Genomic DNA, 72,089 nt, shown 5'->3' on the forward strand with positions numbered 1-72,089 from the left:
ATATTTACTTTTAAAGTACGTTTCTTTATTGTCTTATGATTATCATTGCCTCGGGTAACCGAGATGGTAGCATCCTTCTACCTGAGTGGTCCTGGTAAGGCACTTGGAGTATGGAGGTGTTACAGCACATCCACAAGTTTGAACCTAACATGTGAGCTTTCTATGTCGGTTGTTTAATCCAAGTATCAAGTATTTGATGTCGAGTTGGGTTTTAAGTTGATTTGCAAGCAAGAAGGAAATTAAACATCCATTTACCGAATTAGGTTCATGGTGCATAACGTGATACATTTGTCATAGTAAGGCGTTTTGCAAATACAATGTAAAATGGGCAGATTCGTCATCTGATCCATCCTGTATTAGGGTTAACCGAAGTCGGGATCGTCCTAGATAAGTGATGGAAGGAAACAGGGTCTGCATCAGGCAACCTATATAGGCGCGAGTCATCAAGCGATGCAAACGGGCCTGTCCTTATTTGAAAATTGGAAAATGAGTGGCCTGATTAGGCGCGAGTCAACAGACGATTGAAGGGGCGTCTTCTGACCATTAAAAAGGTTTGTAAAATGGTTTAAAAACAGGGTATTTGAACCCGTCTTGATCTGAAAAGGTCGTTTAGACCGTTTTTGTGTTGATGTGAATAACGGGACTTGAATAATTATCATTATTTTGACAATATTCGATGTCGGGTTTGATTTTGCAAGCTTGACATGAATAGTTTTGAAAAATAATTATGAACTAATTGTTTTAAGTTCATTTGTTTGTGATTAGTCAATGTTTATCATCGTACTCGGGTTAAAATCCGACATGGTATATAGAACTAAGGATGATTTTGTATTTATGACTAATGCATTTGTTTTGAAAATGTAAAGAAATAAAAGATTTTAAAATACCTTTTGAAACGTTTTTAACCAAATATTATCACCGAAACATGGATTAAACCGTCATGGTATTAGGAACCAAGGATGAAAAATATTTTATGGTTAAAAGTTTATCATGAAAATGATTTCGAATATTTGAAATGGTAAAAACCGATTACAAATAAGAAATGAAAGAAAGAGAAGATGAAACCAAACACGGCTGAATTAAGGCCTGAGAGGGGCTTTAGGCACGAGCCATGCTGCTATACAAGCAGCCCCTGTCTCCGGCCAAAACCGGTTTTGGCTCACTTATCCCATATTTGGATCAATGTTATTCATGTTTTAGCATGTTATAGTCATAAAACAGATGAAAAACATGATAGAAGAGGATTTTTACACCCTCATACTTACATGCTAGGCTTGAGACGAGAAATCGACGAAAGTGTATCAACTTGTTTGGTCGCAAAACTCGGTTTGAAAACCGGTTTAACAATGTAAAAAGAGTGTTTTAAGTTTAGTTATGGTGTAGTTGGTCGAGATGGTCGGTCAAGTGATTTAATGCACGATGAGGGTACCAAACAATGTGTAAGGCTTGTGTTTTCGATCGGTAGGTCGAAAACACGCGTCGATTTGTGACTTAAGAAGTCGAGTCTAGAATTTTAAGGGAGAAATAAGGGGGCGGACACTCGTGTAAGGTATTATGGTGTGTGAAGGTGGGTATTTATATAGAAATGGGTGGTTGTGTGCGTTTTGAGCGACGTGGCCGCATGGGCTGCTCAAAGAGGCGCGAACCAATTCGCGGGTCTTCGAGGTGTCTTGTCACTATCACGCAATTGGAATCATGATTTGTTGTATCCTATGTTTTGGATGACATGATTTGTACTTGAACATGAAGTATTCCGGGAATACTTAACATGGAAGTCTTGAAAAGTTTTGTTTTTTGTGTTTGACTAGGTTTGAGGGATTTGAATTTTTGAGTCGGTTTTTGGTCCGGTGTCGGTTTTTACTCTAGTTAGTGTCATTGTGACCCCGTCATCATGCATTAAAAACTCGAGGTACTTTTAAAAAGTTTTGAAATGTTTTGTTTTCGAAATCGTTTTATGTTTTCCGACGTATAGTTGTACACAAACTGTCGATTAAACGCTGCGATTCCTAAGCATGTTGTAGTCCGATAATCATCGGGTGTTTATTGGAGACTTGACAGATATTGGGTATCTACACCATGACTATTGTAAGACCTAGACCTGGGTTGGGTGGCTCCTAGGTGGTTACTCGACCAATGTGGCTGGTCAGGGGCGGTTAAAGGTGATGACTTTGGCGGTGGTTGGTCGGAATTCGAATCTGGGTTGGTTTTAATGTTAAGACATGGTTTTGTACGGAATTGACCACCGTGTAGTCTGACCCAAACCTGGGCTGAGCTAGGGTTGGTACCAGGGTGGTGAGTCGACGTTGGTGGGGGGAATAGGGTGGCCAGAGGTGGTGCTCGGTGCGGTTGCTGCCGGAAAGTCGCGATTTTTGTTATTCCTTGTAGGTAGGACCTCTTCGACTGGCCGTGACCATGACCGAGGGTAGGGGGCCGGCATGTGGGACCACCGTGGGTCATAGGAGACCACGGTTGTGGCCATAGGTGGCTGCTGGTGGTGACAGGGGGGTTGAGTTGTTGTTATGTCGAGAGTGTTGTTGTTGTGAAGGTGTCGTCATGGTGTTGCTAGGGCAGGGTTCTGGTAGTCGTGTGGGGCCTGTGTCGCCGGTGTCAGGAGAGTGGTTGGGCAGCAGGTGATGGTGGCTCGTGGTGGAGGCAGGAGGATGAGGTGTTGGTGTTGTTACACGGGTTTTGGAGATGGGTTTATTTGGGTGTGTTTACACGGGTTGCCACAGGTTGGAACACGGGTTGATGTGGGTTGGTTTGTGTTGAGACGAGTTTATAATTATTAATTTACGTAATAATGTAATTAATATAATTAACCAATAATTAGTAAGTTATGATTAATAGAATATAATTAATTATATAATTGAGTTAATTGTGTAGTTAGTAATTATAATTGTTATTTGTAATTAGGTGACGGATTTATGGAGGAATAATTTTAGTTGATTTTATTGGATTTCTAACTTTGTTGGATTTTCTTGTCAGGTAGGAATTTTTCACTCCACTCGGGTTTTATTGTTTAGTGAATGTATATTTAATTATGACGGTTGATGAGATTAATGTTAATATTCTGATTTGTTATTGGAGATAAAGTATTTGTGTATGCTAAGTTGTTGGTTGAGTTGTATGACTGGATTTTTATTGTTATTTATTGTTGGTTATATTTGGTATGGACCGTTGATTATTCAGTTGAGCATAACACGGTATGTTACTGCCAGATGTGCATAGCAAGTCATTGCTACTGCCATAGACAGTTGTGCATAGTAAGTAATTACTACTGCCAGTTGAGCATAATACTACCAGGAGAGCATGGTACGCAAGTAGTACTGGCAGTTGAGCATATCAATGTGTTAAGGGGGTTGTGCTACTGCCAGTGACGTAAGTGAGTTGTACGGATGAAGTGATGAGAATTTGAAGGATGTCTATTTTGGTTGGATTATTATTGTTTTTTAGTTTATTCCTACTCAACCTCGTGGTTGACAGTGTATTAGTGAACACCTGTGATGAACCATTTTGGGGAGCATATTGATTGACAGGTACTTGAGTTAGCTGACTTGGGAGCTTATGCGGATGCGTGAGGATTCGACAAGACTGCCTAGATGTCTAGATCACATAGTTTCAGACAGTTGTCATTTGTATTTAATTCCGCTGCGAGATGTATTAATTATTTCTATTGTAAGTAAAGTTGTAATAAAATCATTAAATGATTATGATATTAGTAAAGTAATTTGGTTTGTTTATCTTTGTTATTCACTACCTTGGGAACCCGAGATGATAATACCTCACTTTATTTGAGGAAGCCTAGTGAAGGACCTTGAATAAATGGGGGTGTTACAAAGTGATATCAGAGCAAAACGATCCTCATGCCTAACCAATGGACAATAAGAAATGTAGGATGTGTCTAATACAATGAACCCCAGGTAGAAGCTGTATGAGCCCTCAATGCGGTTAAGAAGGCGCACTTAATACATGCTCTTTGGCTCTCTCAGTTTTGAACCGATCACCTCGAGAAAAGATAAAAGGAGTGGGGTAGTTTGTAGTAGGTTATCTCTAAGGGTCAATTAGTTTAGCAATACTAACCTTGTTACAGGATGGAGAATTGAAAGGTAACTAAAAGTAAAGTGAATGATGTTGAGAAAATTGTTAGCATTTGAATGCCTTATGAGATAATTGTTGGATGAATTTATGTAAGGATATGATTTGTGTTATGGATGATTGGATGCAATGATTTGTGAAATAGAAATTCATGTCCAGAGATATGCAGATTGTGTTGCCCCGAAGCCATGTTTATCTATTTATATTTGGCACTAGTCCTTTTGTTTAAGTAAGTAGGTTACGGGGACGTAACCTTAATTAAGGGGGGTAGGATTGTAAAATCGCCTGGTTAATTTCTCAGATTTTTACCCTTATTTGTACTGACCTTTATTTATTGCCTGATTATAATCTATAAACGAAACATTTGCTGGTGATAGCCCTGTGTGTTAGCTTTTGTTTGCCGCTAGTTTCATGCTTATACGATTTACGATTTAAGAGTAATAAATATTTTAGTGGACAGTGGTCATGAAGTTACTGTGCAGTTATGTTTTCGACCAACACTTTTGCAAAATTTCTCAATTAATTTTAACTTATAATTTTCGCATAATTCCAACTCCACTGTTTAAAAGACTTGTATACGTTTGCAAATTGATAAGACACGTTCCAAATTATTGTTTTGATATTTAATGGTGATTTTTGCAAGATGACCCAAGTTCATAACGAATTGCTGATCAGTTTCTGTTTTGACCAATTGAGTTGTAAAAATCATTATAAAATGGTTATTTGACCTTTGCACTTGATTCCTTTTCTCATGTTTTTAAAACTCTTTATATTTTCTGAAAAGTAAAAATCTCAAAAAATAGTTAAGCGGTTATTTATTAGTGATTTTTAAAAGTTACAGCATGGTTACTAGCTTTTGAAATGCCTGATTTCATGACAGAAGTTTAATCAAAATTGTTTTATAAGATATGAACCTTGTTGATATGTCTTAATAAGTATGTTTGCGTAATGTGAATGGCATACTCATTTATATGTTTGATATGCGGTAGAGAGGAAGCTATATTTTGTAATTCTGTTGTATCGATTGAGTTGATATTTCAATTTGATGACATGTTTGCTTGAATACTTGGGTGATTTTCTGAAACGAAATTAATGTAATGTTGACAATCATATGGTTGAGTTGGTTGCTAGAGGATTGTTAATGTACGGGCATTTAAGATACTCATAGTGTTTTAATACATTATTTATTAGAAAACTTCGGGACGAAGTTTGTTTTTACGAGGGTAAAATGTGATAATACTAAGTTTTGAGTTTTGGTATAACTTGGCTTATCTGTGTTTATATGATTTGATTACCTGTGCTTTTATATGGTATGAAATTCAGTAGTATGTGTAGAGTATGGGTAACTGCCTTTAAAATAAGAATTAGTGGGGGATGGCATTTCTGTTGGCATGTATGCTGTCAGTTTTGAGTAGTGTGCGGTGAACTTCGGGAACGGAGTTCTTTTTAAGGACGGAAGAATGTAATACCCGATAATTTAATGGCATGGTTAGTGGCTAGTCAAGGTGGAAATGTGTTTCATAAATGATAATTGGGTATTTTATATTTTATATTTAATAAATAATATTTACGATTAATGAATATGTCGTGAGGGAATATATATAATAAAATAATTGATGAGTCGAGATTGGATGTTGTGTTAGAGTAAGTGTCCTCAACAATAGTGCGATCAAATGTTTAAATCTCATGATAAGAATACGTAAGGGATGATTCATTTATATAGTCAACTGATCAGCATTAATCGGTAATGATTGGCTAACTAGAGTTTGACATTACTGTCGTTTGACGGTGGTGGTCAGTTGATCCCTTAAGGTCACACCTATAAGACAATTCCCTTAATAGATAAATTAGTTAATTGTATAATGATACAAGTTAATTAATACCTTAAAATTGAACAATTTATATTTTTGAGTGAGAATACTTATCTTATTGTAATTCGATTAAATAAGATTCGTTTTAGTAATTAAAATGTTTGTATTACTAAAATTTGATTATTGTTTATGAAACAATTGAGATAAGAATAAATAGTTAATTATAATTTCAAGATGTTGTAGAGTATATTAACATAACCCATTTTAAATACTTTTGATCATGAATTACTAGCTAATTTGTCATATGTAATTAATTTATTATGAAATGATATTTATTTGGATACATATGCATTAAAAATAGATATGGGCATGATGTGTGACACATGACCTAACAAATGACATTTGACAAAATTACAAAATAAAATGGAATCCATTCTATATAGAGGCACCGTTTTTATAAGAGGAAAATGGGGTTTATTGTGATTGTTAATTTTGAATGACAAACATAATCATCACCCTAATTACCCTAGCCTTCACCTAGACTATGCTCTACATTTTATGGGTAAGACAAAGGCCATGCATTGGCCCTTTCCTCCCCTTCTACCCGGCCTCCCTTGGCTAAAATAAGAGCTTGGCTCTTATTATTCATTCTTAACCTTATGCATAATTGTTGCATACTCTTTTCTCCTCCCTCTCTCTAAATTAGTTTAGATCTCAAATATTGTTCATCCTAATATTACATAAAGATTACTGGTGTAGTAAAATAATAATATTAGAACTTGTTTTAAGGAGTACTACTAGTATAATCTAGTTAATTACATTAGTAGTTTTAAGGAGGATTATTTTGGGTGCAACAAGAGGAGAATCTCTATTGATAGGCTATCGCACACCTATGCAAAGATAATATTTATACCCTAGGCAACAAATGAATGTAGTACTTAGGGGTCGAACCCAAAGGAGACGGGAGTTATTAATTAATTGTTATGGATTGAATTTTACCTTGGTAGACTAACGGTTGATTGGTTGGTTTGGTTTGATGTAATGATAAAAAAAATAATAAAGAAAATGTCTAGGGAGGTCGGGTCACACATGCAAATTATGTAAATGCTCATGTCGAGTTAGGAAGTTGATTTTACGATAAATGTTTAGGCTTAAAGACACCCATCTTACGATATTAGTGTCAACCATAGACCGGGTCCTAGAGAAACTCTCGTCCATGACTAGGTCGTCCTACTACACACGCTTAGTCTAATTCAATTAAGTGCCTCTAGACTTTAGAACGAATGAACAAACTTAATCGATGAATAAGGCCTTTAAACATAGATTAAACATTATGGTGCAAATACGTGATAGAAACAATTATACAATATTAACTTATCCTTATTTTGACATTTACATATTACTTAATCTTGCATGGCTTCCTTTATTCCCTAGACAAATGTAACTACTCAAACATGGTGGAAATATAAATTAAACTATTGATAAATGAAATGGCAAACATAATGAAAATATGAATAAGAAATTACCTTGCAATTGGAAATGGAAATGGAAATGGAAGAACAATACTTGTAATATAAATAACTTGTAAATGTAAATTGTTTTATAAATTGTAATGTAGATGGGAAATGTAAATAACATAAAGTAAATGTAAACTAAACTAAACTAAGAGCTAATCTAAACTAACTACTAAATTTAGAGAGAATTTCTATGTAAAAGTGTGTAGAAAGATGGTGTCTCTAGATGTTCATGTCTACACCCTTTATATAGGAAATAAGGGGTGAAACTTAGAGCAAATACAAGGGGTCAACCCCAAATATTTTCTCTTAATTACTTGAGTAATTACCTAGAGAATCCCATGTTGGCCATCAACTCCTTCTTAATTGCACAATTAGCATCCAAAAAGCATCATAAGATGAGCATCCAAGGCATTCTCCCATCTTCTTCTACTTGGGCTTTATCACTTGATATTATACTTGGGCTCATTTCTTGACTTGTGTTGTGCATTTGTCAAATTAATCCACCACATTTGCTTATGCAAGTTCATGCTTTACTTCATTGTTGGTCCATTCTTCTCTTCAACTTAGCTTTGTATCCTAGTGCTTGTAAATATGTGGAATTAAGCTCCTTAAAGCTTAAGTACCTACAAAATATGATAGAACGTGCAAATGCAACTAGAAATACAAATATTAGCTCAATATCACTAAGGTTAGTGCATAATGACATATAAATTGGAGCTAAAATATGGGGATAAAATGTATATAAATTGGACTTATCAAACTCCCCCAAGCTAAGCCCTTGCTTGTCCTCAAGCAAGAAATCATCCCAACATTGCAAATCCCGAAATAGCTAACTAGCAAAATGATTCAAATCCGTAAACAACATGGGCATAAGGATAAGCAAAATCATGGATGAGATTTACACGACGGCGTAGCGTGTTCGATTTCAAGTAAACTTTTCGGCTCTTGCATGATCTTTTGACTTTCGGACTCTCACGATCCACTCATAACTCAACTTTGTGTAAAAGGACATTTTGTAATTAATCACTCAACTATCCTTGACTCGTGAGAGTGTGCCCGCAATCTAATATGGTAATCAATCAAATCATAAGCCAAAACAATCAAATGCAAGCAAAACGTGAAGCCAAAGGGTTAGAAGAAGGCTTTATTGTGATATGGGACATAAGGGGGACAAATGATTATGGATATGTGGAGCTCATGTTAAGCTAGCAACAAAACCATGTGAAAATGCTCATTCCAACCCAAAATAGCCCAATTAGAAGACAAATGACTTCTTACAATACAAACTTTAAGAATTTCCCTAAAATATATAATTAACCATATGAGAAATCTTAACTTCTTCTTCTTCTACCACTTATTATTAACATCAACTTCATCAAACAAATCTTTTCTTTTTTTTTTCTTTTCTTTTTTTTTCCTCGTCCCTTTTTTTTTCATTTTTTCTTTCTTTTTCTTTTTTTTCAACTCTAATTCTTTCTTTCATAGCACAACCGGAAAACAATGACATCCTGCAAACAAATTCACAATGACATAAATTTTAAAGAACATCCCAATTTTGAGCATCCCATCACCAAAAGACATAGCTACTAGCTTTAACAAGGGTAGGCTATTTTTAATGTAGCTAGGGAATAAGAACATGTGAAGGGGGCTAGAAAATAGGCAAATTTATCAATGTGAATTTGGCTTCAAAAATGCATAGCAAAATGAAAGTAATGCTTAAAAGAGATGAAAAGAAGACCATATTTGTGCGTTTTGATGTAACACACACCATAAGGAGACCTACCACTCACTTAAGTGAGACCAAATAAAGATGAAATGGCCTTTAAGGAGGTTCTACCTTACCAATTTTGTAGCTTGCCAAAAGTCAAGATCAAGCCTACTTGGTTTAATTTCCATCTTTCACCTACTATGTCAAGACATCCTCATGCATGCTATATCCCGTCAAAAGTAGCGAATCAAGAGCTATCAAGCCAAATATGGGACAAACAAGAGGGCATAAGTAGGACAAGCAAAGAATTAGAGCAAAAACAACACAAATTTTTCAAAAAATTCTCACTATATCTACACTAACTAGATGCAACCTAACTAATATGCAAATGCAATCTCCCCCCAAGCTAAACATAACATTGTCCTCAATGTGCCAACAATCAAATTACCCAACTAAACCATAAAAATGGCGCAAAGCACATAAACAAGAAGGACAAGGGGTCATATTTAATGGGTTGCGATAAATAAACTAAAATGCAAAACAAATAAAACTTACTAGACTAACGAGCCTCCCCTAAGCTAGCATAAACATTGGGGGATTCGTCCACTTAGCATCTCATCAAAAAAATGGGTCAAAAATCCGGTGGGTACGAGGTCCTTGATGCTAAAAGAGGTTTTCGGAGGTAATTTGATTGAAAAATGAAGAAAAAATAGAAATAAGAAGTACCGTCCCTTGCTTTTGTAGCATATGGAAAAGATTAGCATATCCCGTCTTTTTATTAAAACGCGTAATAAGGAAGAAAGTCACGACCCCGATCGGGGTAGTCAACCCCGATCGGGGTTGACCGTTGACTTTTTTTTTTTTTAATTTTTTTGTTTTTTGAAGAAACGGAAATGTTACGACCCCGAACGGGGTTACAACATGGGGTAGTATGCTATCCTTCAAAACGCCTCTTCTCCTCTTCAAACACCTACAAGTCACAACTCAAAATAGCTAATTAGTCTAAAATTTATTCCTAATTCTAATAAAACATGAAATTGCGTAAAAATTAAAACAAAACAAACTAGTTATTTTCTAATGAATCCTCCATCATCCTCTAAAAAGCACGTCAATGCCCTTAGAAGTCTATCGTATATCTGCGCATGAGCAACATGAAAACATATGTACGCAATTGATAAGATTAAAACATGAAAGAGCAGGGGTAAAAATTTATAAATCTTATCGATGGGCGCAAGAGAGACTTCAAATATTACCACCCTATCACTCCACTCGTCAGCAAGAGATGGAGCATCATGCTTAAGACCATAAAATAAATCGTTAGAGCACAAATTATAATCATATATGGTCTCAGATGGGTGGCATAAAGAATGAAAAAGTAGAGGGTCCTCAAAAATAGGGGGTTCATTCCACTTAATTTCCATATCAAAATCGCTTAGCCCTCTATCTTTCTCGAATGGATCAACAACATCCTCTACAAATGGATTGCCAAGTGGGTCAAAAGACTCGGGAGAAACCTCATTAGAACCACAAGAAATCTCGACAAATTCATTTGTAGAAGGTGACTTATCTACTATGGGGTTAATGTCATCAACATGAGTCTCTACATTTTCTATTTGAATGACACTAGGGGGGATTTAAAAAGATAAAATCGGACCATCATCATCATCCAATACAAAATCATTAGATTGAAAAGACTCACATTGGGGAGGTGAAAAAGCAAAATGAGAGAAGATAGGCTCACGTCGTCTCGGTTTCTCTTGAAAATTTTTTCCCAAACGAGCCTGTAAAACTTTAAGCTCCTCTTCGATGCACCAATAATGGAATTGGCGTGCTAATTCCCGACATTCGGAAGCCATGAAATTTAAGAAATTCCAAAGTTCTGGCCCAATCATGTTGTAGAGATTCCCATTACTCAATTTTAGAGCAAATCCATGGGTCTCGGAATCCATGCCACCAAGCACGAAATGACCCAAGTAATCCCCATCAAGGACATGTCCAAAGGAGATGAGACTATCACAAAAGTAGTAGAATCGGTCAAGATAGTCAGGAAAAGGCTCATCTTGGAGTTGTGGGATGAATTCGTAACTCATTATGTAAGGCCAAGCTTTATTACCTACAAAATAGGCACTAAAACTACAAGAAAATAGTGAGATGAATCTCAAGGAACAAGTGTTCCTCGAGACAAAATAAAAAGATAAAATTCAACAACTAAAAAAAACAAAACCGTCTCCCCGGCAACGGCGCCAAAATTTGATAGGCTATCGCACACCTATGCAAAGATAATATTTATACCCTAGGCAACAAATGAATGTAGTACTTAGCGGTCGAACCCAAAGGAGACGGGAGTTATTAATTAATTGTTATGGATTGAATTTTACCTTGGTAGACTAACGGTTGATTGATTGGTTTGGTTTGATGTAATAATAAAACAATAATAAAGAAAATGTCTAGAGAGGTCGGGTCACACATGCAAATTATGTAAATGCTCATCTCGAGTTAGGAAGTTGATTTTACGATAAATGTTTAGGCTTAAAGACACCCACCTTACGATATTAGTTTCAACCATAGACCGGGTCCTAGAGAAACTCTCGTCCATGACTAGGTCGTCCTACTACACATGCTTAGTCTAATTCAATTCCGTGCCTCTCGACTTTAGAACGAATGAACAAACTTAATTGATGAATAAGGCCTTTAAACATAGATTAAACATTATGGTGCAAATACGTGATAGAAACAATTATACAATATTAACTTATCCTTATTTTGACATTTAAATATTACTTAATCATGCATGGCTTCCTTTATTCCCTAGACAAATGTAACTACTCAAACATGGTGGAAATGTAAATTAAACTATTGATAAATGAAATGGCAAACATAATGAAAATATGAATAAGAAATTACCTTGCAATTGGAAATGGAAATGGAAATGGAAGAACAATACTTGTAATATAAATAACTTGTAAATGTAAATTGTTTTATAACTTTTAATGTAGATGGGAAATGTAAATAACATAAAGTAAATCTAAACTAAACTAAACTAAGAGCTAATCTAAACTAACTACTAAATTTAGAGAGAATTTCTATGTAAAAGTGTGTAGAAAGATGGTGTCTCTAGATGTTGAAGTCTACACCCTTTATATAGGAAATAAGGGGTGAAACTTAGAGCAAATACAAGGAGTCAACCCCAAATATTTTCTCTTAATTACTTGAGTAATTGCCTAGAGAATCCCATGTTGGCCATCAACTCCTTCTTAATTGCACAATTAGCATCCAAAGAGCATCTTAAGATGAGCATCCAAGGCATTCTCCCATCTTCTTCTACTTGGGCTTTAACACTTGATTTTATACTTGGGCTCATTTCTTGACTTGTGTTGTGCATTTCTCAAATTAATCCACCACATTTGCTTATGCAAGTTCATGCTTTACTTCATTGTTGGTCCATTCTTCTCTTCAACTTAGCTATGTATCCTAGTGCTTGTAAATATGTGGAATTAAGCTCCTTAAAGCTTAAGTACCTACAAAATATGATAGAACGTGCAAATGCAACTAGAAATACAAATATTAGCTCGATATCACTAAGGTTAGTGCATAATGACATATAAATTGGAGCTAAAATATGGGCATAAAATGTATATAAATTGGACTTATCATCTATACTTGAGATTTGGTTTGGAGAATCACCCTTAAACTTTATAGCTACACTTGTGCCCTATTTCGAACCATTTTATAATGTAAGGAACATTGTTTTCTTCTTTATCTCCTTTTATTTTGTTATGCACGCACTAGATCTACTACTAGTTTAATGAGTACACTACTACAAATCCCTCACACTGATGACGCTTTTGTATTGATGCTTTCCTAAAGCGTCGACGTAAATAACCCTCCATTTTTTTTTTTTGGAAAACCGCCAGGTATAATTAGTGAGAGGCGCAATTTCTAAAATTCCTCAAATAATCCCGCTAATTATATTCATCCACTATCGCGCTGTACTCTCATATTCTTCAAACAAAACCCTAACCTTCAAAATTTCTGGTTTCAATCATCCTCAAAACGAATCCATCTGCCAATCAATTCTACTTCTTCAACTCCAAAAGATGCAATCTGCTTATTACATATCATAGGTACGATTTTCTCATCCATTTTCAATTACTTGTATGTTATTGATGTTAATTTTGATTGATTTAATCGGAATATGGATAATTTCGATCGGAAATTTCAATTCGATAATTTATTGTTTCGCATTCATTTTCAATTAATAATTTCGATTGGAGGAATGGAAAGAATAAATTTTCAGTCTTAATTAGTTGATGTTTTTGTATAGTTGTTGAAATTCGTGTTGGTTGGGACTCCTTTGTTCAATTGATTCCTCTCATCTGCAGATGATAATTTGTTTTGAGGCAGAGTTGATGTTGTTAATTCGATAAATTTAACAGACCAAGTTTTGTTGGCAAATACTGTTGTCTTTAAAAAGTGATTGCTTTTGATTTTGAATCATTAACATTAGCAACTTTGGATTTCTAATTAATTGACACTTTTGTAAAACCAAGTATCAAGTTGAAGCACAGTCAGTCTCATGATCAACGCCTTATCTATCTATATATCTGTTGCTGTATTTTACTTTTGATGAGTTTCACTTGTATGTGTGATTTTTGGTTTCACTTTCGTTACTGCATTCCATATCACCATGAATACGAGAAACATTCAGACTTAGACTTTATATTTAGTTGAACAATATTTAGAATCCCATGGTTTGATAATCCATCGGAGTGAAAAGGAGCAACCCTTTGATTATTCTAACTTAAAATTTGCGAATGCACAGTACGATGTTTGATTCTCCAATTGCTCTATCAGTGAAGTGTAATGTAACAGCCACATAGGTAGGATAGTTTTCCCACGGCACTCATTTTCTGCTTCTTCATGCTTAGTGTGGAGTTTATACTCGCTACTTGTTTTTCATTTCCTGCTATAGTCAACATTTCTCTATTATGAATGAGTTGTCGATGCTGCCTTTGCATGATCTATGATATGATATACTTTCTTGTGAACAAAGGTTAACTTTGGAAACTTGAGCAACTTTTAGTTCTGACTTTCGTAAGGGCTTTGAGAGTTGCCCATTACCACTAAAGCTCGCTATTTGAAGAATCTTTTTGTGTGAGATGATTATCTATCTGAGGACCTTTATTTTATTTTGGCAATTGTGATACAAAACATATAATAGTTCTGGGAACAAGGAAGATGATCGTTCCTGACAACTGTGACAAGTGGATTGGAATGAAAGGAACATTAAATTGGATGGCTACTGTGTTGAAAAACCTTATCTTTGGACAACCATGCTGTAAAGCTTAATTGGTCACTCGGATAGTGATTGGAGCCAAATTCCTATGGGACGTCTAAGCTGTGGAGAACTGGATTCTCAGATGCATATCTGGCTTGCTAGAAAGTGCTGAGCGAAATTTGATGCTAGTCCAAATCCCTCTGGAAAATTACTAAATATATTTAGTTAATCCTAGCTTAGGTGTAATCCCCTATAAAATCTAGTGCAAAACAGTGGCGGAAACACTGTCGAATGGGATTAAATACACAAAGATAAAAGTTCTAACTGTTATAAATTGAGAATGTATAAAATTCTCAAGGATAAAATTAAATGGTTAAGTCTAAACAAATGCCACTTTTATAACAAGGGCGAAAATAAAATTCCTCAAAAGTGTTAAAACTAAAAACCATAAAAGAAAGAGAAAAACAGTAGGATCTCGCAAACTACTCGCTAGCTCACACTGAGAGAATCCCCAAAGCTAATAATGTCATGTTATAAACATAACGACCACAATCGATGGGGAGTAACTCGACGTTCTCCCAGCCATATCACATGATATAAATGTTACAGATGCAAATAATATATCAAAGTAATTGAAATGTTATAAAACATAAGTAACAAAATATGATTACCAAATCACGTTAACCAACGTCTTTGCATGCTTAAAAGCAAAATTCCTCAAATGATAGAATGGAAATAATATAGTTCAAAGGCTAGATATTCACTTTAGCTATACTCCTTGACACCGCAACATCTTACACTAGTTTCGGGAACTCGGTGTCACGCAAAGGTGACCAACTCCAAGTTCGCTCACTAGACAACAAGCTATAATAGGACACGTCTTACCACGCGGTCGAAGTCCTAGTCTAAGTACATGTACATGACTCTACGACAATCATGACCGCCCGCAGGATACCCAATCTTATAGCTGTATAAGAACCCGTATGCCTTAGTTTATTATTCTTTGCCTTTACTTTCATTATTCCAAACTTAAAAGTATTCCAAGTGATATAGTATATTATTCAAATGGTTCGTAAGTGAACTACACTTTTTTTTCTTGAATTAGAAAACTTAAACTTAAAACCAAAAGTATAAAATTAATTTAAGGACTTTAAATAAATTAAGTTACTGAAATCAAACTTTAAAGACCATCCTTTGACTTAAGGTACTTTAGTAAAGACTTATTACTTAGGCTTTAATGAGACGGAGTTCTACATTAGTTTATAAAACTGAACAGCAGTATTGTAAAATTCATAATTAATTATAGAAAAATCGAAATGACGCAAGGCCAATTTTCCTGGTTTCCTGTAGCTTTTAGCTACAACTTTCATTTTTTGACAAACGTTAAATTACGAAAGTATCAGGGTTCTAAAAATTCATTTCTAAAAACTGTCAGAAAACGTCACCCATAATGTTTCAGTTCATAAATCCACTTTTAGAAAACATTTTAAGGCAAGGCATAATTTTAAACATAATTAAACATGATAAATCTTCATTGAGAAAAAGATTAGCTACTGTATCAAAAGCAAAATATCTTTTAAAAAATGAATCTTTGAGAGAAGTCAGAAACGCGTTTTACAGACGAGCTGTTCACAAATAATTTATTCTGACCAAACCGTAAGTCTAAATCTTATGAAAATTTTTATACAGACTCTACACTTTAAAATAACAGGAGTCTATTCTTTACACTTTTGCAAATTCGAAATAAAAACAGGTGATATGAATTTTACAAACAGACGAACATGTTTGACAGATTTAACAACGGTTTTCATCAAACTTGTAAAATACACCATAAATCGAAGATAATGATTGAAGACCTACAAATTTATACACAACTTAATACTCCATGTCTCTGCCATATACTAAAATATTGTAAATTTACAATTTTATTTAGTATTTTTAACATAATTAAAACCGAACAGAAACGCTATAATCGTTAAAGCTGCGTCAATACTTTAAATTACGAAATAAATACTAAAACTCCAAAATAATTACTACAAAAATTCATGGCATCTTAAAATCAACTATTAATTCCAGAAAAATAATTTACATCTGTTTAAATTATAAAAACGAAATATTAAAACCCTAATATCAAAACAATCGATTTGATCATAAAACTTGTAAATCAACCAAAATAAATTCCTATTGACAAAATAAAATTTATACATAGTCAAAATAGATTATGGATATCAAGAGATCAGAAAGTAAAGGTTTCAAAAATCATATGTATCAATAAATCTTTATAAAACCACAAAAAAAGCAATAATACATACAACTACAACAATTAATCAATGCAATACCGAGTAACGTCGTAGTTACCTTGTTACGAATCCGAATCCACATATGCTAGCCTTCAATATCTCCTCTACAAACCCTTAGAAAAAGATGAACGGATGATGAGGGAAGGTCGATCGAAATAAAGAAGCAAGAAGGCAAGCACGTACGTAGAATGATTTGTAAAACGTAAATAAGGAAGCAAGAAGGCAAGCACGTACGTAAATTTTATTCTTTAGAAACAGAGAACGGCGGAAGAGGGTTTACGTTCCATATGTTTTTTTTGCAAGAGGGATAGATATGTGAATGATAAATGACCTAATGAATGTAGTCATAAAGTAGAGTGTTTAAGAGGGAAAGAATAAATATAAGTAATAAAATCTCCTTGAAAAGCTCTAGAAAAACCAGCCACAAGAGGGAATAAGTCAAAGAAAATACCTTCTAATTTTTATTGTAAAATAATTAGAAGTCGAATAAAAACAATTTATCAAAGACTTAAAGTAAAAGATATAAAAAAAAAAGTTTTCAAAATAAATTTTCTAGATATAAAATACACGGTCAAAAAAAAGTGATGAACTGTAATCGTTTTCCCATTTTATAAAAAAAAGTGACATATAATTAAAAGTCGGTCCATTTATAAAATAGGACTAAAATTAATAAAAATGGTGTTAAATAAAACACTAAACCAAAATTAGTATAAAAAGAAATAAAAATAAACCTCTTTAACGAAAATCAAATAAATGAGATTTATTAAAATGGTGGGTGTTACATTAGGTACCATTCCTTTATGACCCAGGCATGGCAAAGAGCATTTGCAGGAAAATGAAGTTACACTCTAATTACATTCATCGACCCCCGTACCCCGCAATTTGCACGAGGCATTGAAGGACTGCGGTAATGGTGTCATAAGATGGCAAAATTTTCAAACAAGGTTACTGAATGTCACTTGAAATTCGAAATATATCAGGTTGACAGATATGTAGCTGACTTATTAATACGGACGTTAAGTTTCTTAGATGTAAACTTTTGAGCGGACTCATCATTCCTTACTCTAACCACCCTGTTTTAGCTCTATCGGATGCCATCTTGCATTGTAAACATGTGAATGGGTTCTTTTGAGTTTGCCAATGAATGTTAGCTATTGGACATAATTATATATAAGCTATATTTCGTAGAGTTTTGTTATCCCTGCGGGAAATTGTATTCTGAGTTAGAACTGAGAACCCTATTATTAATTGAGCAAAGTTACGCTCAACTTTTGATGGGTAACTGGAGGGCCGGGACAATATTTCCTCTGCCCCCCTCGTCACCAAGTTAAGAACCCTATTATTAATTGAGCAAAGTTACGCTCAAGTATTAGACGTCTATGCAATGTCAGTGAGCGTCAAGGGTCTTCTTGTGTGAACCTTTTCTTCTTTCGTCAAAACCTGCAACTTAACTAATTTGCAACAATTCTTTGCATTCATTTTTTAATATTTGTTATTCATTATTTACTAATCATCTACAACTTATCATAACAATTTATCGCTCAACAAAGTGACGATCCGCAAAGGAGTCGTTGATTTATGTTTACAAGAATGCAGCCACTGGGTTCTCGGCCAAACTGACACCTGAGCAAGTGTCACAGCTTGAAAGTATGGTTTCTAGCTTATATTATTGGATACGATTAATGCATTGATAATTTTATAGTAAGAAAAACGACTTCAGAAAGAAGTATTTACCCTATTTGGTTTTCACTGATCCTTATAACTCCATATGTATAATGCAGGTCGGTTATGTGTTTTAATCGTTTTGTCTCGAATAGTTGATGATATGTTGGTTCTGTCAAACAAATTAATATGAAGGCACCTGTGAGCAGCACGTGCTTAACCATGGCTAATATTGAAATACTATGACTACTAGTCCAAACTTCTCTTGATGCTCTACTCAGACATTTTGCTCTGAGGATCTTATACTTTCACGATGTTTGATTACCTGTCAAATTATTCTTGTTAATATACATTCTTGATCTTGCTAACAGCCATCGATCTATTTAGGTTAGCTGTTAGCAGAATATGCTTAGGAAAGCTGTTTGGTCTTTCCTAAGCATATGGTTTTGGTGTTGGTGTTGTGGTTTTTGGTGTAGCGAGGTGGGGGGTTGTTATGAGTAGTAGTGGCAGGACGCTGATAGTGGCGGGCTGTGGACTAATGCAATCGAGAGCATAAAAAAATTTGTGAAAAAAAAATCGATGCTTTCATTGTCTTGTTTAAATTCTCGAAATTCTGAGGGTTTCAACTCCATGAATATCCGTTCCATATTTCTGGGCCTTCGATTTTATTAGTCCGTTTGTTGGTTCTGCATTTGAAGAATGCTCTGCTATTTTAGAATTCTGCATTTACTTGAAGAATGCTCAGCTATACTCCGTATATTGTTTCGGAAATCGCGGGTTCAAAAACCACTGTAGACAATTGTTTTTTTTTTTTTTTTTGGAAAGTGTAAGTTCTCATTAAGTTCAAAAATATCAGTACAATTCTGCTAAGTCCTCTTAGCTTGCATTCACCATTAAACTAAACATAGACTACTCATCCAATTGTTAACATTTCGAATTTTTGATTGAGGTCTAATACATCAAACTCGCATTCTAACTTCTTCCTGACACTTCCTCACAACAATATCTGGGGTTGGCATCACCCCTTCGATTCTGCACTTGTTCCTGACAGTCCATAGCTGATACATTAAACTGGCCAGGACTGCAGCAATGATTTTCTTAAATCAAGTTTATATTGAATAATTCAAAATCATATATGGAATTGAATCACCAAAGGTATGTGTTGGTAGGTGTTGGAGTTGGCTGGTAATGCAACGAGGAACAAGAAGAAGAACAAAATAATGCCACGACATATACAACTGGCTGTACGAAATGATGAGGAGCTGCGCGGGCCAACGGGGGCATATTGCCAAACATTCACACCAGACGCTTTTGCCCAAGAAGCAAGGTGGTAGTAAAGGGGATATTGGGTTGCGTCTCCTATACAAGTAAGCTGTCAGTCATTCTCAATTTCTCGCCCATGTTTCCTTTTTTTCCCTTTCAAGTAATCTATGAAACTGGGACTTAACTTTGTCATTTACAGATAGCAAATATGGAGTAGTGACTGAACAATAATTTTTGGTTAAAATGAAGTTCTCGACTTAGAACTCATGTTGAATTTTTTTATCATCGGGATACAAAAGGTATTGTGTTCTAAATGAAAGATAGTCACTAGTTTGTTGATTTGTGTACTAAGAGTGAATCAGTGATTGACCTAAGATGTTTCTTTTGGACTTCCTTCTATGAACGGTTTAATTATATGATAGTTTGCGTCTGTAAAAAAATTAAGCGAGTTTCGGCTTCTCAGTGCTGCATATTTATGAAAATGCAGCGGGTATGTTCAATTCCACTCATATGCACTAAATGAAACACTGACATATTTATGTGTCGCCTGTCATTGTATCTTGTACCATGGGTGGACTGGTAGAGTGGCAGGTTTAGTCAATGTTATTGATATACCCCGTTTATGATCGATGTCAGGTCAACTTTGATCGCCATGCTTCAGTCCCTACATCATTTTAAGAATGGCATGAATATTGTCACTGGGACTAAGGTCAAGACACATTTTGCTAGACCTGATTGAAGGGCTGTTTTCAGGCATGTCACTATCAAATATACTGATCAAAGAATTGGTAACCATTTCTCTTACTTCTAACATTGGATATTTGTATGGAAATATGAATTCAAAAGGGGAATTGGTGTCAGTTTTGAGTTGCATATGTACAGTTCATCTTGGTTGTGCAAACTTTTATTTTTGTTTTTTATACTATAAACTATAGAGTACTAAATTAGCAGGTTCAATGACCGCGTCTTATCTTGGATGTAATCGAAGGCTATATGCGTGAAAGATGTTAACTTGGCACGACTGATTCTTGTTCAAGAGCAATGACAACAAAATGAAAGTGTACAAGTATACTAGCTTATTGTTCAAGAGCAATGACAAAAAAATAAAAATATTTCCTCTGTTTTTCGTTTGGATTGATGCTTTTATGCTGTGCACAGCTCCTGTGCAAATTCATTTTAAACTTGTAATATTAAAGATCTTTTCTTTATTGATTTAAGGATTTACCACTTCTTTTCTGCTTACGGGTTTCCCATTTATGGCTCTTTTGAATGCCAGTCCAATACAAAATTTCAACATTATTCATTCGCTATGAGTAAGACTCTTTTGATGCCTTTAATGTTCGTTTGTTTCCGTCACAAAGTGGAAGGAAGTCAAAACTAAAAATCTTCTTATGAAGCTATATATCTGGTATAGAAGTCGATGTTGTTATTGGAGCTTCAGTAATCCAAGTTCCTTGATAATTATGACTTCTTGATTTAATTTGTTTGTAGGTCTTTTTTGGAGTTCATTGGTAGCTGATGCGAAGATGATAAACAAGGCAAATACTAGGACTGAAAATCCAAAAATACGAAACAAAAGATTGCGGAAAAAGGTACATTACATTTTTTGTTCATATTTGGTAAATGCCTTGTAATCGCATTTGGCCTCTAACACATAACTAACATCCAATAATTTATGCAAACTTAGTAAGATGACATGTTTGCTAACTTCAGCATAATGAAATTCTATGGTACTCCAACCAAGCGAGGATTTTCAGTATTCTGTTCAGATAAACAGTTATATTAAACAGTTATATGCAATGTTTGTTGATGATGAGAATAAGAAATGTTTTTTACGGAAGCACTATGCAGAAATATTTGATATCGATATAAGTACAGGTGTATAATGGTAAGCACTCACAGAAATTCTCAATAAACAAAAGTTATATATTTGCTGGCAGATATAGAAATAGCAAATGGGTCACTTGAGTTGTCAATGTTATTTGCATAATCCAAACGTGAAGTATTGCTTCATTTTTTTTTCTCATCATGACCTTTGCATCAATTATATAAGTACGCTAACTTTTTGTGCTATTTAGTTTTTGGGGCAATTAAGTATTAAGGATAGTTAATATTATTATTTGTTTACATTTAACAGGTTGGCAAAAGTATTTAATAGACCAGCTAAGAGAAACATGAGAAGAGGGGAACTTCTAATCCAGCAAAAAGATGAGAGCAATAGAGTAGATTACTAGATGATCTTTTTGTGTGAAATTGTATCTAATCCAGCAAAAAGATGAGAACAATTTTTTTAGAGTGAACGCCTACATTTGTTATTACTACAACAAGGGTGTTTTGAATGTAGAATTATAGGTCTATTTAATTAATCTCTACGATTTTATTAAGAAATCAAATTCTCAAAAATCTAATAGCCGAAATTATACCGTGACAATAAGAAATGTCAATATATAAATAGTTGACGCCTAATTCCGTCTCGTCGAGTGACACATAAAAGCATCAATAGTCGCTTAAGACGCTTAAAAGCGTCAAACTTGTTGACAAATAAAACCGTCAATAGTCAATGAAGACGCTAAAAAGCGTCAAATTTGTTGACAAATAAAAGCGTCAATAGTCAATGAAGACGCTTAAAAGCTTCAAACTTGTTGACCCAAAAAAGCATCGACGGTCATTGAAGACGCTTAAAAGCGTCAAATTTATTGACAACTAAAAGCGTCAATAGTCCATGAAGACGCTTAAAAGCGTCAAATTTGCTGACAAAAAAAAGCATCAAAAAATAGCGACGGCCAAAAAATTGACGCTTTCTTAAAGCGTCGATAAACAAAAATTTGACGCTTTAAAGCGTCGAAAAACGCTTGAAAAAGCGTCATTAATGCAAGGTATGTGTAGTAGTGGTAAATTAGTTTTATTATTAGAACAGTCTAATAAACATGGTTATGGAACTTTCATGTTGGGCCATTGCATTGGGCCGCGTGCGTAGTATACTCGTGTAGTACTAATATTAATAATATTAATAATAATAGTAGGATTACATAATCATAATAATAATGGTACATAATATAAAATAGGAAGTTTCCTATTACCTTCCCAATAACCTAGCTTCTACTAGTATAAATACAAGACTTGTTCTATTCATAATTCGCTTTTAACTTTTACAAACCTCACAATTAATTTAGTGAGATAGACTGATAGAGGGAGATCTAAAAGGGAGGAGAAAGGAAGTCATCTCAATTAATCGCCTTAAGGTAAGATACCGTCTCATAATCTAATTCATCTTCAATTGGTATCAGAGCATAGGATGTTGCATGCATAATCGATTTATAGTTTTTTCGAGTTATTTGTAACTTAAATAAAACTAGTATTTTTTGATTTATTAGATAAATTCACGAAATCATTTGCATGTTAATATATTCTGGTCCGAAAATGTATTTAGGTCATTTTGATAATTTATGGTATTTTATTGCTCAGTTTAATGATTTTTAGTGATTTTATTACATTTTAATGAGTAAAATGGTATTTAAAATGCTAAAAATAGTTAGACTTAGTTTCTGACCGTGAAATGTTTATATGACCTCACATGCATATTTTACTTATTGTATGTAAAATTTCGTATAAATTTTATTATTTTCCATGATTTATGATTTTTATATGATAAAAATGGAATAAATGAAGGTAAAATGGTTAAAAATAGTTAAACTTCGAAAGTGGCCATGAAATTTTAATATGTTGTCATGTATATTTTACTCACTGTGTGTAAAATTTGAGATGAACAAGATTCATTTTGCATGATTTATGAGTTTTTAGAGTAAAAATGACATAAATAGTGTCTTTTTTAGCAAAAAATAGCTAAAACGAATTACATGACATGAGAAAATTATTTTTTGGGTTTTATTTATATCCCAAATATCAGATCTAAAGTTGAAACATTAATTAGATTAATTTTCATATGCTTTAGATGTTTTATTTGATAAAACCGATAAATCGCAACTATATTTTTCTCGAAATAAATTCGAAAATTTTAACCTTGATTTTTGACATTATGAGTGTCATGGAAATATTCTAGAATGTTAAAAAATTTAAAATTCAAAATTTGAAATTATTGTAATTTAATTTGGATTTATTTCATAAAAGTTATGATTTTAGGGTCATATATGAGCATGATTGTAATACCAAGTTGAATTATTGTCAAAAATTGAGTGATGACTAATTTTTGAGTCCTAAGAGAGTTAGGATAATTCACTTGGGATAAATTTTGATTTTAGTGTTATTTTGCGATTTTTATAAGTTAAAAATCGCGAATATCCATAAAACCGGGTTATATTTACGATATAAGTTTAAATAGGGCGATTTGACACATAATTTGGCATGTTAAATACATATTATAATGCTGCATATTTTATTGATAAATGTCATATTTTATTTATATAATTTTGAATTATGTAATTTTATCTTAGTATGGCCTTAGTTTTTATTGATATTTCCCGTAATGTAAGGGGATATCGATACAGTTGTAATTTAATGTAATCTCGCATCACTTTTACTTTTACTAAATTTTTCCATTTTATATGTATAATGCAAAAGCTATGTAATTTCATTACTATTTTTAATTCCGGAGTTCCTTCAAGTCGGTGCTATTCGGAAAAGCGTTATGACGAAGACGTTGTTCTTGGGAGGCGTGTCACTTGAAGATCAAGGGACCAATGGAGTTGGTTTTCGAATTTGTAATAGATTTTTTTTTCTATTTTAGGAAGGCCATATTAGGAATTTATTATTTGCTTTGCATTTCTCTTCATATGTTGCATGCATTGCCAAATCGCCATAACTTTACATGCATATCTATTCTTATCGAGTCATCGACCGTGTCAATTACAATTATCGATAGTTCTCCGATTTAGTTCACTAAACGAGATAGATAATAAATTTACATGACCTCTCATTAAATTTAAAATTGAGATTAGCCTTACCAATAGTAGGACCCATGAATTCCCGTGACATTTGGGGTAGATTCGGTTTTCCCGAGGTGCTTTCATTTTTCATTAGGTAAGTGGAGTAATAAAACGTTATTACACACGAAATTTGGTTGGTCTCAACGGAATATTATGACTAGTCTTATGTTCCGGGGCCAGGGATGGGTTTTATGAAATTCATCAACCGAGAGTTCTAAAGTAGAATCAACTAAAGAGTTAATTCACCAAATTTACATAAGTATGGGATGTATCGGTTTTCCCGTGCCCATATTTGTATAAAGATGGTGTAACCAAAAAAAAAATATTTGTATAAAGATGGATCTCGGAATCATTTATAATAGTTGGGTAGAGGTCACTATATAAATGCTAAACTTGTTCAAAATGTTTGCAAGATTATTTAAAACGATAAATGTTAATTATTTCCTTCATCTCCGTTTTGTAGTTATTTTGATATACCGCTATGGACACATCTAGTTCTTTAACACTGATCACCATTGAATCATGTCACAAATCCTTTGACGAAATATGCTCACTAAACAACCTTGATACGACTAGAGAAATTCATTTTGGCATTGGTCCCGATGGAATCCTTAACTTTATTACCACTTCCTCACCTCCCATCAAACCTAGCAACTTAGTGGATAAGTTTTGTGAAGACAACCTCCCTAAAACCATGGGATCCTTGTCTTTGGAAGCAAGGAGAAATGATGAAGCTAGTGGGAGTTTTAGCAAAAAGCTTGCAACCAACAAGAGAAAATTCAAAAAGAGGAAGAAAAGTAAGTGGTCTAAATCGAACCATAGGGATAAAATGGCTAGTGGGACTACCAATAATATATGCCTTTATTGTCATGGCATGGGACATTGGGTGAGGAATTGCCCCATATTTTTGGGAGATATCAATGATGGACTTGAACACTTGACATTCCACTTGGTAATATTTCTTTCGAAATCTTTGTTATCGATATAAATTTTACTTCCACCTCAACATGGGTATTGGATACCGGTTGTGGTTCTCACCTTTGTAATCATTTACAGGGGCTTAGAAACATGGAAAAGCTAAACAAGGGTGATGTGGATCTCCGACTAGGAAATGGAGCTAGGGTAGCCGCCACTTCAAGAGGGACTTATGTACTTGTTTTAGCTAATGGCTTTCAGTTGTACTTACATAATTGTTTTTTTGTACCTTCTTTATCTAAGAACATCATTTCCGTTGCCATGTTAGACATGGAAGGTTTTTCTTTTGCTATTAAGAACAATTGTTATGTAATTTCTAGAAATGACTTGGCCATAGGCGAAGGAACTTCAATTAATGGCATTTATGTTCTTGAAACTTCTAACTCAAGCAAAGATATCTATAACATATAATCAAAAAGACTCAAAACAAGTGACCCAAATGAATAGTACATTTGGCATTGTCGATTAGGTCACATAAATGAAAAGCGCATTAAAAGACTAGTGTCGACTAGTGTAATTAAATCATTTGATTTTCAATCATTTGGTATATGTGAATCATGTCTTCTAGGGAAAATGACGCGTAATCCTTTTAGTGGTAAAGGAACACGAGCAAGTGAATTGTTGGCCCTTATACATACCGATGTAAGCGGTCCAATGACTATCACCGCTAGAGGAAATTATGACTACTTTATCACTTTTACCGATGACTTAAGTAGATATGGGTATGTCTACTTAATAAAGTATAAAAGTGAAGCTTTTGATAAATTCAAACAATTTCAAAACGAAGTAGAGAACCAATTGAACAAGAAGATTATAGCACTACGATCCGATCGTGGTGGTGAATATCTTAGTAATGAATTTGATTCACACTTAAAAGGATGCGGCATTGTGTCACAACTCACTCCACCTGGTACACCACAACTAAATGGTGTTGCCGAGAGGAGAAATTGAACCTTGTTTGATATGGTTCGATCAATGATGAGTCAAACTGATTTACCAGATTCATTTTGGGGATTTGCTCTTCAATCGGTCGTTCACTCGCTCAATCGTAGCCAGACTAAAGCCATCGAGAAGACTCCATATGAGATGTGGAAAGGGAAGGTCATTAATTTGTCTTATTTGAAGATTTGGGGTTGTGATACTTATGTCAAATTCAAGACCGACAATAAGCTAGCCCCAAGATCCGAAAAATGCATCTTTGTAGGTTATCCAAAGGAAACACATGGCTTTTACTTCTACATCTGTCATGAGAACAAAGTATTTGTGGCTCGTGAGGCTGCCTTCTTAGAAAATGAGTTTATTTCTAAGAGACAGAGTGGGAGAAAATTTGAACTCGATGAATTTCAAGAGCCACAAACTGAAGAAGAGACGCAAGAAGATGTTCCTTCATCGTCTAAATCTGTTGTTACTCCTTCAGAACCTCGGAGGTCAGAAAGGATTAGTCACCAACCCGATAGATACGTGGGTATCATCGAGATGGTTGATGATATGGATGTCTTACTTTTTGAAAGTGATGAGCCCGTAACCTACAAAGCCGCAATCTCTATTCCAAATTCAACTTTATGGCAAGAAGCCATACAATCCGAAATAAATTATATGCATGAAAATCAAGTTTGGGACTTGGTTGATTTGCCTAAAGATGTGAGATCTCTTCAATGCAAATGGATCTTTAAAGTAAAGAATGGCATAGAAGGACATGATGATGTCTACAAGGCAAGGTTAGTTGCAAAGGGTTTCACCCAAGTTCATGGTCTCCACTATGACGAAACTTTTGCCCCCGTATCCATGCTAAGGTCCATTCGGATTATGTTAGCGATTGCCGCATTTCATGACTATGAAATATGGAAAATGGATGTCAAAACCGCCTTCCTAAATGGGTATTTATAGGAGGAAGTGTACATGACACAACTAGAGGGTTTTGTAAATCCAAAAAATCCTAACAAGGTATGCAAGCTTAAGCGATCCATCTATGGTCTTAAGCAAGCATCAAGAAGTTGGAATCATCGTTTTGATCATGTTATAAAAGAGAATAGTTTCACTCGAAGTGTCGAGGAACCGTGTTTATACATGAAATTCAGTGGGAGCAAAGTTATCTTCCTTATAGTGTATGTAGATGACATACTGCTCATTGGGAATGATGTACCAATGCTTACCTCCATAAAAGGGTGGTTGGAAAATCATTTCCAGATGAAAGATTTAGGAGAATCACAACGCATATTAGGTATCCGAATTTGTAGAGATAGATCTAAACGGATATTGGCATTAAGTCAGGAATTTTATATTGATAATATTCTTCGACGTTTCAGCATGGATAAGTCCAAGAGGGGCCTTATTCCAATGGGCAGTGGAATTACCTTGAGCAAGTCTCAATCACCCACTGAACCTCAAGATGTTGAATGCATGAAATTGATCCCTTATGCTTCCGCTGTTGGATCAATCATGTATGCCATGATATGCACTCGTCCCGATGTCTCATATGCTTTGACCATGACAAGCAGATATCAAGACAATACAGGTGAGAGTCATTGGATAGTCGTCTAGAATATCCTAAAATACTTAAGAAGGACTAAGGATTCATTCTTGGTATTTGAAGGAGACTCCGAGTTATATGTTAAGGGTTACACGGATTCGAGCTTTCAAACCGATAGGGATGATATGAAATCCCAGGCTGGCTTTTTTTTCATTAGTAATGGTGGTGCGGTTAGCTGGAGAAGTTTCAAAGAGTCTGTCATTGCGGATTCTACAACGGAGGCTGGGTACATTGCAGCATCTGAAGCAGCCAAGGAAGCTGTGTGGATAAGGCAATTCTTAGAAGGACTAAAGGTAGTCCCTTCCGCCATAGATCCTATCACGATCTACTGTGATAAAAGTGGGGCCAGCTTTCAAGCTAAAGAGCCCAAGTCTAGTAACAAGTCTAGACATGTACTTAGAAAATTCCATGTAATTAGAGATTTCATCAAAAGAAAGGAAATTGCGATATGTAAGGTTGGGACAAATTCTAATATTTCTGATCCCTTAACCAAGCCTTTATCGCAGGCTATGCATGACCAACATGTAGTTTCCTTGGGTCTTAAACGCATGCCAAATTTTTATTAGATTATATGATATAAAATAAAAAACGTCATTTTAGTTTGTTCCTATATGATAATCGTGTTTATCGTTTGAGTTTCATTTTAAAACTCTTTCAATTATTACATTATTATATCCTAATGGGTTGTTGAGACAATATTGAACTCCATTAAAGTGAACTGGATTAACATAGTATTGGCCCCTAGTTACTTACATGAGGTGACGTCTCCAAGTAACTAGAGTGTGAGTCGATTGATGGCTAGTTCAAATGTCATAGGGTCATAAGGGATGACTAGTCGATAACACAGACAGATTGTATAGGACACTCTGTCGGGCAGTGACCGCTTATAGAGTTCTGGCAATTTTTATATAGCCTGGTCGCGGAGAGAGCTACTATAGTATTCTTTTTTAGTCAATTCTTAGACTAAAGACTGTTCGCCCAAGGTGGCACAGTTTCTGAGTGACTTTGATTTATGCTCTACGACTTTCGTAACTGAGGTTAAATGGGCATCTTTTGGATCATAATGAGCTATGGCTAATCGAAGGGATCAGTGCGATAGGAATTGTCCACCCCTTGTCAGGGTTATTTAAAATCTCAAGGCCACTCGAGGAGTAGTAAACTGAAATGCGTGACCACGCTCGGAAGGTATCCACGGTAGATTATTTCGATCAGACAGTTACTCTCCAGATCGAGGAAACCACTCTAGATATGATCAAATGCAAGTACGATCTGCAAGACACCTTGCATTGAGTAGGATATTATAATAGGACAAGAGAATTGGTGACACACACTTGTCTCGGAAAAGTGGGAGATTGTTGTAGTAAGTGTCCTAAACAATAGTGCGATCACATGTTTAAATCTCATGATAATAATACGTAAGGGATGATTCATTTATATAGTCAACTGATCAGCATTAATCGGTAATGATTGGCTAACTAGAGTTTGACATTACTGTCGTTTGACGGTAGTGGTCAGTTGATCCCTTAAGGTCAGACTTGTAGGACAATTCCCTTAATAGATAAATTAGTTAATTGTATAATGATACAAGTTAATTAATACCTTAAAATTGAACAATTTATATTTGTGAGTGAGAATACATATCTTATTGTTATTCGATTAAATAAGATTCGTTTTAGTAATTAAAATGTTTGTATTACTAAAATTTGATTATTGTTTATGAAACAATTGAGATGAGAATGAATAGTTAATTATAATTACAAGATGTTGTAGAGTATATTAACATAACCCATTTTAAATACTTTTGATCATGAATTACTAGCTAATTTGTCATATGTAATTAATTTATTATGAAATGATATTTATTTGGATAAATATGCATTAAAAATAGATATGGGCATGATGTGTGATACATGACCTAACAAATGACATTTGACAAAATCACAAAATAAAATGGAATCCATTCTATATAGGGGCATCGGTTTTATAAGAGGAAAATGGGGGTTTATTGTGTTTGTTAATTTTGAATGGCAAGCATAATCATCACCCTAATTACCCTAGCCTTCACCTAGACTATGCTCTACATTTTATGTGTAAGACAAAGGCCATGCATTGGCCCTTTCCTCCCCTTGTACCCGGCCTCCCTTGGCTAAAATAAGAGCTTGGTTCTTAATATTCATTCTTAACCTTATGCATAATTGTTGCATACTTTTTTCTCCTCCCTCTCTCTAAATTAGTTTAGATCTCAAATAGTGTTCATCCTAATATTACATAAAGATTACTAGTGTAGTAAAATAATAATATTAGAATTTGTTTTAAGGAGTACTACTAGTATAATCTAGTTAATTACATTAGTAGTTTTAAGGAGGATTGTTTTGGGTGCAACAAGAGGATAATCTCTATACTTGAGATTTTGTTTGGAGGATCACCCTTAAACTTTATAGCTCAAGATCAAGTGTAGGAAGGAGTCCTACACTTGTGCCCTATTTCGAACCATTTTACAATGTAAGGAACATTGTTTTCTTCTTTATCTCCTTTTATTTTGTTATGCATGCACTAGATCCACTACTAGTTTAATGAGTAAATTAGTTTTATTATTAGAAGAGTCTAATAAACATGGTTATGGAACTTTCATGTTGGGCCATTGCATTGGGCCGCGTGCGTAGTATACTCGTGTAGTACTAATATTAATAATATTAATAATAATAGTAGGATTACATAATCATAATAATAATGGTACATAATATAAAATAGGAAGTTTCCTATTACCTTCCCAATAACCTAGCTTCTACTCACTAGTAGAAAAAGTCTCATTGACATCGGTTATTTTACCCTATTTACATCGCTTTTGTGGCGATGTTTCTGGGGGCGACGTATTTAGTATTTTTAGCTAAACATCGATTTCAGAACCGATGTAAATAGTATAAAATTAACATCGATTATGGGTAAAAAGCGATGTTACTAGTGTTTAATTACGTCGGTTTTGGTCTAAAACCGATGTAAATAGTATATTATTAACATCGGTTATAGGCGAAAAGCGATGTTAATAGTGTCTCAATTACATCGGTTTTTGTTTGAAACTGATGTAATGTAAATGGCATTTTACATCGTTTTGTCTGAAATCGATGTATGAAAGCGATGTAGTATGATTGAATGACGATTTACTCTTAAGCTATTTGTGAATTTTTACAGTTTTAGGGGCCTGCAAAATGAATCAATATAAAAATAACAACCCTGCATCTCATTCCTTCCAACAATTTTAAACACAACTACATATTTATTATACAAAAAAAATATCATAGCGTATACAATTCCGTCCATTCAAAATAATTTAAAATGTACACTACAAGCTTCTACGACGCAAAATGTGTATTTTCAATTACAATTTCTAGAAATCTAAATCATACATACTCTAGACGTTCTTTCCACAATAAAGCGACCAAAGCTCTCGAACCTCGTTCATTTGTTCAATTGTCATTTGCGAACCTGAAATACACTACATACAAAAACAAGGATTATTAGGCCACACTTAGAAAATACGAACAATATCTACACATGGACATTCTATACGAACAATATCTATACATAAAAATTCAAACAGTTCGAGACAATAGATCAAGCTACCTTTACTATGTCGTCCTCTGATGATGCGTAACGTACAGTAATATTATACATCCACTTCATAACATAATAACCGCACTCATAACTCTGCGACTGTTGAGGGCACTATATTTATACAAAATTAAAAGTAAGTAGGCAGCCGACAAGGGCACTAAGAGTATGCAAGCAAAAGTTCCTATATTCATGGAGATATATAGAACAACATATAATTTATGATGCTTGCATTCAGCAGCAAGATCAGCATACATATGCATCAACATACATGAGTAGCATCAATAATCTCAGTCTAATCTCAGTCTATCAGTGAGTTAACTAGGCATAATCGGTTCAGTTTGCTACTCAATACCTCAATCATATATATTAAATAAGATCACCCAGTTTGCGCACCAAATCGGCACCAAATATATGTATTGGACAAACATTGCCATCATATGACTGTAAAGGCTCCTTACCAATCAATACAAACAAGAAAATGGAAGCAAAGGCAGCTCAAGGCACAGTTCATACCAAAGACAGTTCAAGGCACCGATGAGGTATTTACGCCAAAATAAAGTAGAATTTGATCAAATCTTAATATCCTATTAAGAATGCAAAGCATCTCCCCAATTATAAGTAATGGTCAAATTTTGAATGGTATTACAATTGCAGTCCATTAGCACATAATCAACAACGAATTTGATTATGATAATCAAAGGATTTTCACAAAAGTCAAAATGATTCTTGTTTTATAAGTTACTCCATATAGAGATATACAGACCACGGAAGTACGGAGAAGTTAGATAAAATAGAGGTTTTAGCTTTAGCTACAAAATCATAGGTCTTACAAAAAATTTAATACTCAATTGCTCATCACATGTATAGTGAAAAAGTATGTACTTGAAATTGGGTTCAACAACACGGCCATGCACTTGAACAAAAATGGTACTAAGTAAGAGAGTACAAAGCAACACCATAATATTCACAAACAAAAATAGAAACACAAATAAAGAGATAGAAATAGTAAGAAGGACTTACATAAGAATGTTTAGAACAAAACTTGCTCTGTTAACCTGCAAAACCAAGAAAAAATATTGGGTATTAAGCAAGACAAAGAAGACAATGATGAAGATTAATAATTAAGACGATGTCTAGAACAAAACTTGCTCTGTTAACCTACAAAATTATAGTTCAAATTAGAGAAACTAAAAATAAGGCAACATTGAAAAGAGATAATTAGAGATAAAGGTTGGTAATTTGAGTATTCATGTGTGGAGTAATGTGGCAGTACCCAAACATCAGTTTATTGGTTAGATGTGGGTGCAGAAAAGGCTGTTAACTTTAGATAGACTTCAAAGGATGCTTATATGCTCTAATAGTTTGTGCTCACTGTGTGAAACAGACAGGGAGACTCATGATCACTTATTCTTCCTGTGTTCCTTTAGTATTAGATGTTTGAAACTGTTAAACCATTGGTTGAAGATGGACTGTCCTGTAACAGATTTCCTAGTCTGGTGACAGCAGTATCAGTTTAAATCCATGTTTCAGAGGAAGGTTGTGGCTGCATGTATTATGGCTTTGATTTATGCTGTGTGGCATGCCGAGAATAGGTGCAAGTTTATTGCTGTTGTTCCTGTTCCTCGTTTAATTGTTCAGAAAATCTGATTGGAGATTATGGTGCGAGTTAAAGAACTATCCATGTGAAACATTTAGTGACAAATAGATTATGGTTAGAACAACTAGATGCTGTGTAGGGGTCTATCATGGTATGTTTTCCAGTAGATAAAGTAGTGGGCAGTATGTATGGCAATCTTTGATTGCGAAACTGTATGGTGTATTGTGCTTATATGATGAATGGAAAATGTTTAAATTCTCACCAAAAAAAAACCTTCAGCGACCCCCATCATATCGACATGATTCTAGAAATACGACAACTATTTAACAAGTAAACTTAAAAGCTTGAATGAGTATGAAAGATATTCCGCCGATATGTAAGCAAGATGAAGAAGAGCATTCTTGTAAATTTCACTGAAACCTAGGTGCGACTTATGAATTATGATACTAAGATGAAACTAAAAAAAGCTTGCATAAAGCAAATGAACTGAATTCTATTGCATAAAACTCAACTGAACTAAATGAACCATCTATAACTCTTTAAAACACGTCCAATTTCTAAATCATATACAAGTATAACGCGATGTCCATCCAGTAAAAGATGAATTGCAACAATCTCGGGTTTGTTAATAAGAACCGAAACAAGAACAACCATTGCAGTTCCTCCCTTGATAAGCTGAGACAGCTGAAGTCCAAAGATTCAACCAATTTTCAAACAAAACCAACGTGCCTAAACAATAGGATGAAACTCCAACTACTCTTATATAATCCTATGGAAATGTTCCACAACTGTGAAAAAGAACTCAACTTTATCAACCAGCAACTAAAAAAAATCAAACCCCAGAATATTTTCAACCTTTTTCCTCAATTACAAACTATACATCAACTCAAATTACCTTAAAAGCAACACTTCAACTCTTAAAGTGTCACAAATCTGATGAAATATTTAAAAAAAACGTATACAATCAAAAGAACCCGATAAACCTACAAACACTCAAATTATGACACAATCAATCAAGCAAACAAAAGCAAAACAAAAAAAAAACAATTCCTACTCGTGACGGTGACAAGTTATGATGACCCTCACAACTGATTTAAATAACATTAAAAAGGAAAGGGGTTTATGAGACGTCACAAGCTTAAGGACCGTCACAAGCCAGACTTGCTGAGAGACAAAAGAGGAGAAAATAATTACAAGGGCTATAGCAGAAACAAGCGCATAAGCTCCAGAAAGGGAAAAAGATAACATCTTGCCACTGAGTTGACTCATTGATTTCCCACCACACTGCCATTAACTCGCACCTTCTAATTCCACTTTTCATTAGTGCTAATCTATCCATTTTACCTAGATAATTAGTAACTACTACTCTTAATTACTTAGTAAGAGTTAAAACTATGATTAGTGCCACTAGTTCTTTGTTATAGCAGCATTTCAGGCACTATGATTCATGACAACATTCACCATACACAAAACAATTAAACACAGCAACCCACAACCCCGTATATATTATATTCAACACACAAATACATAGATAAAAATGTAATTTAAAAAGAATTATTTAAATAAATAAAAAAACACAAAGCTTGGTACCTGAGATCAGTTGCAGGCCGGATAATTTGAAGGAATCGAGCAAGCAACGTTAGAGACGTCTCTAATTAAGGCTTAGTAAGAGAAGAAGTGTTTCACCGTGGCTTCGTCTGACGTTTCCAATTACAAATGGGTGCTTCGCCGGCGAGACAACAATGGTCTGGTGTAAAGAGGAATTCGACGAAGGCCTCGATTGGTGTGAAGAGGAGGGCGACTGGTGAGGATGAATTGATCGACGATAAGGACGATGAAGGAAGAGGGAGTGACGGTAAGGCAGTTGTTAGGGTTTTGCGGAAATTTCTAGTGGTTTAATTTTATTGATAAATGATGATAGTACGTGTTTTTAATTTGTGGGGAAACTGAAGGGACGTGGTAATTTTTTGCTTATTAGACGAGCTATAGGGTATGTGATTGATAGTCGTGAACATTGTATAATTGTTACATCGGTTGATAAATGAGTAACTAACCGATGTACTGTATATATTATCTAAAAAGTTTAACATCACTTTTGTTAAAACCGATGTAACTCCAAAAAATTAACATCGTTTTTATAACAACTGATGTTAACTACCGATGTAAATAATAAATGTTAAAATAATTAACATCGTTTTTGTTTTAAAACCGATGTAATTAAAAATAGTTAGATCGATTACATCATTTTTAGTAAGAACTGATGTTATAGTGGCGATGTAAATAGGACTTTTTCTACTAGTGACTAGTATAAATACAAGACTTGTCTTATTCATAATTCGCTTTTAACTTTTACAAACCGCACAAATAATTTAGTGAGATAGAGGGAGATCTAAAAGGGAGGAGAAAGGAAGTCATCTCAATTAATCGCCTTAAGGTAAGATACCGTCTCATAAACTAATTCATCTTTTATTGTTTAATATAATTTGCAATCGAGACCACCGTGACTAGCTATTGCTGTGACCTTGGCCGTGGACCACCAGGGATGGACCGGACCTCCGTTTGACCACCATTGACGGTAGGGGAAGGGTTGTTACTAGGGTTTTATGTGGTTGTTTGGTGGTGTTGTACCATTGGTGAAACTCGGATTTTACCCTTGCCATGACTATTGTAAGACCTGGATCTGGGTTGGGTGGCTCCTAGGTAGTTAGTCGACCACTGTGGCTGGTCAGGGGCGGTTAAAGGTGGTGACTTTGGCGGTGGTTGGTCGGAACTCGAATCTGGGTTGGTTGTAATGTTAAGACATGGTTTTGTACAGAATTCACCACCGTGTAGTCTGACCCAAACCTAGGCGGGGCTAGGTTTGGAACCATGGTGGTGAGTCGACCTTGGTGGGTGGAATAAGGTGGCCGGAGGTGGTGCTCGGTGCGGTTGCTGCCGGAAAGTCGCGATTTTTATTATTCCTTATAGGCAGGACTTCTTCGACTGGCCGTGACCATGACCGAGGGTAGGGTGCCGGTATGTGGGACCACCGTGGGTCAGAGGAGACAACGGTGGTGGCTGCTGGTGGTGATAGAGGGGTTGAGTTATTGTTGTCTCGAGAGTGTTGTTGTTGTGAGGGTGTCGTGATGGTGTTGCTAGGGCAGGGTTCTGGTGGTCGTGTGGGGCTGTGTCGCCGGTGTCAGGAGAGTGGTTGGGTAGCAGGTGGTGGTGGCTCGTGGTGGAGGCAGGAGGATGAGGTGTTGGTGTTGTTAGACGGGTTTTTGAGACGGGTTTATTTGGGTGTCATTACACGGGTTGCCACAGGTTGGAACACGGGTTGATGTGGGTTGGTTTGTGTTGAGATGAGTTTATAATTATTAATTTACATAATAATATAATTAATATAATTAACCTATCATTAGTAAGTTATGATTAATAGAATATAATTAATTATATAACTGAGTTAATTGTGTAGTTAGTAATTATAATTGTTATTTGTAATTAGGTTTTTTTTATTCGCATTTTGAGGCGTGCGTTCACCTATGGACAGTTCGAAAGGATGATTCATGTCAGCCGACCCCAAATTATTTTGGGATTAAGGCTCTGTTGTTGTTGTTGTTGTTGTTGTTGTTGTTGTATTTGTAATTAGGTTACGGATTTACCGAGGAATACTTTTACTTGATTTTATTGGATTGCTAACTTTGTTAGATTTGCTTGTCAGGTAGGAATTTTCTACTCAACTCGGGTTTTATTGTTAACGGAATGTATATTTATTTGTGACGGTTGATGAGATTAATGTTAATATTGTGATTGGTTATTGGAGATAGAGTATTTGTGTATGCTAAGTTGTTGGTTGAGTTGTATGACTGGATTTTTATTGTTATTTATTGTTGGTAATATTTGTTATGGAGCGTTGATTATTCAGTTGAGCATAACACGGAGGGTGTTACTGCCAGATGTGCATAGCAAGTGATTGCTACTGCCAGAGACACTTGTGCATAGTAAGTAATTACTACTGTTAGTTGAGCATAATACTGTCAGGTGATCATGGTACGCAAGTACTACTGCCAGTTGAGCATAGCACGGTGTTAAGGGGGTTGTGCTACTGCCAGTGACGTAAGTGAGTTGTACGGTTGAAGTGATGATAATTTGAAGGATGTCTATTTTGGTTGCAGTATTATTGTTGTTTAGTTTATTCCTACTCAACCTCGTGGTTGATAGTGTATTCATGAACACTTGTGATGAATCATTTTGGAGAGCATATTGATTGACATGTACTTGAGTTAGCTAACTTGGGAGCTTATGGGGATGCATGAGGATTCGGCAAGACTACCTAGATGTCTACATCACATAGTTTCAGACAGTTGTCATTTGTATTTAATTCCGTTGTGAGATGTATTAATTATTTCAGTTGTAAGTAAAATTGTAATAAAACCATTAAATGATTATGATACTAGTAAAGTGCTTTGTTTTGTTTATCTTTGTTATTCACTACCTTGGAAACCCGAGATGGTAACACCTTAAATTATTTTAGGAAGCCTAGTGAAGGCCCTTGAATAAATGGGGGTGTTACAAAGTGGTATCAGAGAAAAATAATCCTCAGGCCTAACCAACGGACAATAAGGAATATAGGATGTGTGTAATACAATGAACCTCGGGTAGAAGCTATTAGGAGCACTCGGTGCGGTTAAATCCGCATATCACTTCCGCCACTTTCCTCCTATCTTTCAGTCGCCTCTTTCCCTTCCCTTCACCTCAAAACCTCCATGGAAACCTTTGTGAAGATCCTTGTGCCTTAGGAGAGCGTCTCTTGAGTCGGGTAGCGGTCTTTTGCTGAGTTTCTCCCTATAGGTATGTCATAATCATCATCCGCGTCCTTGTTCTTCATAGTTAGGGTTTGCTTGTTAGTAATCTAGAATTGTATTCTGGTTATAGGCGTTGCTTGATCGCTGGACATGTTATCTGTCGGCATGGATTGGTTGCGATGGCTTAAAGGTAGGTTCGTCTACTCAGTTTCTGTAGATCGTCTAGTGCGTCAGTCGTTGTGATAGTATTGTGATTGTTTGACATAGTAATTGTACTGTGATTGTGGTTGTGATCGTTGTTGATGGTTCGCGAGGCGTGGCCTCGGCTGAGTGGGGTCACTTGCGGGAGTGGCTTCACGCCCTAGTTTCGCTATTCGTGGAACCCGCCACGAAGGGATGTGCACATTAATGGACGGGGTTATCGCTCGGTATGATGAGCGGGGATTTGGTGGGTACGGCTGGCTGCGGTCCCCCATCGCGGGGATCTGGTCCAAAGTGGTCGATGATGAGAGATTGGTTAGATTGTTGTGATTGCGTGTGCGAGACTGTTAGCATCGTATTGTGTTGTTAGTTGTAGTTGTTATTGTTGTGTCTTATCTCAGTACTGACCTTGTGTGGTTGTTTGTTTGTTACGTGTCTGCCGTGATCCCTTATGGTGAGCAGTCAATCTTAGCAGGTGTTGATGTGTTGATGGCTGGAGTCCGGGCAGGGATGAGTCCTCACGAGATATGGCGTTCATAGTGATTAGTCTTTGAGTTGTACCTTTATATCGTATTTTGGTTTAATTCGCCTGTAATGTAACTTAATAGTTCTTTTATCGACGTTTGGTTATTGCTATCCTCGGGCAACCGAGATGGTAACGCCCTTATATCTTAAGGAAGGCCTAGTTAAGGCTCCTCTGAATATGGGGATGTTACAAAGTGGTATCAGAGCGACGATTTTGGAACCTGTAACAAATGAACATAATGAACGTAGGGAGTCTAATAAAATGAACCTGGTGTATGTGTAATGGGAGCCCCAGCTGATGCTAGATTTTGGGTGAGTAGGTGCCCTCATTTCAAAATCTTGGCCCCATGATACTTAAGCCAGTCACGTGGTATGGGAATGTGGAGTCCGTGTGTATATGTGTGATGTGTATGTTAAGTGTACCGGGGCTACCTCCGGTTAAGTCTTTGTTAGAATTAATAGAGGTGTGATAGTGATATTTGGGCCGTGTATGGTAATTATTGATGAGATTATTGAAGCTCTTTGGATGATTAGTGAGCTTATATGATGGTTATGGGATGTGTGACGAAAGTTTACGTAATTGCTATGATGATAGTTATAGTATAGTGAGTTATAATTCGAGACATAGCATATAGTAATGCGTTTATGCCTTATAGGATGGTCGAAATTCTTCCGCTGCGTAATATTTGATTTGTGCAAGGTGAATTACTTATGATAGAATGTGAAACATGGTAGATTAATTTGTTTTGAAAGTATGCATTTATGTGATACGTGAAAGAAAGAATTAATGTTAAATATACGCTTCGAATTGAAGTAAACACCAGTTTAGTAGTAACATGTAAAGTAAGTTTAAGTGTATTAGGATGGCGGGATTATGTTTAGAAATGATTCGAGTTGGGCAATTTGTATGGCGTAATGTAATGTATGCTTTAATAGTTGAGGCGGTGCGTAGTGATGATAATGCATGAGCAAGTACGATAATTAGTGCCGAATTCCGAACTTAGTTTGGACTCGACACGTGGTGTTATTTTGCAGGTATTTTCGGTTTACTGGGTACTTCTGACCGAGTACTTAACTATACTTGACCGAGTGCGAGTTCTTACTTGACCGAGTAGACCTTACTCGATCTAGTTAGGAGGCTATGGCGTCGGGATGTGGGGAAATTTCCTACAGATACTCGACGAAATAGCTTCTACTCGATCAAGTAGGGTGGTACTCGATCGAGTATCCAAGACACTCGATCGAGTAGGGTGGTACTCGATCGAGTACCCCAGGCACTCGATCGAGTAGGTTCTTTGTAAGCCGAATCCTACGGGTTTTCATAAAACCCCTATTCTTCCTATTTCTTTCCCATTCTCCTCATCCTTCCTCTATATTTCGAAATAGCTAAACCTAATTCCTCTCAAAATCACTCTTTCTCTTGGGTTAGTGGTGATTCTTGGGGTTGATTTTCTTGTTTAATTCCGTTCTTTTGCTTTGTTAATCAATCAAGGTATGCTTTCCTTCCTAATTTATGCGATTTATTGCTTTGAAGGTGTAAGAATGGTGAAATAATCTGAAATTTTCGGTTCACATGGGTAGGTTGTTGTTTTTGATGGTTGAAATATGATTCACATGCCTCCTTTTCATGCTTGTTGGTGACTAATTGCTGTAAATTAGATTAGAAATTGCAAAATTTGAAATCGAAATTTCTAGGGTTTCCAAAATTGAAATTGATTTTTTGTTGTTTTACAATGGTGGATGGTAGAATTGAGCCTTAAGTATTGTTAATATCATGTTGGAGGATAGATTTTGATGATTCTACCCTTAGAAAGTTGCCTTAAAACTCCGTCTTAAAAGTGCCTCAAATGGAAATTCGTGATTTATAATTAAAAATTGATGTTGTAATTGACATTATAAGTATGAGTTGAACTTCAATATGAAAATAGAAACAATAGTTGATGAAAATATGCCAAAATCATCACAGCTATAAAGACCGTCTGAAAATTCTAATTGAGTTGTTGTTCATAATATTGAAGGGTGATAATGATATGTTCTAAGTTATTCTTGTCCATGAACTAGTAAGAATGCCTCACATGTGATTAGAAGTGTGTTTGGAACAACCTTTAGAAGCATGCTAGGATATTCGAATTTGTTGAGCATATGTAATCACCATGATAATTTCTTTCACAACTATGGCTTATGAGTAGTAATAAAATGAGCTTGTATGTCAAAATTTGGAAACGGTTGACGAATGTATGTACATAGTGTGATATTCAAGGTTAGTAGCATGAATTATGTGCTTCACATGTCAAATTCGTTGGTAAAATTGTGTCCTTAGCTGAGCATGTTAAGATCGAATTACATGAAGTAGATGTTTGCATGTTTATACAAGTTGCTTGATCATATGACTAAAGCAGATGCCGAGACTGAACCTTGGAATCCGCCAAAGTAAACGGGGGAGGGGTAATCCACCTGAGATGGGGGAAGGGAGTGGACCTGTGGTACCCGCAGTTCCCGAATACCCTTCAGTTGTTTTCGTTGATTTCAAGCAGAGGGAGCGTTTTGTAGCTTTGCAAAAACGCAAAATGAGACCTACAAAGTGTATAGACACTACTGTGTTAGAGGAGTTAGAGATAGAGACGGATGTCCGTCACATATTCGAGACCTTGGGTTTCACGGGTTTGTATAGGCTGAGGAAGCATACTTACCCTTTTCTTACCTTGGAGTTCATGAGCTCTTTTAGCTATGACCTAGCGGGTCAGACTGTTGAGTTTAGATTGATGAATACCAGTTTTATGTTGACCATGGACCTGTTTGCCTCTCACCTTGGGTTGGCCAAGCCTCCCAAGGACTCCATCACCGATATCCCAGCTGAGTGCGGCGTCTGCCGCCTAATGCCTTGCTTGACTGGGAAGCAAGCTCCCACCTCGAGCAACATGCTGATTAATGACGTTCAGCATATTACCTTGAGGGTCTTTCTCCGTTCTCTTTCGAACCTCCTTTATGACAGAAAGGATATCAGTAAATTGAATAATCATGAGGTCTTACTTCTGATGTCTTACCTCAACCCGGAGCGGGCCAGGAAAGTGGTCTTTAATGCCCCTTCTATGGTTTGTGCTGCCCTTGCCTTGATGGCTTCTTCCTCTTCCCGGTACCTGAGTTGTGGCGCTATTGCCACTTGATTAGCTGAAAAGCTAACCTCTTTTGAAGCTTCTTCGGAGTACGTGCCTCTAGCTACCCCAGTGCCTACCATGGATCGTGACTACTATCTCGACCTGAAATGGTTGAGGACCTTGGCTGACGGTAGCCTAGCGTGGAGGGTGTGGGGCATGAGTTGGATGAAGATTCCAGCTCCTGAGCACCTCCCACCCACGGAGCCCTTGGAGTCGACAGTAGTGACGGTGGACTCCGATGATGAGGAGGAGGAGGATGATGACACACCCCGCCATCTACAGACCTATCTCATCGACGACACCATCCTCGAGGAGATGCCGGAGTCGACGAAGGGCGAGAATGCGGGAGTTGCGGTGGTGGAGAGACCCAGATTGGGGAGGGGACCCCGTCGAGTGAGGGAGAGGGCCTCGGAGACTAGGCCGCAGCCGGTAGCGCCACAGCAGCAGCAGCATCCTTTTCCGTGCTACCCTTACCTTGACACCCCGGAGACGCGGTCCAGCTACTTGGCAGATAGAGTGTCATCTACCTAAACACTCCGGAACATGCACGAGATGGCGTACGCTCAGGGGATAGGGACCGAGGGACCGCATCCAGTTTGGTGGAGTGGAGTTGGGGACTACTCAGGGGTTTTCCATTCCTACGGGGTGGATCAGTCGACGTGGGGGGCACCTCAGTCCTTCCCTTACGGTGGCTTGACTCCATGGTACGTGGGCCCGGGAGCAGGAGCAGGAGTGGATGCGGGGATCGGGTCATCGGGAGCAGGTACTTCTGGTGGTGGTGATGATGAGGTGATGTTCGAGCAGCAGCAGCAGCAGGAGGAGTGATACTCCTTGTTCTTATCTTTGATGATGGTAGTTGATGTTAGGTGGTGATATTGTTGTTAGACTTTAGTAGTTGTTTCTTTTTATTATTGAGACTTAGTTGGATTTGTATGGTTGGCCATAAGGCCGGATTTGATATTCTAACTGGTTGCAGGATATTAGAAGTTGGGGAGTCGTCCCGACTCGATTTTATATGACAAATATGCGCATGTATGTTAACTTATGACAGGTTCTATGAGGAGTTTGACCTGTAGGTACTCGACAGAGTACTTCGTACTCTATCGAGTAGCTACAGGATGAAATGAGAAAAAAGTTTCTGATCTTAAGCTACTCGATCGAGTATCCAAGACACTCGATCGAGTACCATGGCACTCGATCGAGTACCAGTACATACTCGATCGAGTAGCACTGTTACAGGAGATTTTCGAAAATCAAAAGTGTCTAAGTGTTTCGTAATTGCAAGCTTAATGTTTAACATGGTTAGTTGTTCGTAGTGAGACCTTTGAACCGTTAATTTTATATGTTGGATCGTTTTATATACATCTTGATAACAATTAGTGAAGTGGTGACGGTCTCTTGTTGTTTTAACATTACATATGTCATTTTCCCAATTATTCATTTAAGTTACATCTCTTCATACGCTGTGCGTGCAATGTTAACGTGCTTTATCGGTGGCGACTAGCCGTCCCGGAGAGTTATGTACGATTTATAATTTAACGAGTCTATGCTTAGCGAGTAATGTCCACAACAAATAATATGTTTTAACCCATGTCATGAATTAGATAATAAGTAATATGCGTTGAAATTGGGTGGTGAACTTCGGGGACGAAGTTCCTTTTTAGAGGGGAAGAGTAATGTCGCGAAATAAAAAGGCTATTCTTGAATAATGTTTTGCTTGTTTATAAGGTTGTTGGTATTATGTTTTGCTTTAATTACAAAAATTTCTGAAGTATAACGGATTACTTTAGTTCTTTAAAGTGAATGTGGTTGTATGTTTCAAGAGACGGTCATGAAGAAATAGTTATAGTGCGATGAATCGTATTTGAATCACGTTGCCAAGTAACATGGTGGCATTAGTTGTACCACATGAAAGTTATTATGAGACATGTTCTAGATTGATAGTTTGATAGTTGTTACTGCATGTTGGGTGATCGTGGGTGGTGATTCGCATTGCGAGTTTGATGTTTTATATATATATAAAATAACGGTTGACGGTGGTAACGCTTGCATGACAGTAGTAAGAATCGATATGTATAAATGTAGACGGTGATGATGATGACATGGGGGGGGGGGGGGATGGTATTTCCAAGGAGTTGTGGTTTGAGCGGAAAGAGTGGTGAGGTCGTGTTGTTCCCGTTCCTCGAGCGGGAGATAGGTGAGTTGAACTTCGGGGACGAAGTTCCTTTTAAGGAGGGAAGACTGTAATACCCGCCCTTTTAGGGACCCTTTGACCATCGTTGACTGACTTTGGGAGCGGGAGTAGTCTTAGAAAAGTATGCCAAAACCATCTTGGGGTGCGTGTTAGGAGGGGTACTCGATAGAGTAGAGGCTACTCGATCGAGTAGCTAGGTTACTCGATCGAGTAGGGGGCTACTCGATCGAGTATGTTGGGTACTCGATCGAGTACCTAGTTTTCAGCGAGGGTTTTATATCGCGTTTTGTTAAATCCGCATATCACTTCCGCCACTTTCCTCCTATCTTTCAGTCGCCTCTTTCCCTTCCCTTCACCTCAAAACCTCCATGGAAACCTTTGTGAAGATCCTTGTGCCTTAGGAGAGCGTCTCTTGAGTCGGGTAGCGGTCTTTTCTTTGAGTTTCTCCTATAGGTATGTCATAATCATCATCCGCGTCCTTGTTCTTCATAGTTAGGGTTTGCTTGTTAGTAATCTAGAATTGTATTCTGGTTATAGGCGTTGCTTGATCGCTGGACATGTTATCTGTCGGCATGGATTGGTTGCGATGGCTTAAAGGTAGGTTCGCCTACTCAGTTTCTGTAGATCGTCTAGTGCGTCAGTCGTTGTGATAGTATTGTGATTGTTTGACATAGTAATTATACTGTGATTGTGGTTGTGATCGTTGTTGATGGTTCGCGAGGCGTGGCCTCGGCTGAGTGAGGTCACTTGCGGGAGTGGCTCCATGCCCTAGTTTCGCCTTCTGTGGAACCCGCCACAGAAGGGATGTGCACATTAATGGACAGGGTTATCGCTCGGTATGATGAGCGGGGATTTGGTGGGTACGGCTGCGGTCCCCCACTGGCAGGATTGGTCCAGTGGGCAGTCAGTGACAGAGATTGGTTGGATTGTTGTGATTGCGTGTGCGAGACTGTTAGCATCGTATTGTGTTGTTAGTTGTAGTTGTTATTGTTGTGTCTTATCTCAGTACTGACCTTGTGTGGTTGTTTGTTTGTTACGTGTCTGCCGTGATCCCTTATGGTGCGCAGTCAATCTTAGCAGGTGTTGATGTGTTGATGGCTGGAGTCCGGGCAGGGATGAGTCCTCACGAGATATGGCGTTCATAGTGATTAGTCTTTGAGTTGTACCTTTATATCGTATTTTGGTTTAATTCGCCTGTAATGTAACTTAATAGTTCTTTTATCGACGTTTAGTTATTGCTATCCTCGGGCAACCGAGATGGTAACGCCCTTATATCCTAAGGAAGGCCTAGTTATGGCTCCTCTGAATATGGGGGTGTTACAGTAAAAATCCAAATGATGCAAGACCAGTGGGGTTCGAACCCTAAGACAAATATCTATAGTTCTTGTGAAATAGACTTTCCTCAAATTCAAGACTTATCAAGGTTTTCTTGAAATATTTATAAATACCGACGAATTTCATCTCATAAAAAGTATCGATTCATAAAATAAGTTAAACATATGATTTTTGAGAAATTACAATGCCTACCATAATCTAGACTCTTCAAAGTTAATGTATGCAAAAGACGCAACTAAATTTTAATTTATAAGTTAGGTTTTCAAAATAAACTTTAGACTACTAGTGCATTTGCGGATTCTCAGTAGACATGTTCATAACAAATTTATTCTAGAAAATCTACAAGGCCAATTGCTACGAAATTTTACAGGCATAAACTAGACTTGAAAATAACCTAAGTTTATTTTTAACGTTTTCAAAGATAACAACTTTAAGACGGTCTGATAATTCGTTTAAGACAACTTACAGATTTACAGAATTGTTGTAACTTTATTCTTTAATAAAATCGTCACAAATTTAACAATAGAATATTATATTTAACCTAGACATGATTAGGTGATGAAGTAAAACTTAAAACATGCTTATAAAGATTAAATATTAAATATTTGAAAGATTAACGATGAACTTACAAAATAAAAGATTCAATCCAATGGAAGTTGATGCAAAATCCCCAAATTGATTGCCCAATTCTCTTTTTCTCCTTTTATCTCCTTTGTAATTCCCCCTCTCTCCCTCAAACTTTGATGTGATGTTGTAAAAGTGAATAAGTGATTTATGAATAGGCTAGCATAATATATATAGTAGTAAGGTAGTATTATTTTAGGAAAGTTTCTCTCTTTCTTCTTATTATTATTATATTATTATTATTACAACTAATACAACTATTACTACTTATTACTAATATTACTACAACTATTATTATTAATAATATTATTATTATAACAACAAAGCGTAAGATCTGGATTCTCGTCTCAAAACACATTTCCTCATTAAAAGTATAAATTGGTAAATAGTAATAATAATGATCATAAAATATATGTTAATATATTAAATTCATAAAAGTCATTTAATAAATGTAACTCCTTCACATTTTACCGTTGACAATCCTTTAACTAAGTCTTCAAATATACGGTGTATTACACTTGTACAAGTTTGCAAATTGATAAGCCACGTTCCAAATTATTATTTGGATATTTAATGGTGATTTTTGCAAGATGACCTAAGTTCATAACGAATTGCTGATCAGTTTCTGTTTGGACCAATTGAGTTGTAAAAATCATTATAAAATGGTTATTTGAGCTTTGGACTTGATTCTTTTTCTCATGTTTTGAAAACTCTTTGAAGAGTCTATCGATCTGAAATACTCAAGAGGGGGGGAGGTGAATTGAGTATTAAAACTTTATCCCACTTTTTCGAATGTTCGTATGAGCGTGACTTAATAATTAATTTCTTAAAGTTTATTGATTGAACTTTAACTAATTAACTAAACGAAGTTAAAACGTAAAGAAAACGAACAACAAAAACGAGTGACACGCGTGATTTTAAAGTGGTTCAGTTTCACAAGTTGAAACCTACGTCCACTATTCTCGATTAATAATTTTAGTACCTTTCTACGGATTACAAAATTACTAACCCACTCGTACAACTAACTCTAGCTAGTTGTTACTCAAATGAGTATCGTTAAATACTCGGTTTTATCTAACTTACGTTAATAAGAAAGCACTTGATTGTTTTTCTAAGTGTTCACACAAATGAACGAGTAAGAAACAATGTTTAAGTACTATTATCTAATAACGTAATCTTACGGAATAATAAGCAAATTGAAGCGCGACTTTTCGTAAATATTTTCAAATTGCAAAAACAAATAAAATACTTGATTAAGAATTTTGACTTGATTTGTTTGCAAAGGAATTTTTAATATTGCGAAAAGTTGATTAGAAAGACTGAAGCACATATGTATATATAGTAGAGGAGGCAACTAGGGTTTTATTCGAAACCCTCATAGTGCCATGAGGTATGATGATTTGTTTCACAAGAAACAAATCTTATCTTTCCTTACTTTAATCCACAAAATATTTCAAGAAAGTAAATAAGATAAATCCAAATAATTGTTTAAGATAAAAGTATCTTAAGACAATCTATTCTAGATTTAACCTAGTATGTTACTTGTGCAAGGAGTATAGTCGATATGAGAAACGGCTCATAAGCCCAACTTACTCGAAAACCCTAGTCGAAATAAGGGGTGTGGATTTAGGGTTTATGTTTGGACAATTTAGCAAACCCTAGGTAGCATGACGACTCATAAGTCGTTTTACTAACCAATAGGATACAGGTAAATTATACAATCTTAACCCATATCTTTCCTCAATCATACATACACATATTTTCGAAAATATATAGATAATGTGAGCTTTCGAAAATTAATTTTAAAACCTTAAAATCGTGCCTTCAAAATGCAACCTAATGTTATAGAACAAATGACTATAACATTAAGCTTAGTAAGTAAAGTTATAGGTGAAATAGTTATAACTTTACCTTTCCAATAATACTTCCAAAGATACCGTCATTAGATGATGTCCTATACTAGCTAATCTTTCTGGAGATCTTCAGTAGTAGGATCATCTCTTTGTCTTGATCATAAGCTCTTCATCTTGAGCTTCTTATAGGCTTGATCATATCTTTTGCTTGATTGATCACCATACTTGTGAATGGAGTAGTCACAATGATGCTTTATGAATATTCAATATTATAGCTCAAGCAGCTATAACATTACTTCAGTGATGCTTCACAAATCTTCAAAATTATAGCCAAGATGTTGTAACATTGCTTGCTATTATTGTAACCTTTATTAAATCTAACAAAGACTAACAAACGATTACGCACAAAGAGTATATACATTATAAAACACACTTATCATTATCAAAAGAAATCATATAACTATATGGTCCAACACTCTTTATATTTTCTGAAAAGTATAAAATCTCAAGAACTAGTTAAGCGGTTATTAATTAGTGATTTTTAAAAGTTACAGCGTGGTTACTAGCTTTTGAAATGCCTGATTTCATGACAAAAGTTTAATCAAAATTGTTTTATAAGTTATGCACCTTGTTGATATGTCTTAATAAGTATGTTTACGTGATGTGGATGGTATACACAATAATTATAAGTTTGATATGCAGTAAAAAGGAAGTTATATTTGGTAATTCTGTTGTATCGTTTGAGTTGATATTTCAATTAGATGACATGTTTGCTAGAATACTTGGGTGATTTGCTGAAACGAAATTAATGTAATGTTGAAAATCATATGGTTGAGTTGGTTGCTGGAGGATTGTTACTGTACGAGAATTTAAGATACTCGTAGTGTTTTAATACAGTATTTGTTAGAAAACTTCGGGACAAAGTTTGTTTTTAGGAAGGTAGAATGTGATACTACTAAGTTTTGAGTTTTGGTATAACTTGGCTTATCTGTGTTTATATGATTTGATTACTTGTGCTTTTATATTGTATACAATTCAGTAGTATGTGTAGAGTATGGGTGACTGCCTTTATTATAAGAATTAGTGGGGGATGACATTTCTGTTGGCATGTATGCTGGCAGTTTTGAGTAGTGTGGGGTGAACTTCTGGGACGAAGTTCTTTTTAAGGAGGGAAGACTGTAATACCCGGTAATTTATTAGCATGGTTAGTGGCTAGTCAAGGTGGAAATGTGTTTCATAAATGATAATTGGGCATTTTATATTATATATTTAATAAATTATATTTACGATTAATGAATATGTTTAATAGAATTTGCAATCGAGACCACCGTGACTAGGTATTGTTGTGACCTTGGCCATGGAGGGACCGGACCTCCGTTTGACCACCATTGACCGTCAGGGGAAGGGTTGTTACTGGGTTTTACGTGGTTGCTTGGTGGTGTTGTACCGTTGGTGCAACTCGGATTTTACCCTTGCCATGAATATTGTGAGACCTGGACCTATGTTGGGTAGCTCCTAGGTGGTTAGTCGACCACTGTGGCTGGTCAGTGGCGGTTAAAGGTGGTGACTTTGGGCTTCCGCCGTTCGAATTAGTTGAGGAAGGGAAAGGGTTTAGGGTTGGATTAGGCGGATCCGCGGTAGCGGTCCGCCTAATGCAACCCTAAACCCTTTCCCGTCCCGTTTTAGGACACCCGGCTCCTCTAATTAGATCCCGTCCCCCAAAAAGGGTTCACCTGTCCCCCTTGTAGGGTGTCTTTTGGTATTCCTGCCCCTCGAATGAGTAGCAAGGGAAAGTGTTTAGGGTTGGATTAGGCGGATCTGCGGTAGCGGTCCGCCTAATCCAACCCTAAACTCTTTCCCGTCCCGTTTTAGGACACTCGGCCCCTCTAGTTAGATCCCGTCTCCCAAAAAGGGTTCACCCGGCCCCTCTAGGGTGTCTTTTGGTCTTCCGCCGTTCGAATTAGTTGAGCAAGGGAAAGGGTTTAGGGTTGGATTAGGCGGATCCGCGGTAGCAGTCTGCCTAATCCAACCCTAAACCCTTTCCTGTCCCGTTTTAGGACACCCGACCCACTACTTTAAATCCTGTCCCAAAAAAGGGGTTCACCCATCCCCTGTAGGGTGTCTTTTGGTCTTTCTGCCCCCCGAATGTATAGCAAGGGAAAGGGTTTAGAGTTGGATTAGACGGATCCGCGGTAGCGGTCCGCCTAATCCAACCCTAAACCCTTTCCCGTCCCGTTTTAGGACACTCGGCCCCTCTAGTTAGATCCTGTCCCCCAAAAAGGGTTCACCCGGCCCCTCTAGGGTGTCTTTTGGTCTTCCGCCGTTCGAATTAGTTGAGCAAGGGAAAGGGTTTAGGGTTGGATTAGGCGGATCCGCGGTAGCGGTCTGCCTAATCCAACCCTAAACACTTTCCCGTCCCGTTTTAGGACACCCGGCCCCCTACTTTAAATCCCGTCCCAAAAAAGGGGTTCGCCCATCCCCTGTAGGGTGTCTTTTGGTCTTCCTGCCCCTCGAATGAGTAGAAAGGGAAAGGGTTGAGGGTTGGATTAGGCGGATCCGCGGTAGCGGATCCGCCTAATCCAACCCTAAACCCTTTCCCGTCCCGTTTTAGGACACCCGGCTCCTCTAGTTAGTTCCCGTCCCCCAAAAAGGACACACGGCCCCTAATTTAAATGATAAAAAACTTATTTTGTGAATCCTGGAACTTATTTTGTGAATCCTGGAACTTATTTGGTGAATCCTGGAACTTATTTTGTGAACTTATTTTGTGAATTGTGGAACTTATTTTGTGAATCTTGGAACTTATTTTGTGAATCCTGGAACTTATTTGGTGAATCCTGTAACTTATTTTGTGACATTATTTTGTGAATTGTGGAACTTATTTTGTGAATGTTGGAACTTATTATGTGAATCCTGGAACTAATTTTGTGAATCCTGGAACTTATTTTGTGAACTTATTTTGTGAATCTTCTAACTTATTTTGTGACTGCTGGAACTTATTTTGTGAATGCTGGTATCTAATTTGTGAACCTTGGTACTTATTTTGTGAACCTTGGAACATATTTTGTGAATCTTGACCATAACATTCTGAAACTTATAACTGAATTGTTGTATACTTTACTTAGTTTGCATTTCCTTATTAATGAATTTTGGTGTATTAATTTAAATAATAAACAAACTAAATATAGTGAAGTTTTCTTTATTTTGTGAACTTATTTCCCTTGCTTTGTGAATAATAGGCTTTACTGAGTTGTAGGAAGCAAGCCAAGCCAGGATGAAGCGACGTGTTGAGGACGATCAAGCTCTTTGAACCACTCTACTGAAGCACCTACTGAAGCTACTGAACCACTCTCTGAGCCAGCTACAAAAAAGAAAAGAATTTACAAAGACAAACTTCCTGTGTTGAGGACTCAGATGTCTCCTGCTGGGCTTTACAACTTTCTCAACAATATGGACAATTCACCATCAGATAAGCAGATTCAAGCTATACAACAAATAGGATTTGGTTCTCTCTTGCTTCTTCAAACAGATGTTGTTCCGGGTACCTTGGCGTATTGGCTAGTTTCGACTTACAACCCATTTAAAGGATCGTTGTGTGGTGGGAAACTCCCTGTTTTAGAGGAAGATATCCATCTGTGCCTGGGATTGCCAATGGGTCCAAACATTGTCAAAGAAGCAAAAATTGGAGATAAGTGCCCTTCTTATTTGTCTGTTTTGGAGGAGTTCAAAAGTCACTACAAAGGTAGTTCCATTGAGGTCAAAGACATATTGCACAAGCTCTCTACACAAAGAGATGGTGGAGATGATTTCAAACGCACTTTCATCATTTATATCTTCAATGCTCTTTTAGGCGGTGTTGTAGGGAATCGGGCAAGTTTGAGACTACTTAAAAGTTTGGTAAACACTGACATGATCTCCGAATTCAACTGGTGCAATTTCATCAAACGCAAATTGACTTCCCAAGTTGAGTCTTAGCAAAAGGAAGAGTGGGAGACCAAAAAGCTGAAAGAAAATTGGTTTGGTGGACCTATTATGGTCTTGGTTTTCATTTATCTTGACCGACGTGTCTTCAAATCACGCCTTGTTACTCGGCAGTTTCCAACACTCTCAACTTGGACAAAAGAAGCTTTATCCAAGAGAGTTAAGGAGGAAGTGAATGACAAAAAATCGGACAAGAAAACTTTCGGCAGGGGTTCTATTGAGCCTCCAATGGTCATCAACCACCATATTTCACAGTTGTGTCCTCCTCCTCCAAAGATTGAGCTCGGCCAGTCTTCTAAGTCAACAATTCAAGATAAAGCATCTGAAGCTGAAGCTGAAAAATTACCTCTACCTGGGAATGAAGGCACTGGTGAGTTTGTCCATAAACTTGCGCTTTCCGCAAAGGCAATGGCTCAAGCTTTTGCGGACTACAAATCACTAGCTAGTCAAGCTCCCTCCAAACTGCCTTCAACAACAACAGTGAAGAAACTAGTTGCAGCTGTAGACGGCATAACAGAAGGTTTTAAGTTATCTCAACAAGAGGATGATGCTGAAAATGTGGAGGATGTGAAGAATAAGGAAAAGGTCCCGGACATTGTGGATGAGAATATCGTTGAGAAAGTGGTTGACGATATTCATGAGAATGTGGAGAAAGGTGGGGAGAATGTGGAGAAAGGTGGGGAGAATGTGGATAATTTGTATGGGTGGACTCAGGCTGATTTTTTGGCGGCATTGGGTGCGATGGGTGAAGCTTTGCAACCAATAGCGCCACATCATTCACCACCACCAAATGCAGAATACCCATCCTTTAGGCTCCTAGCAGTTGATGACCATTTTTTGTCTCCACCTAAACCTGCAACATCTTCTCAACCTGAGCCTGACACATATGGTGATGTGTCATCCCTCCTTGTGGATGTCATCCCTCCTTTCACTGAGCCCACTCCTTTGGTAGGGAACACATCCTCTCACGCTGCTATGGATGATGTTCTTCCTTTCAAGGACGTCACTGAGCCTACAATTATTGAGATAACAGCTACTCCTCCTACTTCTCCTACTACTGTGGTATGGAACATAACTCTTGATGTTATTTCCCTACCAGATACTCCACTTGTTTCAACAATCGATAAACCATCTGTCAAACGATCTGTCAGTAAATGATCTGTCAGTAATGTCTATATTCGTCGATCGCCACGTCATTTGGCAAATTCGATTGCTAGTGTTCCTTGCAAAACCCCAACTACTGCTTTAATCCCATTTCCCTTATCTCCATTACCAATTGAAGACGATGTTCCAGTTCATGGTAAGAGGAGGGTTGTAGTTCCAGCTGAAGTTTTCCGATCGCCCTATTAGCAAAGAAATCTTAATATTATTAGGGATTTGAATCAAGCTGAGAAACAAGTATTAAATTTTATACTTGGCGAATCATATGATGAAACGGAGATTCTTTTCCAAAGTCAATGTCAGACTTTGACAAGGAGCCAGTTGAAGATTGTGGCTGAAGGCGATCGGATATCAACTCATGTCATAGATGTGTATTGTGAGATCTTAAATAGTATTGAGATATTCAGATCACGGACTTCCCCTTATCGTTTATTTGTGCCGTATAGAAATGAAAGTGTATTTTACATTACTCTCTACTTTATCCACTTCTCCAAGTCTATTTTACATGATGTTGACTACTAATCGTTACTCATACTGATCTTATTTTTTGTTCCCAGTGTCTCTCCAATGTTAATGTTTCTGCAGTTCAACTAGTAAGTTTCTGATTTTGGTCTGCTTATATTTCAACTTAATTCATTTTTTTCTTTTTTATTCACTGCATTTTTGTCTTTTTAATTCAGTTACTTTTTGTCCTTTTTCAGGTTTGCCCTCCAATAGTCTCCGCCTCATACCCACCTTTCTTGATTTGTATCGACCTCAGAACTAAAAGTAGCAAAATGCAAATCATCCATCTTATGAAAGGCAGATCTGTTGATTATTCTTGTTTTATACAACCTGTGGTACGTCTATTGTTTCCATTTTGCTTAGAAAAATGTGTGTTATTGTGATTCTACTAGGAAATGACTTTGTGAATGTAGGACTTTATTTTGTGAAGCCTACACTTAAGGTTTGTGAATCTTATCACTTTAACCACTTATGTTGACCAAGTTTCACAAAACAAGCCCTAAGATTCATTGAACAAGGTCTGAGATTCACAAGATAAGTTCTAAGATTCACAAAATTAAGAGCAAAATAGATGATTTTAAACCACGACCAAATGTCACAAAACAAGCCCTAAGATTCACTGAACAAGGTCTAAGATTCACAAGATAAAGTCTGAGATTCACAAAATTAAGAGCAAAATAGATGATTTTAAACCACTTATGTTGACCAAGTTTCACAAAACAAGCCCTAAGATTCACTGAACAAGGTCCGAGATTAACAAAACAAGGTCTGAGGTTCACCAAAAAAGGAAAAGGGCAAAATAGGGGACTTTGTGAAAGTAGACCTTTATTTTGTGAATCCTAGATCTTATTTTGTGAACCTATGGTACTTTACCATTTCACTCCAACCTTTACAAACTAAGATGTATGGTTCACATGATTCGTAGCTAGTGTCTGTTTTGACAGTCTTGTACCTTACATGATTCCTAGATAGTGTCTTGTACCTCACAAAATAAGTTTTGTTCATACCTGTGCTAAGAAAGACTAATTTCTCTTTTGTTCATACAGAAAGAAAGGCTCATCCAGCTTCTTAAACCAAAGTTGGCAGCACTGACAAGTATTTTGTGGACGCCCGATGTAACACCCGCGAATTTCCCATTTTGACATTTAAAATTTATTAAACCGTTTGGTTACTTTATTTTATAATTTTGAATTATTCTATTTAATTAATTTTATGTCAAACACGATTTTTAGAAACGTATTATATAAAAGCTCATTTTTATAAAAATACGTATTATTAAATTTTATTTTTGAGGCGTAAATTATATAAGAATAAAAGTATACGTATTTTTGGTCGGATAGTAATAATAGTGACAGTAATAATAATAATCTCCGTCTTAATTTCCGTCTAAACCTTAGACCGTCACATTTCATTTTGTACCTACTTTAGTCCGGACCAACCAAAAACCAACAACACATTCACCTACCCCTTTTTCACTCTACTTTTATATTACTATCATTTTATATCATTAGATATTATTATTATTATTATTATATATTATTATTATCAATATCATTACTTTATTATTGTTGTTGTTTATTCATACGTGACCCCCACCCCCTGCAATTCTTCTTCTTCTTTTCGAATAAAACAAAACAACAGCAAACCTCAAGCAGAGCCATAATCGCCATTTTCACGAGCTTCATCTTCAGATCCCGACTTCGTTTCTCAACCTTTTCCTCTAATTTTTGCACCATTCTCCTCCTTACTTCCTCCTTCATCATTCAAGGTAATAAAGTCTCATTTTTGTGACGGTTTCATTTTTCGCCGTCTTATAAAAGTTTTGATTTTTGCCTCAATCCTTTCTTTTTCTTGCTCCTTGATAAAGTTTTCGAAGACCCGGTGGGAGACTCAAGCTTTGTGGACTGTTTATTCGAAGAATAAGGAGCGTTTGAGGTAACGGTGATAGGTTACTCGACAAAAATGTCGATATTTCGTCCCTTAGCTCGTTTTTGTGCCTTTATTTGTCGTAAAGTTTGGTTCTTTATGTCTTTCTCAAATAGGTGGTAGAATGTGTGGATTTAATGGTCATTTTACATTGATATTTGGGTATCTTCATAGCTTGCGACCCATGTTGGTTTCGTTTTTAACCGCTCGAATTATAGACTGCTTGTGTCACGGATTCACGGGTGTTATACTGTTGTTCCCCTGATTTTATATGAGTATCATTGTGGTAAATTGGGGGTTGCCAGTTCATGTTTTAGTCGTGTTGGTTTCCGTCTCAACTGCACTTCGAATTCCGTCTTGGTTTGAGCTGAAACGGGACTGCTGGAACTCGGCCTAAAAGCCGTGATGTGGTTGTCTGGTGCTCTGTTTTTGGGACGGGCGTAGTAGTGTTCCAGACCTGAATTTATGCTTACCTTTTCACCCCAAATATCGTCACTTGTATATCGATTTTCCTCGCATTAAGATGACTAGCTGGACCATGTTTAAGCTGACTGATTGGCAGTCGTGGACGGGTGCATGGGTGGTCTGTTTACAGGCCGTTTACGGGTTGACTCGGGACTGATTAGGACCGGGCATGGCAGCTTGTGGAGCCGTGTATGGTTGTATATTGAGACCGTGTATAATGTGCCAATGGCCATGTTTGAATCGTTTCATGAATCGTTTTGGGCGTAAATTGGTTGTTTGAATTATTTAATTTCCGTCTCGTGTTTTGTATACAATTTGTGGATGTCGTTTCCTTACATATATTTTCTTTCTTGATTTCTAATTGTGGAAACCCGTTATTCAACTATTTTTCCGTCTTAAATTTTGGTCCCAAAATGAGTGCTTTAGACGGGTTCTTGAGATCCCAATAATTGGGCTCACTTGCCTTAAGTATTGGGCTCTTGTATTTTTGTTAGTTGGGCTCACAATAACCCATATGTTAAGCTCACTAGAAGCTACATAATGGGCTTGTGGTGTTCATTTAATTGGACTCATCATGTTAAATTAGTCGGGCTAGTTTTGTTAAATTAGTTGGATTTGTGTAGATTACATGATTGGGCTTGGTGTGCTTTACGAGTTGGATTTCATATTTTATTCCGTATATTTCACATAACGTAAATTATTCATTATCGCTTGTTATATTTTATTTAACCGGCATGTTAAATTATGAAGTGGAATATTTATTGATATAATACAAGTATGAAATATTTATTATGAATAGTTACTGGTAAGAGTCGTATTCTAGATAATGTCTAGTATTGTTCGGTTGTGTGAGTCTTGGTTCTACCGGATACTAGGGGTGAGCCAGAGGCCCTCTAGTTGCGATATGATTCGTCGGGAGTGATGTTCCCATCCGTACTCATGGTGATGCAGACCATAAGTATGAATGTGACATTAATCATCCCGTCCCTGAGTCACGGTCCTATCGGATACTAGGGGTGAGCCATAGGCCCTCTAGTTGCGATAAGGTCATCGGGATTGATGTTCCCATCCGTACTTATGGTGAGATCCAAGCCATAAGTATGAATGTGACATTAATAATCCCGTTCTATGTGCTTGCTTGTTGTGCTTGTTTGTTGCACTTGTTTGTTGTATTTGGCCATGTTTTAAAGGTAACCGCTGAGCCAGATTCTTGTTTGTTGTGCCTCGGACATGTTTTAAAGGTAACCTTTGAGTCGGGCACTTGTTTGTTGTATTTGGCCATGTTTTAAAGGTAACCGCTGAGCCATATACTTGTTTGTTGTGCCTCGGACATGTTTTAAAGGTAACCTCTGAGTCGGGCACTTGTTTGTTGTATTTGGCCAAGTATTAAAGGTAACCGCTGAGCCAGATACTTGTTTGTTGTACCTCGGACATGTTTTAAAGCTAACCTCTGAGTCGGGTACTTGTTTGTAGTATTTGGACATGTTTTAAAGGTAACCGCTTAGCCAGATACTTTATGTGTTGTGCTTCGGACATGTTTTAAAGGTAACCTTTAAGTCGAGCACTTGTTTGTAGTATTTGGACATGTTTTAAAGGTAACCGCTGAGCCAGATACTTTAGAGGTCGTGCCTTGGACATGTTTTAAAGGTAACCGTTGTGCCAAGGTACTTAAGGACTTGTGTCTCGGACATGCTATAAAGGTAGCCTCTGAGCCGGATGCTTTGCTTATTATGTGATGTTAGTAGTCCCTTTTTATGTATTGTATGTTGTTTGGTTTCCAAAGTTGGATGTATCATATGCCTTATCTATGATTGACTAAGCAGGTTTTGAATGTTAGTCTCATATCTGAGTGCTTGCATCAAATAGTTATATTCATGATGTTCTAATATGTTCTTGTTTATCTGTGTTTCGACATTTTGTGGCTGGGAGAACCTTTAGTTACTCCCCACTGACTGTGGCGTTCATGTTCACATGAATGACAGGTTGTGAAGATGCTTACGTGGGGAAGACGTGTGGGCTAGCGAGAACTAAACCCTTGGACCTTAGTTTGCTAGTTTAGAAGCCCTTTATTTGTTTATTCGTGGGATATCTTTTCCCCGCTTTCTAGACTTGTGTTGTAATAACCTAAGTTTGTCTATTGTTATATTTGTTTCATTTCTTTTGGAACCCGCGTGTTAATCTTTAACTAGTAATTAAAAAGTTTTTAAAATATCATAAATTTTCGCTTTAATTTATTACTTATATTTTCCGCTTTATCGCGGGGTGTCACAGTTGGTATCAGAGCCTATGTTGCTCCCGACGCACACACGTGTACCCCAAATTTAAATTTGAACTTGACCTTGAATAATGAATGAGAGATGAGTAGACTTAAGGACCTAAGGTGGTAGTCTGTAGTATGTTTGCTCTTTGTTAGGTTCTAACATGTTTGTTGATTGTCATTTAATAATTGTTGTGCCCTTGGATCAATAACCGTAAACCTACCAACGTGAAGATCAAGATTTGGTGCCTATTGTCGAGCATTGAAGGTTTATTCAACTTTGAAGAATGCTTCTACTTCCTTGAAGATGTTTCTCATTCTTTGTGTATCTTGCCTTATTTTTATCTCTTGGTGCTTATCCTCCTTCAAAACTCTCTTCTGTTTTACTTTGAAAGCTACTCTTGTACCCTCTTAACTAGTCCTTTGTTCCTTGCTTATTCTCCCTTAACACCCTTTTGATAGTACTCTTTCTTTTGAGGAACGTTGACCTTGGTTGGAAAATTCGACTTTTGAGGAGATTGTTTGTGTCTGACCCTTAATCCTGGTTTTGAGAGGTTGTGATGTTATGACTTAGGCAGTGTGATGAGACACACTTAGTGATTCTTATACCTAGTTCCTTGATAAAGTGAGTGTGGTTGTTTAGTGGAGTTATTTGTGTTAACGACTGTGAGTTGCTTTTGTTGCTAAGGTTATGGAACTTGGCTATGTTGTTTATGCTTGGTATTAGAAAGGCTTGGGAAGTGTAGTGAGATGTGTCTTGGGATGCTAGTGCTTGGAACTTGACTTAAAATGGATGAAATTGAATGGTGGATTTGAGGATGTAGGATTGACTAAGTAAGTCGAGTTTGTGATTGGCTTTCGTAGTCGCTTTGGATAATGAGAACCTTGTGGAATATTTGAGGAACCTTTTGTGGGAATTTAGAACTTGAGATTAGGATCCTTGATTGAGGATTTTACCCTTTTGGGAAACTTATAGATGACACCAGTTGGATATGAGTATAACTTTGTTGGAAACTTTGACTTTGATTTTGTGCAAGTTGTTTGTGGATATTTGAGGATTTAGAGTGATGAGATTACACTCATAGTGAAGTACCTTGTTCATGGAATAGATTAGGATGAAGTAACATGAGTGATTTGAGGAAATTCTTGGGAGTGTTGTGATTGTAATTTTTGTTGCTAGGAAGTTTTTAGAATCGTTTGGGATGATGTTGTTGTTTGAGGTTTAAATACTTGGCGTTTCCTTCTTGTCTAATGACCTTCTTCTTTGGCCATAAGCGTTATCGTTCATACCTCTTTTCCTTGCTTCATCATAGCTCTTTTGATTAGTTAAGTTGAATCCTTTTAGCATACTTGTATCTATGATGACTAAGTCACCTCCCTTTTGTACAACTTCTAAACTTTCAAACTACCAGTTTTGATTCGTTGTTAAAAGTTGATGTTACTTTTGTAAAACCTTACCTATTATAAAATTTTGAAAATGAAAATTTGATTTAGTTCCCTACTTGTTCTTTGAGTATAGACTTCCTTATCGTGATTTCGAGTTGCTAAACCTGTGATTTCTTTATATTTTGCTCAATTTCTGACTAACTTCGATCTATTTATGATTCTTTGTCAAAGTTTAATGTTATATTTTCAGGAAAATAACTCCCTTTTGAGTTTAAAAGTGAAACCTTATTTCTATTTTGGCTTTTGCAAAAGAAAATTTGAGTGAATTACCTTTTTCTTTTGATTTTGACGTTGATCGGATGTTAGAACTCGTTATTGAAGACGTTTGATAACTTGTTCTACGCTTGTCGGCGAATGATTTTTGCTTTAAATTTGTCTTTGACTTGGAAGGTTAGCGTTCTTGTGTGCACGACAAGAGCAATTTCGTTCCATGAATGAGACTTATACTTTTGAAAACTCTCCGTTAATATTTTTGAAAGTATTTTGATTTTGATTTATGCAAATAATTTAATTTTCGATCGGGTTATGTTGGAAAATTTTATTTGAAACTTTTGAAAGAATTTTAATTCTTACGTTAAGTAACCTTTTAATGTTTTGGTTACCGACTTGAAAAGTTCAGTTTTATTTTATAACCTTTCTTTTCTACCTTCAAGTTTCGAGGACGAAACTTTTTAAAAGATGGGGTGATTGTAACACCCGCGAATTTCCCCATTTTGACATTTAAAATTTATTAAACCGTTTGGTTACTTTATTTTATAATTTCGAATTATTCTATTTAATTAATTTTATGTCAAACACAATTTTTAGAAACGTATTATATAAAAACTCATTTTTATAAAAATACGTATTATTAAATTATATTTTTGAGGCGTAAATTATATAAGAATAAATGTATACGTATTTTTGGTCGGATAGTAATAATAGTGACAGTAATAGTAATAATCTCCGTCTTAATTTCCGCCTAAACCTTAGACCGTCACATTTCATTTTGTAACTACTTTAGTCTGGACCAACCAAAAACCAACAACACATTCACCTACCCCTTTTTCACTCTACCTTTATATTACTATCATTTTATATCATTAGATATTATTATTATTATTATTATATATTATTATCAATATCATTACTTTATTATTGTTGTTGTTTATTCATACGTGACTCCCACCCCCTGCAATTCTTCTTCTTCTTTTCGAATAAAACAAAACAACAGCAAACCTCAAGCACAGCCATAATCGCCATTTTCACGAGCTTCATCTTCAGATCCCGACTTTGTTTCTCAACCTTTTCCTCTAATTTTTGCACCATTCTCCTCCTTACTTCCTCCTTCATCTTTCAAGGTAATAAAGTCTCATTTTTGTGACGGTTTCGTTTTTCGCCGTCTTATAAAAAGTTTTGATTTTTGCCTCAATCCTTTCTTTTTCTTGCTCCTTGATAAATTTTTCGAAAACCCGGTGGGATACTCAAGCTTTGGGGACTGATTATTCGAAGAATAAGGAGCGTTTGAGGTAACGGTGATAGGTTACTCGACAAAAATGTCGATATTTCGTCCCTTAGCTCGTTTTTGTGCCTTTATTTGTCGTAAATTTTGGTTCTTTATGTCTTTCTCATATAGGTGGTAGAATGTGTGGATTTAATGGTCATTTTACATTGATATTTGGGTATCCTCATAGCTTGCGACCCATGTTGGTTTCGTTTTTAGCCGCTCGAATTATAGACTGCTTGTGTCACGGATTCACGGGTGTTATTCTGTTGTTCTTCTGATTTTATATGAGTATCATTGTGGTAAATTGGGGGTTGTCAGTTCATGTTTTAGTCGTGTTGGTTTCCGTCTCAACTGCACTTCGAATTCCGTCTTGGTTTGAGCTGAAACGGGACTGCTGGAACTTGGCCGAAAAGCCGTGATGTGGTTGTCTGGTGCTCTGTTTTTAGGACGGGTGTAGTAGTGTTCCAAACCTGAATTTATGCTTACCTTTTCACCCCAAATATCGTCACTTGTATATCGATTTTCCTCGCATTAAGATGACTAGCTAGACCATGTTTAAGCTGACTGATTGGCAGTCGTGGACGGGTGCATGGGTGGTCTGTTTACAAGCCGTTTACGGGTGGACTCGGGACTGATTAGGACTGGGCATGGCAGCTTGTGGAGCCGTGTATGGCTGTATATTGAGACCGTGTATAATGCTGCCAATGGCCATGTTTGAATCGTTTCATGAATCGTTTTGGGCGTAAATTGGTTGTTTGAATTATTTAATTTCCGTCTCGTGTTTTGTATACAATATGTGGATGTCGTTTCCTTACATATATTTTCTTTCTTGATTTCTAATTGTGGAAACCCGTTATTCAACTATTTTTCCGTCTTAAATTTTGGTCCCAAAATGAGTGCTTTAGACGGGTTCTTGAGATCCCAATAATTGGGCTCACATGCCTTAAGTATTGGGCTCTTGTATTTTTGTTAGTTGGGCTCACAATAACCCATATGTTGGGCTCATTAGAAGCTACATAATGGGCTTGTGGTGTTCATTTAATTGGTCTCGTCATGTTAAATTAGTCGGGCTAGTTTTGTTAAATTAGTTGGATTTGTGTAGATTACTTGATTGGGCTTGGTGTGGTTTACGAGTTGGATTTCATATTTTATTCTGTATATTTCACATAACGTAAATTATTCATTATCGCTTGTTATATTTTATTTAACCGGCATGTTAAATTATGAAGTGGAATGTTTATTGATATAATACAAGTATGAAATATTTATTATGAATAGTTACTGGTAAGAGTCGTATTCTAGATAATGTCTAGTATTGTTCGGTTGTATGAGTCTTGGTTCTACCGGATACTAGGGGTGAGCCAGAGGCCTTCTAATTGCGATATGGTTCGTCGGGAGATGTTCCCATCCGTACTCATGGTGATGCAGACCATAAGTATGAATGTGACATTAATCATCCCGTCCCTGAGTCACGGTCCTATCGGATACTAGGGGTGAGCCATAGGCCCTCTAGTTGCGATAAGGTCGTCGGGATTGATGTTCCTATCCGTACTTATGGTGAGATGCAAGCCATAAGTATGAATGTGACATTAATAATCCCGTTCTATGTGCTTGTTTGTTGTGCTTGTTTGTTGCACTTGTTTGTTGTATTTGGCCATGTTTTAAAGGTAACCGCTGAGCCAGATACTTATTTGTTGTGCCTCGGACATGTATTAAAGGTAACCTCTGAGTCGGGCACTTGTTTGTTGTATTTGGCCATGTTTTAAAGGTAACCGCTGAGCCAGATACTTGTTTGTTGTGCCTTGGACATGTTTTAAAGGTAACCTCTGAGTCGGGCACTTGTTTGTTGTATTTGGCCATGTTTTAAAGGTAACCGCTGAGCCAGATACTTGTTTGTTGTACCTCGGATATGTTTTAAAGGTAACCTCTGAGTCGGGTACTTGTTTGTAGTATTTGGACATGTTTTAAAGGTAACCGCTGAGCCAGATACATTATGTGTTGTTCTTCGGACATGTTTTAAAGGTAACCTCTGAGTCGAGCACTTGTTTGTAGTATTTGGACATGTTTTAAAGGTAACCGCTGAGCCAGATACTTTAGAGGTCGTGCCTTGGACATGTTTTAAAGGTAACCGCTGAGCCAAGGTACTTAAGGACTTGTGTCTCGGACATGCTTTAAAGTTAGCCTCTGAGCCGGATGCTTTGCTTATTATGTGATGTTAGTAGTCCCTTTTTATGTATTGTATGTTGTTTGGTTTCCAAAGTTGGATGTATCATATGCCTTATCTATGATTGACTACGCAGGTTTGAATGTTAGTCTCATGTCTGAGTGCTTGCATCAAATAGTTATATTCATGATGTTCTAATATGTTCTTGTTTATCTGTGTTTCGACATTTTGTGGCTGGGAGAACCTTGAGTTTCTCCCCACTGACTGTGGCATTCATGTTTACATGAATGACAGGTTGTGAAGATGCTTACGTGGGGAAGACGTGTGGGCTAGCGAGAACTAAACCTTTGGACCTTAGTTTGCTAGTTTAGAAGCCCTTTATTTGTTTATTCGTGGGATATCTTTTCCCCGCTTTCTAGACGGGTTGTAATAACCTAATTTTGTCTATTGTTGTATTTGTTTTATTTCTATTGGCACCCGCGTGTTAACCTTTTTTTTTCATGTTTCATTTTACTTTTTTTGTGAATCCTAGAACTTATTTTGTAAATCCTGGAACTTGTTTTGCGAATCCTGAAACTTATTTTGTGAATCTTGGAATTTATTTTGTGAACTTATTTTATGAATCCTAGAACTTATTTTGTGAATCCTTGAACTTGTTTTGTGAATCTTGGAACTTATTTTGTGAACTTATTTTGTGAATCCTGGAACTTGTTTTGTGAATCCTGGACCTTATGTTGTGAATCCTGGAACTTATTTTGTGAATGCTGGAACTTATTTTGTGAATACTTTACCTATGTTTTGTTAAATTTATTTTTGTAGGTGATTGATATGTTTGGAGTTAAGTCCACACTCGGTAGATCAGATCTCCTCTAATTGCCAACGATAGTATATGTGAGCTTCAAATCCTTTAGATGTTGATATTCAAGTATTTGCTTTCTTAATGTTGCTCCGCTCTGGTTTATTAAATTAGTCTTACTTTTGTCACATGCAGACTGTTCATCACAAGCGCAACCCAGCTATTTGGGGTCAACACCTGAAGTCTAATTACATTCCATTTGATGGTAGCAATATCAAAAAGGTGAAAGATCCCTCTTCTGCTATTTATTTATTTTCGTTCATGTGTATTGTTAATTGGTTTGTCTATTGCAGGTTTTTATCCCTATGCGTAACGATAAGTGTCATCATTGGTGGGCTTGCGTTTGCGATTTAAAGCAAAAAGTAAATTTCATCCTCGACTCGAGCACCGATTTACATGCGGATCCTGATAACCACATAGCCCAAGAGATTGTATTATTTTTTCCCAAAATATTTTGGAGTATTTATCTTTAGTTTCTTAAAAATATAACCCTGTCATATTTTTATGTTCTACTGGCTTTTTCATGTTCCAGTTGTACCAAGTTTCATCTGTTCTTTGTGGTGGTTCATCTTCATTTAAATCCTTGCGATTGATGCACATGAACGCAATTGTCAACCTTAAAGTCCCTCAACAAACAACATGGTATGTAACCATGTATCTTCGTTTTTTAGGCTATATTTGTGTTTTTATCGTACAAGTTTGAATGGTTGAAACTGGACCTGAATGGTCCCTCTCTGACCAAAACAAAGTACCCAATCCCATATTGTTGAAATGAATGGTTGAATAGTTGATCTTCACTTGAGATGTTTCTTTTACTCATAAATGTTTATTTATTTATAGTTTTGAATGTGGAGTGTTTGTGCTGAAATGGTTGGATGCGTTGGACAATGAAAGTTTATGGACCAACGGTGAATATTTTGAGGTATAAATTTACGGGTTTTGCCTCCTACCTTGCCATTGCTACATATTAAATATATACTGTATGAAAATCTCTTTTGCAGAAATTGCCGGACTATCGTAAGAAGATAACATTGGAACTTCTTAAATGGGATAAAAATACAAAAACGGCACACTTCCTTGACTTAAAATTAATGCAAAGTCCATTTGGTCATAACTTTGGTGAACATTTTGTAAATAATTTGGGTGAAAATCTCGTAATTGTTACTTGTTTTTTATGGTATAGGTGTTTCATTGATGACATGACAGTCTTTTTGCACGCAAATGATCTTTCTCCGATGGATATGCGTTCACTGGCGGACATCTGTTGCTTCAGCAGGCCTGCTATATCTATCTTGTGTTGATGTACTCAGTATTCGAAATGGTGAAATTCGGCCATATGACCTTGTTTGTTTGTAATGGTATAGGTGTTTCATTAACCATGAATTCATTAGTCTGAAGTCTTGTATTTGAGTAGTCGGGAATGTATTGAGTAGTCGAGAATGTAATGCTACAAGAAATTGTGAAACTTGGATTTAACCATAAGATGAGACGGCTGTACTTCGTATGACGGTCTTTTATTGAGAGACAAATATGTTTAATGCAAGACTTCTCATTTCATTAGCATCTTTTTCTGTATTATGTACATTACATGATTAATGGATTCAGGTCTGGATATACCTTTGGCACAATTACATGTTTAATGTCATCAACTAAAGGCTTTACTTCATTGGGAAATGATCTTTGGATTCAAAGCTAAATTGGGAAATGATTTGGATTAGGAGCTTTACTTCATTGGGAAACAATGACATCGACTAAAGACTAAATTCACAAAATCCACACTATAAAAAAGACTAAAGACTAAATTCACAAAAATACTTAATGCTAGATTCAGGTCTAGGTTTCATAATTTTATGTTCCAGTTTCACAAGATAAGTTCCAGGATTCACAACATTGAGTAAAAGAAACATCATAAGTGAAGATCAACTATTCAAGACCAAGTTTCACAATTTCATGCTCCAGTTTCACGTAATTAGTTCCAAGATTCACAAAATTAGGAATACAAACTTCTTAAGTAAAGATCCACTATCATGACAAAATTTCACAATTTCAAAATTAGAAATACAAACTTCTTTTTCTCTTCAACTTCCATATTCACTAACTGTCTCTCTCTTCAACTTCCATATTCAGTGCTCCAATTTCACTTCCGTCTTCGCCATTATCCGCCATTATCATTGAGTATTTCGTCTGCCATTAGCATTGCCGTTTCTACAGTCGCTATCATCCGCAAATTAGGTATTTTCTATCTACTTTCTCAAGTTTCGATTCATCCTCCTTTTGTTTCGTATTCTTCACCATAATTTTCAATCAACTTCTTTAATTCGTCAAATTATTGTTTTTATTATGCAGGTTTTTGTTATTGAGGATTTAGGGTTTTTGCGAGCATAATTGAAGTCGATATCTCCTCTTTTTCGTATGTTCCTTTCCATTTTTTTAGTAGATTTCGATTCTCTTGCTTATTTCGTTCAATTTTAGTAGTCTCTATATTGCCAGTTTTTGTAAGCTTGCTTGCGTATGGTTTTGTGATTACTTTATCGTTCTTTTGGATGCATGTTTCATTATCTTATTGTTGGTTAATGTTCTTTAGGATGCATGTTCTATATTGCCAGTTTTAAAATGTATTGTTGGTTAAGTTTTCAGTAGCTACATCTCATTTGCATTTCGTGAATCTAGGACCTACTTGTGTGAATCTAGGACCTAATTGTGTTAATCTCAGACCTTGTGTTGTGAAACTGGAAGATAATATAGTTATACTTGTTAATAAGTGGATGAAATCACCTTCTCTGTTATCAAACTTACTTAAAATGTTTACATTTTGGATTTTAGTTCTGATGTTATTTTGCCTTATTTTGCCTTACTTAGTTTGCATTTCCTTATTAATGAATTACAACTACCTTATTTTACCTTACTTAGATTGCAAGCCAAGCCAGGATGAAGCGATGTGTTGAACCAGCTGCTGATTCTACTGAAGCACCTACTGAAGCTAGTGAACCACTTTCTGAGCCAGCTACAAAAAAGAAAAGAATTTACAAAGACAGACTGCCTGTGTTGAGGACTCGGATGTCTCCTGCTGGGCTTTACAACTTTCTCAACAATAAGGAGAATCCACCATCAGATAACCAGATTCAAGCTATACAACAAATGGGATTTGGTTCTCTATTGCATCTTAAAACAGATGTTGTTCCGGGTCACTTGGCGTATTGGCTAGTTTCGAATTACAACCCCTTTAAAGCATCGTTGTTTGGTGGGAAACTCCCTGTTTTAGAGGAAGATATCCATCTGTGCCTGGGATTGCCAATGGGTCCAAACATTGTCGAAGAAGCAAAAATTGGAGATAAGTGCCCTTCTTATTTGTCTGTTTTGGAGGAGTTCAAAAGTCACTACAAAGGTAGTTCCATTGAGGTCAAAGACATATTGCACAAGCTCTCTACACAAAGAGATGGTGGAGATGATTTCAAACACACTTTCATCATTTATATCTTCAATGCTCTTTTAGGCGGTGTTGTAGGGAATCGGGCAAGTTTGAGACTTCTTAAAAGTTTGGTAAACACTGACTTGATCTCCGATTTCAACTGGTGCAATTTTATCAAACGTAAATTGGCTGCCCAAGTTGAGTCTTGGCAAAAGGAGGAGTGGGAGACCAAACAGCTAAAAGAAAATTGGTTTGGTGGACCTATTATGGTCTTGGTTTTCATTTATCTTGACCAAAGTGTCTTCAAATCACGCCTTGTTACTCGGCAGTTTCCAACGCTCTCAACTTGGACTAAAGAAGCTATATCCCAAAGAGTTAAGGAGGAAGTGAATGACAAAAATTCGGACAAGAAAACTTTCGGCAGGGGTTCTATTGAGCCTCCAATGGTCATCACTGAGAATAAGCCACATGCACCTTTGCTGCTGAAGAGTCTATTGATCTAAAATACTCAAGAGGGGGAGAGGGTGAATTGAGGATTTAAAACTTTTTAAAAGCTTTTTCGATTGTGCGTATGTAATTGATTATTTAAAGTTTATCGATTAAACTTTAACTAATCAACTAATGAAAGTAAACAAAATAAACAAACAAACGAAAGAACGAGGAGACACACGGTTTTTGAAGTGGTTCAGTTTCACAAGTCGAAACCTACGTCCACTATTGTCGATTAATAAATTTAGTACCTTTCTACGTATTACAAATTTACTAACCCAACTCGTACAACTAACTCTAGCTGTAACTCAATGAGTACCGTTAAATACTCGAGTGACTAACTTACGTTAATAAGAAAGCACTAATGATTCTTCTAATAGTTCACGTTAATGAACAAGTAAGAAATCAATTATAGCACTATTATCTTATAACAATAACAATAAGAACAAGTAAGCGAGTTTTAAAATACACGACCTTTCAAAAATAGCAAAACGATTTTTCTACTTGAAAACACACGATTTTACTTTGTGAAAATAAGAACAATTTTTATGCTTAAGGTCTCTACTTTAAATGTTGAAAAAGCAAAGTATTTATAGGAAGGAAAGAGTAGGCAACTCGGTTTTACACAAACCCTAATAGTCGAAATAATAAGATATGTAAAAAAATCATATCTTCTATTATCTCTTTCCTAAAAGCCTTAAAAGATAATAAAGAATATTCCAAAAGATAGAATATAATCTATTCAAATATTATCTTTAATATAAATTCCAAGATATGATAAGATTTCCTAAAACAAGAATATATTTTATCATAAATAAATATATTATGTAAGATATATAAGATATGTAAAGATATTATTATAGAATAAAATCTTTACCAAATATACCCTAGGTAACACGAGATGTCACGGCTCATATGCCTCGTGACTTGTGCAAACCCTAGCTCAACATATAGGTTAGAATTTAGGTTTTAAGAGAGGCTATGTTAAAACCCTAATTAGTAGCATGGTCCAACTCATAAGTTGGTCCAAAACAACTACTAGTCAACGTCCAACATAAAACAAAACTCCGCTCTAAACCGGACTTAATTAAATAAATACTTTTATCAAAATATTTAAAATAGACTTTAAACAATTTTCAAAACAATTTTGAAACATTAAAAGTCGTGTATAAAAACTCATCATCTCAATGTTATAGTAGGAGAGCTATAACATTGAGCTCTTTTACTAGTAATGTTATAGCTGCAAAGCTATAACTTTACCAATTCAAGAAACTCATTCTTGGTTATCATTACGAGATAATCACCTATACTATTCTAATCTTCAAGGAGATCTTCGAGTATAGGCTACGTCATCATCCAAGCTTGATTAATCTTTAGACGAACTTCGTCTTCACATAAATCTTGAATGAATCTTCACATCGTTTGATCTTGAATAGAGGCTTGTATACCTTCGTCACAACTTCCTTTATTGCTTGTGTAAGATAAGTTGAATCTAAAATACATAGACAAACGATTACGCGCAACAAGTATATAAAATATAGAACATTCTTGACATCATCAAAACATAAACATATATTCTATATGGTTCAACAAATTCCCCCTTTTTGATGATGGCAAGTCTCCTAAAATTGTGACTAAGTATATAGTTCCCCTTCAATATAATACCGTCATCTTTATAGATAAAGATCAACGCAAGATCAAACAATTATATACAAAGTATAGCATCTAAGGACCTTAAGAGATTGAAGGTTCTGATAAGGATCAAGCTTAGGCAAATACTTAACCATGGTCATTTCTTCCCCCTCTTGACATCATCGAAAAGACGAGAACAGACAGAAAACGACTAGAATGATATCAACCGAGGCAAGAAATATGAATCAAAGCACATATTATAGTATAAGAAGAATTTCAACATAAGCAAGCTCTAAATATAAAGTGTGTAATACAAACCAAGATGAGTAGAGATTTTGTAGGAGAGAAGGAAAATAGTCACTCACCTAACTGCGACCTACAGAAGCATGCATGCAATCTAACATGATAGATATCTCTAGCTACCGTACATATACACTCCAACCAATCGAGGTCCAAAACACATGCCGAGGACTTACATATGAATGTGAGGTGAGGTAATTGGGCAAGAAGGGGCAAAATACTTTGGATATGTGGAGGTAAAAGCCAAGCTAGCACCGATCACAACCAAAAGTAACCATATTCCACTTTCCAACCCAACATAAAGGACGATACACCATGTCAAGTATGGCACACACTCACTCACATCAACAAGTACTTCTCCTCAAGTAATATGGAAATGAATAAGAATAGGAGTAATAAGAGATTTGTGCTTTTCCATCTTTTATAATAACATTTTACTCCTTTTTTTCGTATATTTTTTTCATTTCATTTTTTTTTTCAGTTCATCTTTTTCTTCCTTCCTTCCAATATTCATCACAACACCAACCAAATTGACCGCAACAAAACTTCCAAACTTCCCAACAAGACTAGCTTGACTAGGGTAGGCTATATAGGAATGTAGTTAAATAAATAGGTTAAAACAAGACAAATTTGGCTAATGTGAGGTTAATAGGTAAAACGTAAAGGAAGGGTCGCCTCTCCACATGTGTCACCACCACAAACCGAGTGTATACAGGCAACAAGAGAAAAATTTCATGCTTATGCAATTTGATGTTACATGCCATGTAAGGAGTACTACTGACGTCCTAAATGAAACCAATCATGAATGTCATTGGTTTATGAATCTCTAAACCTTAGAATGTATATGTGGTGAACAAGAAATATGGTTTGTATACAACACAAAATATAACAGACTAGCAAATGGAATATTCTCATAAGATAATAAAATACTATACATGAATATACTTGCAACGAAAAATACGAACACGGTCATACAATCTCGTCTTAACTAGTCAATCATACGGTTAGGAAATAATTATGATAGTTTAGGTGCCACCGATTAAACCAATTTCCAACCGTAAAGTCTCAAAACGTTCTCTAGCCAATGCTTTGGTAAAAATGTCAGCCCATTGTTTTTCAGTACTATAAAATTTGAGTTTTATATTCCCTTTTTCAACATGGTCACGTATAAAATGGTGTCTAATTTCAATGTGCTTAGTACGCGAGTACTGCGCGGGGTTTTTAGAAATAATAATAGCACTCGTGTTATCGCATAAAATAGGAATACAACCTATGTCAACACCATAATCACATAATTGTTGCTTAAGCCATAATAATTGAGTATATACCAGTCCTGCAGCGATATATTCGGCTTCAGCAGTTGAGAGGGAAACCGAATTTTGCTTCTTTGAACCCCACGTAATGATGCAAGGTCCAACAAATGTGGCAACGCCTGACGTCCTTTTTCTATCTAGAGAACATCCTGCGTAGTCGGCATCGGAATAACCGACTAGATCAAAGTTACACTCCATCGGATACCATAAATACAACTTGTCCGTTCCAATTAAGTAACGTAAAATCCGTATTACGGCCGTCATATGCGATTCTTTGGGAGATGATTGATATCTCGCACAAACGCATACGCTAAACATAACATCGGGTCTACTTGTTGGAGTTTGTGTCCTCCACAAATTAGTGTGATAACATTTGTAAATATCTTACAGGTTCACAAGGGTATACTTCGTATATTTAATCAGTTGATTAACGTTTACCTAATAACGGTTGGCTTGCTAGAAAGTTTGACGTTATTATCATACAGATGACGGTGATCAACTGGTCCCTAAAGGTCACACATATAGGATGTGTTTGAGAAATGTGGTTATAGAAATATAATCATATTGATGCCCAAAATGACTAAAAAGTTAGTCAATGTGTTGATGAGATAATTATTTAATGAAAATTAAATAATATTAGTTGAGACGAATTAACTGTCAATTCGTAAATTAAATATAATAAGTTATATTTAATTAAATATATGTAATGTTAGCTTGGACGAATTAATCTGTTAATTC

General features: G+C 36.2%; 3 long non-coding RNA genes across 5 annotated transcripts; 2 read left to right on the plus strand and 1 right to left on the minus strand.

Annotated features, from left to right (window-relative positions):
* Positions 1–19,649: 19,649 nt before the first annotated feature.
* LOC141640534 (uncharacterized) lies at positions 19,650–20,716 on the plus strand. The gene is made up of 3 exons (XR_012543036.1): positions 19,650–19,738; positions 19,834–19,933; positions 20,271–20,716. It is a non-coding gene; the product is annotated as an uncharacterized LOC141640534 (long non-coding RNA).
* Positions 20,717–20,879: 163 nt separating this feature from the next.
* On the plus strand, positions 20,880–21,857 carry LOC141640540 (uncharacterized). The gene is made up of 3 exons (XR_012543040.1): positions 20,880–20,947; positions 21,126–21,226; positions 21,772–21,857. It is a non-coding gene; the product is annotated as an uncharacterized LOC141640540 (long non-coding RNA).
* Positions 21,858–31,336: 9,479 nt separating this feature from the next.
* Positions 31,337–35,284, minus strand: LOC141640513 (uncharacterized). Of its 3 annotated transcripts, none has more exons than XR_012543031.1 (4): positions 34,882–35,284; positions 32,715–33,337; positions 31,704–31,805; positions 31,337–31,575 (listed from the first exon to the last, which is right to left on the minus strand). It is a non-coding gene; the product is annotated as an uncharacterized LOC141640513 (long non-coding RNA). The 3 variants fall into 3 exon arrangements; XR_012543030.1 differs by having other exon boundaries at positions 32,715–32,749; positions 34,882–35,276; XR_012543032.1 differs by lacking the exon at positions 34,882–35,284 and having other exon boundaries at positions 32,715–32,749; positions 32,968–34,028.
* Positions 35,285–72,089: the final 36,805 nt, after the last annotated feature.

Source organism: Silene latifolia, unplaced genomic scaffold, assembly GCF_048544455.1.
Source record: "Silene latifolia isolate original U9 population unplaced genomic scaffold, ASM4854445v1 scaffold_88, whole genome shotgun sequence".
NCBI lineage: Eukaryota > Viridiplantae > Streptophyta > Magnoliopsida > Caryophyllales > Caryophyllaceae > Silene > Silene latifolia.